At 41.5% G+C, this 72089-nt stretch overlaps 1 protein-coding gene across 1 annotated transcript; it reads left to right on the top strand.

Moving 5' to 3' along the window:
- The first annotated feature begins 4888 nt into the window (after positions 1-4888).
- Positions 4889-55453, top strand: LOC106576899 (RPE-retinal G protein-coupled receptor). The gene is made up of 7 exons (XM_014154437.2): positions 4889-5300; positions 14167-14323; positions 17632-17753; positions 44073-44226; positions 45945-46062; positions 53954-54067; positions 54556-55453. The coding sequence occupies exons 1-7, from the start codon at positions 5222-5224 to the stop codon at positions 54697-54699; spliced, it is 888 nt and encodes a 295-aa protein (XP_014009912.1). The 5' UTR covers positions 4889-5221; the 3' UTR covers positions 54700-55453.
- Positions 55454-72089: the final 16636 nt, after the last annotated feature.

Consider the following 72089-nt stretch of genomic DNA (forward strand, 5'->3'; position numbering starts at 1 on the left):
ACATAACAATCGAAAAAATTACGAAAAACGGTCCAGAAACCACTCTTTAAGGGGTTGAAAAGTTTTCAAAAAATGTCATTTTTTCAAAATTTGACTCTTGGGTCTTGAATTGTGTTACATTTGCAATATGAAAATTCACAGCGGAGAGCTCTAGCCATCTATTGGATATTTGCTATGATTTGGCACATTCAATACTTTCATAATTGACAAAAAAAGAATTGGACATGTCATTTTGCAAAAAAAATGAAAAAAAATGTCACTTTTTTCCTATGAAATCATATTCAAAATGCACAAAACATATGCCTTGTGCACAAGCAAAAGCAACCCAAAAACGACATCAATAAAAAACGTCATAGGCATGTTCATACAGCTCTTATACCTGTGTAATTGACATAACAATCGAAAACATTTTGAAAAACGGTCCAGAAACCACTTTTTTAAGGGTTGATAAGTTTTCCAAAAAAAAATGATATTATCAAAATCTGACCCTTGGGTGTAGACTTGGGTATCATTTGCTGTATGAAAATCCACGGTGGAGCGCGCTCGCCATCTAAAGGAAATTTGGGGTGTTACAATTGGCAATTGCCATCGGAAAATTGCCATATGATTTGCACGGAGATGGCCCGTTTGGGTGGTATTTACAATCGTGTGTATGATTCGTGCTATGCCAATATGTTCCCATGTTATTTTGTCCAAATCATCCCTTACATTTCATTAGCTCTATTAAAACTCCCCTTTGTAACGACTTATGAAAAATACTATTTAGTTTTAAAGTGGAGATTTCTCAACAATCAACAATCTCACAATAGCCCATTGGTAATAGTCAGTGATAAATGCTTGGTCAAAACCCTGGATGGGACCCGGAATTGGATAGCTGTAGATATATTTGATATGCCATTTAGCAGAAACTTTTATCCATAGCGACTTACAGTCATGCGTTCATACATTTTACATGCGGGTGGTCCCAGGAATCGAACCCACTAAGTGCCATGCTTAAACAACTAACCTCCAGGAGATCAACTTGCCAGTCGGAGGTGCTGTCCAGCCTATAGTTTTTCCTGATAGTGGACATAACGTTGAAGATCTGACATTGTTAACCTCTATGGGCTAGGTGGGACGCTAGCGTCCCCCCCGTGGTGCACTCCATCAACAGCAGGTGCATTTCAAGAGCGGCAAATTTGAATCCAAATAAATGTCAAAATTCAAATTTTTCAAACATACAACTATTTTACACCCTTTGAAAGATAAACATCTCCTTAATATAACCACGTTTTACGATTTCAAAAAGGTTTTACGGCGAAAGCATAAATTTAGAGTATGTTAGGACAGAACATTTACAAGAGTTGTGTGTAATGTTTTGTCAATTCAAAGACAGGGTCACCAAAACCATAAAACCAGCTAAAATGATGCACTAACCTTTTACAATCTCCATCAGATGACACTCCTAGGACATTATGTTAGACAATACATGCATTTTTAGTTCTATCAAGTTCATATTTATATCCAAAAACAGCGTTTTACTATGGCATTGATGTTGAGGAAATCATTTCCCTCCAATAACCGGCAGTCAAGTCAACACCACAAATTAAATAATTAAAATTAGAAAACATTGGTAAAATATTATATTGTCATTTAAAGAATTATAGATTTACATCTCTTGAACGCAATCAACTTGCCAGATTTAAAAATAACTTTACTGAGAAATCACACTTTGCAATAATCTGAGCACTGCGCCCAGAAAAATACGCGTTGCGATACAGACTAGACGTCATGTTGGGGAGATCTAAAATCGAAAATACTATGTAAATAATCCATTACCTTTGATTCTCTTCATCAGATGTCACTTCCAGGTATCACAGGTCCATAACGAATGTAGTTTTTTTCAAAAAAGCTCATCATTTATGTCCAAAAATCTCCGTCTTGTTAGCACATGATCTAAGCCAGCCGGACTTCTCGTCATGAACGAGGGGAAAAAATATATTTACGTTCGTTCAAACATGTCAAACGTTGTATAGCATAAATCATTAGGGCCTTTTTTAACCAGAACATGAATAATATTCAAGGTGGACGAATGCATACTCTTTTATAACGTATTGGAACGAGGGTACCCAACATGAACTCGCGCCAGGTGTCTAATGGGCCATCATCGTTCCATGGCTCTTGTTCGGTCAGATCTCCCTCCAGAAGACTCAAAACACTTTGTAATGGCTGGTGACATCTAGTGGAAGCAATAGGAAGTGCCAAAATATTCCCCAGCCCCTGTGTTTTTCAATGGGATAGGTTTAAAGGTAATACAACACATCAGGTATCCACTTCCTGTCAGAAAATGTCTCAGGGTTTTGCCTGCCAAATGAGTTCTGTTATACTCACAGACACCATTCAAACAGTTTTAGAAACTTTAGAGTGTTTTCTATCCATATATAATAAGTATATGCATATTCTAGTTACTGGGTAGGATTAGTAACCAGATTAAATCGGGTACATTTTTTTTATCCAGCCTTTACAAATACTGCCCCCTAGCCCTAACAGGTTAAACTAGGTACAAAGGAGATTGGAGTGCCATTTTAACATGATGACATAATCCTGCGGTTTAAATGTCACCCTCAAAACAAAAGTTTGATGACTTTTTGCATATCTAATGTCTTTACACGTAGATTCCACGTCACAATACGTTGACAAATTACATTGAAACAACATTGACTCAACCAGTTTATACCCAGTGGGTAGGGTGTTATCCGAGAGCCTGTAATATCTGTAAAATGTATTTCTGTAGAAAGTCTATCAAGAGTGACAGGCTACTCCTGTACCTATGGGCCACAACTATTGCTACTGTATGTATGAATGAGAAGCATCAAATCATGGAAAAAGACACGTACAATCACCATTTCATCAGCGTTGCCATGGTGATATATACTCCGGGCCATGGGTGTCATTGCTGTTCTACAGCTATTCTGATCTTACATTTTTTGGTGTTGGATGACAAAGAAATAAACGTAAAAAGGCGGTGTGTGTACATACACGCGCACACATGTGTCTGCCTGTCTATCAGTCTGTCTTTCTGTCGAGTGTGAGTGAGTGAGAGTGAGAGAATGTCTGTCTGTCCATCGTTGTGTCTTTTTGTTGTGTGAAGTTGTGTGTATTACCTGTCTCCCTTGCTGTAGTCTGTGTGTGTACATGTGTGTGCGCACTCATGTTCTCTTTAAATATACAGTTTTTAACCGTCATTGACTGACTAAACCCTCTCAAATCATCTTCAATTATAGTCTCATAGTCTTATGGGGCATATTTTTGGCAGATACAATTTATAGTCCAGAGACATTTGGCATATATTTTTTTAAGAAATGGAAAATATTGAAAGGTTATCAACACGTTTCCCCAACTAACTTGCATAGGTTAAAAATATTGAAATTATAGATATTGACAAAGTAAAATGTTGGAAATAAATTGTACTGTGTGGGTCAGATATAATTACTGAAAAAATATTTGTATTTTGTATTTATTTTTAGTGAAAAATATGTTTTTCATGAAGGCCAAAAAGCCCATGTACAGATTGCAATTCCCCTGTCCCCTAAAGCCAGCCGTATTGAGGTCAGCCAAGGACAGACAGATGTGTGTGCTTGGCTCCATATCAGAAACAACTAAGAGCTACGCTATAAACAGGTCAGTTTATAATGACACAAATCTGTATCAGACGAGTCATGTTAGAGACTCATACAGGACAGATAACTAAAATACATAGCCTAGTTTTTATCACATTAAAAAGACAAATATTTTATAGCCTCAGATCTGAATAAACATGGGTTGAAACATGCATTTATTTTGGTCACAGACCAAAACAAAAACCGAAAGCACACGTATCTGAATCAGATTATTAAAATATGCAATACGCAAAACATTACAGAATCCCCAATGACCTCATTTAGTAATGATGATTTGTATCGTCATATAACTTTGCACTTTTTAAAACATTGTTCAGGTTTTCAATTACATTTCCCATGGTTTCCCAATCTGATAATCCAGTTTTGTAGCCAGACAATATTACCCTCATTCTCCCCTCTAACACTATGGTACGAAAAGTTGCCAATTGGGATGTTGCAATTATAGCATGCTCCACTAAAGAATAGATGATATAATTTATGCCAAGTGGTGGCTTTTGTATCTCTCACCACTTTGTCAGAAAACCTCTAGTCTTTATGATTGTTCAACAGAACATCCTTTTGTATTATAGCAATGTTTACAGGGTTGACTTTCAATTAGATTTATTTACTCATTATAGTTATTAATATAGATCTCACAACTTGATTTATGTAATTTTGTATTTGTCCTTTATTTAACTAGGCAAGTCAGTTAAGAACAAATTCTTATTTACAATGACGGCCTACACCGGCCAAACCCAGACAATGCTGGGACAATTGTGCACCACCCTATGGGACTCCCAATCACAGCCAGTTGTGATACAGCCTGGATATGAACCAGCATGTTTGTAGTGACCCTCTAACACTGAGATGCAGTGGCTTAGAATGCTGCGCCACTCGGGAATATGTGTGCTTATTTATTATGTTTATAGCTAAGAAGATACTCATCCAATGAAAAGTGTATTATTTTATCACTGGCTGACTTTGAAGAAGGCAAACTGACAGCAGATTATATTGTAGATGATCTACAGGCCTTCATGTTATACTGTTTATAGGCCTATACATGTAATGTAGCCTATAGGGCTGTAAATGGTGCTCTATAATATATTACTGCCATGCAAGCTCTTCAGTAGCCTACAATAAGCATGAATGAATGGATGTAGGCTGTATGGCTAGGTGCTGTACATCCTTTCAATGAGCTGGACACCTGTTGACTCGCGTCAGCGACAAAGAGCTCTAGTTTACATCAAACGCGTGCATTTGACATCACAGGCATCCTTCTCCACATGGTGGTTGCACACAGACACAAAGGCTTGTTGTGCACAACTAATTCAGCGCTTTAGAGTAGCGGTGTGTAAATACGTGGAAGGGGGCAGCGGATAGTGTTATGTTCAGTAAGACATTCTTATACGGATTGGTGCAAGAGAGAGAGATTTACATAATTACGTGCATGCTTTTTTCATGAGAAATGCTCCTTTAGAAGCGGGTTCCGTTAGGTTAGAGGCACATCTTTAAGCGAGCGGACAGTAAAGAATAAGTAGGTCAGTGATATTTGCACTTTATTTGCATGAAAAATCGCATTCAAGATGGTGTCTTCCTACCCTTTACCGGATGGCTTCTCGGAAATTGATGTATTCTCTTTAGGATCTTGTCTGCTCGTGGAGGGTGAGTGTCACGTTTTCTGATGGAATTCTGCCATAAATGTGGTAACTACAGTATGCTATGTTAGATCTGATGCTCCTTGATCAGGAGGTGGTGGCCTGTTATGCTCTTAAATGGTACCAGCGGTGTTATGTGACTTGATACAATATAGATGAAATGCTGATGTTGGCCAGGAAATCACATGATATATCCTAGAATGTCACCTTCAACAATTAGGAATAACACAATATTTTGGTTTAGAAGCACTTAAAAATGTGCCTGCTTTCATTTTTCAGGGAATTTGCCGCTTGGCTTTGCGCACTGTAGCCAAGTACCTCAACTCCAGGATGATTTCATCCACGGAGCTGAGGATTTGAGCGCAGACTGGAGTTGTTTTAAATTAGCCTCCTACTCCTTCCAGTCACTGCAGTGAATAGTTAAATAATGTAAATTATTATACCCTCACATGCTGACCACACCGATGCAAGCGTTGCAAAATAAATATACACACACGTTATTCAATCATTGCACCCACACTGCTCGCGCGCCTACAAGAAAATAGAAGTTGCTTAAAAAAAAGTTATTTGGGATAGGTGGGACATTAGTGTCCCACCTGGCCAACAGCCGGTGAAATTGCAGAGCGCAAAATTCAAATTAAATTACTATAAATATTAAACTTTCATGAAATCACAAGTGCAAGACATCAAAATATAGCTTAACTTGTTGTTAATCCAGCCAAGGTGTCAGATTTCAAAAAGGCTTTACTGCGAAAGCAAACCATGCAATTATCTGAGGACAGCGTCCAGCACACAAATGCATAACAAATCATTTTCAACCAGGGAGTTGCGACACGAAAGTCAGAAATAGCGATATAATATATGCCTTACCTTTGAAGATCTTCTTCTGTTGGCACTCCAAAATTTACCAGTTACATTACAAATGGTCCTTTTGTTCGATAAAATCCTTCTTTATATCCATAAAAACTCAGGTTTAGCTGGCGTGCTTCAGTCAATAATCCACTCGGTTTCCCTCTTTCAAAATGCATACAAAATGAATCCCAAACGTTACCAATAAACTTATCCAAACAAGTCAATCAACGTTTATAATCAATCCTTAGGTACCCTAATATGCAAATGAACAATAACATTTAAGATGGAGAATCGTTATTGTGTTTACCGGAGATAAACAAAAAGAACGCACTGTCTCGGCCATGCGCTTGGAAACTACAGCCAAAATGGGAGCCACTTAGAAAAACTACAACTTCTCCCTAATTTTTCCAAAAACCAGCCTGAAACTCTTTCTAAAGACTGTTGACATCTAGTGGAAGCCCTAGGAACTGCAATCGGGGACGATTTCGCCCTATTATAAAAGTGGCAGGCATTGAAATCAGTGGTATGCTGATTTTTTTTTTTTTTTTTGATGGTTTGTCCTTGGGGTTTCGCCTGCCATATACTCACAGACATTATTTTAACGGTTATAGAAACTTTAGAGTGTTTTCTATACAAATCTACAAATATATGCATATCCTAGCTTTTGGGCCTGAGTAGCAGCCAGTTTAATTTGGGCCAGCTATTCATCCGGATGTCAAAATACCGCCCCCTATCCCAACGAAGTTATTACCACCACCTGGAATGGATGCGCTTGTGCGCCATCATGCGCAAATTGATTTTGTCCCCCCACACCAAATGCGATCATGACAAGCAGGTTGAAATATCAAAACAAACTCTCTACCAATTATATTAATTTAGGGACAGGTCGAAAAGCATTAAACATTTATGGCAATTTAGCTAGCTAGCTTGCAGTTGCTAGCTAACTTAATTTGTCATGGGATATAAAACATTGAGTTGTCATTTTACCTGAAATACACAAGGTCCTCTACTCTGACAATTAATCCACACGTAAAATGGTCAACCAAATAGTTTCTAGTCATCTCTCCTTCCAGGCTTTTTATAAAGTCCAAAGAAGAACAAGACTGGACGGGGGAGAGATGACTAGAAACAATTTGGTTGACCGTTTTATATGTGGATTAATTGTCGGAGTAGAGGACCTTGTGCATTTCAGTTAAAATAACAACTCAACGTTTATGTCCCAGGACAAATTAGCTATTAACAGCAAGTTAGCCAAATAGAACAAATAAGCTAGCTAGCTAAATTGCCATAAATGTTTAACGCTTTTAAACCTGTACCCAAATTAATATAACTGGTAGAGAGTATGTTTTGATATTTCAACCTGCGTGTCGTGATCGCGGTTGGTGTGGGGGGACAAAATCAATTTGCGCACGCCTGGTTTCGGTATGGTGTTACCGTGTACCCATGTTTGCCCTCTGTTATTGCATGCCTTTGTTTGCTGAAAGCCATACTTTTTAATAAAACATTATCCAAAAGTGACTTGTTTCAGGAAAGATGGCTTATGTTATGTGTCACTACAACACAGCAGAGGCAATTGAATGTAAACATTAGTTTTTTTAATCAAAATGCGTTTTTCTCACATGGAATAGCCTTTATTTCTCAGAACAAGAATAGGCTGACGAGTTTCAGAAGAAAGTTCTTTGTTTCTGGCCATTTGAAGCCTGTAATCGAACCCACAAATGCTGATGCTCCAGATACACAACTAGTCTAAAGAAGGCCAGCTTTCTTGCTTCTTTAATCAGAACAGTTTTCAGCTGTGCTAACATAATTGCAAAAGGGGTTTCTAATGACCAATTAGCCTTTTAAAATTATAAACTTGGATTAGCTAAACACAACGTGCCATTGGAACACAGGAGTGATGGTTGCTGATAATGGGCCTCTGTACGCGTATGTAGATATTCCATAAAAAAGCTGTCGTTTCCAGCTACAATAGTCATTTATAACATTAACAATGTCTACACTGTATTTCTGATCAATCTGATGTTATTTTAATGGACACATTTTTTTGCTTTTATTTAAAAAACAAGGACATTTCTAAGTGACCCCAAACTTTAGAATGGTAGTGTACATTTTCAGATATATGTTTCTAATTTTATTTTATTTTGTCACACTCACAACCGTGAACAATATTTTGTAATTACATCGCCATTAATTTATAAATAATGATCTTGTGTGAGTTTACTTTCCCTTATTAGTGAATACAAATAAGCTAAAGTGAAGACGTTGTCAGCTATATGATATGATCTTTATTTGAACTGGTTAGCCAGCTAATTTAACGTTAGCTAGTAAGCTAACAAGCTAGAAACTAACATTTACATTTACGTCATTTAGCAGACACTCTTATCCAGAGCGACTTACAAATTGGTGCATTCATCTTATGATATCCAGTGGAACAACCACTTTACAATAGTACATCTATATCTTTTTTGGGGGGAGGTTAGGGGGGGGGTTAGAAGGATTACTTAATCCTATCCCAGGTATTCCTTAACCTGTTAGGACTAGGGGGCAGTATTTACATGGCCGGATAAAAAACGTACCCGATTTAATCTGGTTACTACTCCTGCCCAGTAACTAGAATATGCATATAATTATTGGCTTTGGATAGAAAACACCCTAAAGTTTCTAAAACTGTTTGAATGGTGTCTGTGAGTATAACAGAACTCATATGGCAGGCAAAAACCTGACAAGATTTCATGCAGGAAGTGGCCTGTCTGACAAGGTGTCGTTCTTCTTGTCTCTGTTTATTGAAGAGTCAGGATCTTAGCTGTAACGTGACACTTCCTACGGCTCCCATAGGCTCTCAGAGCCCGGGAAAAAGCTGTACAATATCGAGGCAGCCTCTGGCTGAAACACATTATCGCCTTTGCCAAGTGGCCGATCAGAGGACAAAGGGCTTCGGCGCGTGCCCGAGTCGACCCAGTGATATATTTTCTTTCGTCTGTTTACCTAATTGCAGATTCCCGGTCGGAATATTATCGCTTTTTTACGAGAAAAATGGCATAAAAATTGATTTTAAACAGCGGTTGACATGCTTCGAAGTACGGTAATGAAATATTTAGAAATCTTTCGTCACGAAATGCGCCGTGCGCGTGACCCTTATTTACCATTCGGATAGTGTCTTGAACGCATGAACAAAACGCCGCTGTTGGAACATAACTATGGATTATTTTGGACCAAACCAACATTTGTTATTGAAGTAGAAGTCCTGGGAGTGCATTCTGACGAAGAACAGGAAAGGTAATCAAACTTTTCTAATAGTAAATCGGAGTTTGGTGAAGGCTAAACTTGCTGGGTGTCTAAATAGCTAGCCCTGTGATGCCGGGCTATGTACTTAGAATATTGCAAAATGTGCTTTCACCGAAAAGCTATTTTAATACTTTTTAATAACGACAATGTCAAGTTTAATGTCGGACGACAATAGAATGTTCATGATGTTATTGCGACAACCGTCTACAGACATGTCGATAGACGTAATATAAACCAGCTTTTAGTCTTGAAATCTTTCGTTGTTTAGTACACTATTGTTCTCACTCTGTGAATCCTTAACCTGTTGGGTCTAGGGGGCAGCATTTGCACGTCTGGATAAAAAAAATGTACCCGATTTCATCTGGTTACTAATCCTACCCAGTAACTAGAATATGCATATACTTATTATATATGGATAGAAAACACTCTAAAGTTTCCAAAACTGTTTGAATGGTGTCTGTGAGTATAACAGAACTCATTTGGCAGGCAAAACCCTGAGACATTTTCTGACAGGAAGTGGATACCTGATGTGTTGTATTGACTTTAAACCTATCCCATTGAAAAACAAAGGGGTTTAGGAATATTTTGGCACTTCCTATTGCTTCCACTAGATGTCACCAGCCTTTACAAAGTGTTTTGAGTCTTCTGGAGGGAGATCTGACCGAACAAGAGCCATGGAACGGTGATGTCCCATTAGACACCTGGCGCGCTAGTTCATGTTGGGTACCCTCGTTCCAATACGTTATAAAAGAGTATGCATTCGTCCACCTTGAATATTATTCATGTTCTGGTTAAAAAGGCCCTAATGATTTATGCTATACAACGTTTGACATGTTTGAACGAACGGAAATATATTTTTTCCCCTCGTTCATGACGAGAAGTCCGGCTGGCTTACATCATGTGCTAACGAGACGGAGATTTTTGGACATAAATGATGAGCTTTTTTGAACAAAACTACATTCGTTATGGACCTGTGATACCTGGAAGTGACATCTGATGAAGAGAATCAAAGGTAATGGATTATTTACATAGTATTTTCGATTTTAGATCTCCCCAACATGACGTCTAGTCTGTATCGCAACGCGTATTTTTCTGGGCGCAGTGCTCAGATTATTGCAAAGTGTGATTTCCCAGTAAGGTTATTTTTAAATCTGGCAAGTTGATTGCGTTCAAGAGATGTAAATCTATAATTCTTTAAATGACAATATAATATTTTACCAATGTTTTCTAATTTTAATTATTTAATTTCTGACGCTGACTTGACTGCCGGTTATTGGAGGGAAACGATTTCCTCAACATCAATGCCATAGTAAAACGCTGTTTTTGGATATAAATATGAACTTGATAGAACTAAAAAGGCATGCATTGTCTAACATAATGTCCTAGGAGTGTCATCTGATGGAGATTGTAAAAGGTTAGTGCATCATTTTAGCTGGTTTTATGGTTTTGGTGACCCTGTCTTTGACTTGACAAAACATTACACACAACTCTTGTAAATGTACTGTCCTAACATACTCTAAATTTATGCTTTCGCCGTAAAACCTTTTTGAAATCGTAAAACGTGGTTAGATTAAGGAGATGTTTATCTTTCAAATGGTGTAACATAGTTGTATTTTTGAAAAATTTGAATTTTGACATTTATTTGGATTCAAATTTGCCGCTCTTGAAATGCACCTGCTGTTGATGGAGTGCACCACGGGTGGCACGCTAGCGTCCCACCTAGCCCCAAGAGGTTAAAGAGATGGGTGGGGCTAAGACTTAAGAGGATGTGAATGATGCTGAATGAGTGTAGACAACGAATAGCTCTCCAGTAGGTGTACCAAAAATATTCAAGGGCCATTTTCTCAAAATTGTATCAACTTTCAAAGCAGAATTACTTTCCCATTGTTCCTCAACTGTAGTGTATGATATACCATTTGCTAGCACTGAGTCCCTACCAATGTTCCCAGTAAGCTGCGCGTGTGCATGGTCGCGCACCTCCTCTAGGACTGCCTCGCTGAAGAAATGTCAGGCCGTGCAGAGAAGCAAGAGATTGAACTTCATGAGTTTGCCGAATATAGATCAATGTTTTTTCTGTGATCGAATCAACGTTATATATCAGACCCTTATCAATGGAACAAACCAAAACAAATCTAACTTTGCGAGATTGAGTGTGATTTTGTTGGAGGCAGAGCTAGAGCACAACAGAGTACAATTGTGGTAGCCCATGAGCGGTGTTTCAATCACCCACGAATGAATGTGCTTTTCAGATCAGTTTAGAGCGCAGAGCCGCCAGAGCGTGTGCACATTTGTTGATATTCTTTGCTAGTTAGCAAGTTATTAGCCCAGTTATAGATAAGTATAGGTCAGCAATGGGGAGTTACGGCTGCCTACAAGAGCACAAATCGTGTAGGCTACATTTCAAGCTCATTGAAAAGCCAGTTAGGTAAAAAGCTTAGTCTTAGTTAAAGGGCCAGTGTTGTATTTTGAGACAGGCTTGAATATGCAAATAAGCCAATAGGCCAATAGTCATTGTCTAATTCTCTGTATGGTAATATTTACTTTTATTTTGTAAAGTGGTTTCTTGCACCTTACAGTTCTCTCCAATGCAATTTGCAGTCACCTATTTGGCTCATGGTGTTACAGACCAAGTAAAACATTTTTTTAATGTAAAAACGTTTTTAAAAGTCTCATGCAATGAACACCTCATAAAGCCTATCTCCTAGAAATCAAAAGCTATTTCCATGTGAAAATGTTATTGGATTTGCTCCATTAGTTTTGTTAGTAGGTCTACATTATGCTCAAATAGCCACAATAGCCCATTGGCTACTGGCTACAAATGTAACAGTACAGCTTCAGTGTTCACTGTAAAAAAACAAAAACATTAGAGGGAACATTGGTCTCTACTTTTATCCAATGCACAGTACCAGTCAAAAGTTGACACCTACTCATTCAAGGGATGTTCTTTATTTTTACTATTTTCTACATTGTAGAATAATAGAGAAGACATCAAAACTATGAAATAACACATGAAATCATGTAGGATCAAAAAAAGTGTTAAACAAATCAAAATAAATTTGATTTGAGATTCTTCAAAGTAGCCACCCTTTGCCTTGATGACACCTTTGCACACTCTTGGCATTCTCTCAACCAGCTTCATCTGGAATGCTTTTCCAACAGTCTTGAAGGAGTTCCCACATATGCTGAGCAGAGCACTTGTTGGCTGCTTTTCCTTCACTCTGAGGTCCAAATCATCCAAAACCATCTCAATTGGGTTGTGGTCGGTGATTGTGGAGGCCAGTTCATCTGATGAAGCACTCCATCACTCTCCTTCTTGGTCAAATAGCCCTTACACAGCCTGGAGGTGTGTTGGGTCATTGTCCTGTTGAAAAACAAATGATAGTCCCACTAAGCCCAAACCAGATGGGATGGTGTATCACTGCAGAATGCTGTGGCAGCCATGCTGGTTAAGTGTCCCTTGAATTCTAAATAAATCACAGACAGTGTCACCAGCAAAGCACCCCCACATCATCACACCTCCTCCTCCATGCTTCACGGTGGGAACCACACATGCGGAGATTATCTGTTCACCTACTCTTCGTCTCACAAAGACATCTCGATTGGAACCAATAATCTCAAATTTGGACTCACCCGAACAAGGATAGATGTCCATTGCTTGTGTTTCTTGGTCCAAGCAAGTCTCTTCATCTTATTGGTGTCCTTTAGTAGTGGTTTCTTTGCAGCAATTCGACCATGAAGGCCTGATTCCTCTGAACTGCTGATGTTGAGATGTGTCTGTTACTTGAACTTTGAAACATTTATTTGTGCTGCAATTTCTGAGGCTGGTAAACCTAATGAAATTATCCTCTGCAGCAGAAGTAACTCTGGGTCTTTCATTCCTGTGCCGGTCCTCATGAGGGCCAGTTTCATCATAGCACTTGATGGTTTTTGTGACTGCACTTGAAGAAATGTTCCCATATTGACTGACTTTCATGTTTTAAAGTAATGGACTGTCGTTTCTCTTTGCTTATTTGAGCTGTTCTTGCAATAATATGGACTTGGTCTTTTACCAAAAAGGGCTATCTTCTGTAAACCACCTCTACTCTGTCACAACACAACTGATTGCCATAAATGAACTTGTAACAAGGCACACCTGTTAATTGAAATGCATTCCAGGTGACTACCTCATGAAGCTGGTTGAGAGAATGCCAAGAGTGTGCAAGCTGTCATCAGGGCAAAGGGTGGCTACTTTGAAGAATCTCAAGTATAAAATATATTTTGATTTGTTTAACACTTTTGTGTTATTTCATAATTGTGATGTCTACACTGTTGTTCTACAATGTAGAAAATAGTAAAAATAAAGAAAAACCCTCGAATGAGTAGGTGTGTCCAAACTTTTGACTCGTACTGTATGAAACAACATTTCAAAAATTGCTACAGAAGACCTAATCGAGCAGGTAGTTCACAAATACAACTGCCGACTGTTTCCTCATTGCTGTTGCTCTAAGATGGCAACTCAGCACAAATCCGCATGTGCCAATTGAATCTCAACAAGGAAACAGTTGATGGTTGTATTTGATTAACATTTTATTAAAAAGTATGGATTTCAGCAAACAAAGGTACTCTACAGAGGACAAACTTAAGGGTTTAAGTATTAAAAGTCAGGTTTCAACTCCACGGGTGAAATCATTTTGGAGTACTTTGCTATGCGCACTGCCACTGTGTTTATAGCCTATTCTGTTTTATGTTCCCTAAAGGTCTTCTGGGATTCTTCCTGAATGCTGTGACAGTCGCTGCTTTCATAAAAATAAGAGAACTGAGAACCCCCAGCAATTTCCTAGTCTTTAGCTTGGCATTGGCTGATATGGGCATCTCTGCAAACGCAACCATTGCCGCTTTCTCCAGTTTTCTGAGGTGAGTGACGTAGTATAACCTACTAATCCTTTCCATCACCTAATTTACTTTCTACTTACACTGACTCATTGTTACAATGTTTTTTCACTGTGAAATACCATGGATTGAATGGAATATGAAATATTATATACCAGGGTTCTCCAACTGCCGGCCCGCAGGATGAATTTGGCACACAAGTGGTTTTATTTTGCCCCCCCCAAGTTGTTTTAATTCAATCAATCAATCACATTTATTTATATAGCCCTTCTTACATCAGCTGATGTCATAAATTGCTGTACAGAAACCCAGCCTAAAACCCCAAACAGCAAGCAATGCAGGTGTAGAAGCACGGTGGCTAGGAAAAAAATCCCTAGAAAGGCCAGAACCTAGGAAGAAACCTAGAGAGGAACCAGGCTATGAGGGGTGGCCAGTCCTCTTCTGGCTGTGCTGGGTGGAGATTATAACAGAACATGGCCAAGATATTCAAATGTTCATAGATGACCAGCAGGGTCAAATAATAATAATCACAGTGGTTGTCAAGGGTGCAACAGGTCAGCACCTCAGGAGTAAATGTCAGTTGGCTTTTCATAGCCGATCATTCAGAGTATCTCTACTGCTCCTGCTGTCTCTAGAGAGTTGAAACAGCAAGTCTAGGACAGGTAGCACGTCCGGTGAACAGGTCAGGGTTCCATAGCCGCAGGCAGAACAGTTGAAACTGGAGCAGCAGCACGGCCAGGTGGACTGGGGACAGCAAGGAGTCATTAGGCCAGTTAGTCCTGAGGCATGGTCCTAGGGCTCAGGTCCTCTGAGAGAGAGAAAGAAAGAGAGAAAGAATTTGAGGGAGCATACTTACATTCACACAGGACACCGGATAAGACAGAAGAAATACTCCAGATATAACAGACTGACCCTAGCCCCCCGACACAAACTACTGCAGCATAAATACTGGAGGCTGAGACAGGAGGGATCGGGAGACACTTTGGCCCCGTCCAACAATACCCCCGGACAGGGCCAAACAGGCAGGATATAACCCCACCCACTTTTCCAAAGCACAGCCCCCACACCACTAGAGTTAATTGTTGGACATAGACTTAAAAACACCAGGAATTTAACTCCAAGTGATTTTTATTTAAGAAATCTGTTCCCAAGTATGCCCATGCATAATAGAGAGACACGTGATCATTTACAAATGTAAGCAAGGTTTGAAATTATTATGTTTTAGTCAAACAATATATCTGTTTTGGCTTCTTGCAGTCAATTTGCAGTCTACAAATTATTTGAATTATGTTCCTGCCCCCCGATAATCCGCTCAATAAAAACTTGGCCCGCGGCTGAATCTAGTTGATGATCCCTGTTCTATACTATTCCTACAATAATCTATAGTGGAGCAACGCAAAGGAGGTTGTCGCTCTCTCTCGCTCTCTCTGACATATTCCAGTCAATTGGCTCATCAATATCTCTGCGTAGTGTTAGAGTAGTAGATCGATAAGGCCAGGGCAAAGACCAACAGGGTTTAGGGCATACAGTACATGTAACAGACCTCCCGGGGATTGTGCTGTGTAAAGGCAGAGGATTTAGAACTCTGTAATCAGGGGGATGAACGATGACGTTGCCGTCTAGGTGATTTAGGATGAAAACAGGCACCGGATTCACTTCACATTCAAAATGGTTAACCTCTTACATCTAGACGTTCCGCTAGCGGAACACCTGCTCCAATATCCAATGATAGGTGTGGCGCGAATTACAAATTCCTCAAAAATACAAAAACTTCAATTTTTCAAACATATGACTATTTCACAGCATTTTAAAGACAAGACTCTCCTTTATCTAACCACACTGTCCGATTTCAAAAAGGCTTTACAGCGAAAGCAAAACATTAGATTATGTCAGCAGAGTACCAAGCCAGAAATAATCAGACACCCATTTTTCAAGCTAGCATATAAAGTCACAAAAACCCAGAAGACAGCTAAATGCAGCACTAACCTTTGATGATCTTCATCAGATGACATACCTAGGACATTATGTTATACAATACATGCATGTTTTGTTCAATCAAGTTCATATTTATATCAAAAAACAGCTTTTTACATTAGCATGTGACGTTCAGAACTAGCATACCCCCCGCAAACTTCCGGGGAATTTGCTAACAATTTACTAAATTACTCATGATAAACGTTCACAAAAAGCATAACAATTATTTTAAGAATTATAGATACAGAACTCCTCCTTGCACTCGATATGTCCGATTTTAAAATAGCTTTTTGGTGAAAGCACATTTTGCAATATTCTAAGTACATAGCCCAGGCAACACGGGCTAGCTATTTAGACACCCGGCAAGTTTAGCACTCACCAATATCAGATTTACTATTATAAAAGTTTGATTACCTTTTGTTGTCTTCGTCAGAATGCACTCCCAGGACTGCTACTTCAATAACAAATGTTGGTTTGGTCCAAAATAATCCATCGTTATATCCGAATAGCGGCGTTTTGTTCGTGCGTCCCAGACACTATCCGAATGGTAAAGAAGGGTCGTGCGCATGGCTCAATTCGTGACAAAAAAAATCTAAATATTCCATTACCGTACTTCGAAACATGTCAACCGCTGTTTAAAATCCATTTTTATGCAATTTATCTCGTAAAAAAGCGATAATATTCCGACCGGGAATGTCCATTTAGCTAAACAGAGGAAAGAACACAAAGCTTTCGGTCGACGCGAGCATGAGCCTGAGTCTCACAGTACTGTAACCAGCCACTACCCAAACGCGCTACTTTGTTTCAGCCAGAGCCTGCAAAGCCACGATTCACCATTTTGCCGCCTTCTGAGAGCCTATGGCAGCCGTAGGAAGTGTCAAGGGACAGCTAAGATCCTCACTCTTCAATAAACAGAGAAAAGAAGAACGACACCTCGTCAGACAGGCCACTTCCTGCATGAAATCTTCTCAGGTTTTTGCCTGCCATATGAGTTCTGTTATACTCACAGACACCATTCAAACAGTTTTAGAAACTTTAGGGTGTTTTCTATCCAAAGCCAATAATTATATGCATTATCTAGTTACTGGGCAGGAGTAGTAACCAGATTAAATCGGGTACGTTTTTTATCCAGCCGTGAAAATACTGCCCCCTAGCCATAACAGGTTAATAGATGACCGTGGTCAATGCAAAAGATCAGAAACAAGACACTGACCTTCCCTACAGTTTAGTTCTATGCTCTACCAGTTTAACCATTGGTTGTTGAGCATTGTAAAAGTCATTCACAACCAGCTGAACAAATAGACTATGTTAAGGCCTAATGTATTGTCTTTCCCCCTCTTTACTATGTCCTTCTCCAGGTACTGGCCCTATGGCTCTGATGGCTGCCAGACTCATGGCTTCCAGGGTTTTGTGACAGCTCTCGCCAGCATCCACTTTATTGCTGCCATCGCATGGGACAGATACCACCAGTACTGCACAAGTAAGTGGAATGAGTTTCATAGGTCTCTTAAGTCTCATACATATCCACATACACTCATCCCCAACAACAAATGCACACTAGATAGGACTAATTGAATAGTCATCATTTAGGTGAATAATATAACTCAATCACTGTTTGCAAAAAAGACTTCAATGCATGGCTGAGCGCATATAGTGTAGAGTAGGCATAGGCTATATCAGATACTACACTTTATATCAATCAAATTGATTTATAAAGCCCTTTTTACATCAGCAGATGTCACAAAGTTCTATACAGAAACCCAGCCTAAAACCCCAAACAGCAAGTAATGCAGATGTAGAAGCATGGTGACTAGGAAAAACTCCCTAGAAAGGCAGGAACCTAGGAAGAAACCTAGAGAGGAACCAGGCTCTGACGGGTGGCCAGTCCTCTTCTGGCTGTACCGGGTGGAGAATATGAGTACATGGCCATTTAACGCCAGATTGTTCTTCAAGATGTTCAAACGTTGATAGATTACCAGCATGGTCAAATAATAATCACAGTGGTTGTAGAAGGTGCAACAGGTCAGTACCTCAGGAGTAAATGTCAGTTGGCTTTCATAGCCAAGCATTCAGAGGTCGAGACAGCAGGTCCGGGACAAGGTAGCACATCCGGCAAACAGGTCAGTGTTCCCTGTTCTGCCACAGGCAGAACAGTTGAAACTGGAGCAGCATCACAACCAGGTGGATTGGGGAACGCCAGGAGTCATCAGGCCAGGTAGTCCTGAGGCATGATCCTGGTGCTCAAGTTCTCCCGGACGGGAGAGAGGGAGAGAGAGAATTGAGGGAGCATACAGTACTTACATTTACACAGGACAGCAGATAAGACAGGAGAATTACACCAGATATAACAGTCTGACCCTAGCTACCCGGCACATAGACTATTGCAGCATAGATACTGGAGACTGAGAGATGGGTGGGTCAGGGGACACGGTGGGTCGGGGGACACTGTGGCCCCGTCCGACAATACACCCGGACAGGGCAAACCAGGCAGGATATAAGATGACGCCGGAGAAGATGACATGCCCCCAGCCGATTTTGTTTTTTGTTCGGTTATTTGCGTGATTTATAACTTATTTTGTATATAATGTTGCCGTTATCGTCTCTTATGACCGAAAATAACTTAAAATAACAGAACTGAGATTACTCACGACGAACGAGCAGAATCCTCTTTTTTTCCTTTCACGACTCTGACGAGCCCGATGGAACAGGCCCCGATCTGTGTGAAGAGGAGGCGGAGAAAGAGGGGCCGAAGGTCATGCTGCCCTCAGAGTTCGCAGACGATTGAATAAACCCCCACTTCCCTCCATTCTGCTAGCAAACGTCCAATCTTTGGACAATAAAGTCGACAAGTTACGCAGAAGATTAAACTACCAACGGGACATTAAAAACTGTAACATCTTATGCTTCACGGAGTCGTGGCTGAATGACGACAACATCAACATATAGCTGGCTGGTTATACGATGTACCGGCAGGATAGAACAGAGGCGTCTGGTAAGACAAGGGGTGGCGGTCTAGGATTTTATAAACAACAGCTGGTGCAGGATATCTAAGGAAGTCTTGAGCTATTGCTCACCTGAGGTATAGTTTCTCATGATAAGTTGTAGACCTCACTACCTACTGAGAGTTTTCATCTGTATTCTTTGTAGCTGTTTACATATCACCACAGTCAGAGGCTGGCACTAAGACAACATTGAATGAGCTGTATTCCGCCATAAGCCAACAAGAAAATGCTCACCCAGAGGTGGCGCTCCTAGTAGCTGGGGACTTTAATGCAGGGAAACTTAACCTGTTAGGGCTAGGGGGCAGCATTGACACGGCTGGATAAAAAACATACCCGATTTAATCTGGTTACCACTCCTACTCAGTAACTAGAATATGCATATACTTATTACATATGGATAGAAAACACCCTAAATTTTCTAAAACTGTTTGAATGGTGTCTGTGAGTATAACAGAACTCAAATGGCAGGTCAAAACCTGAGAGATTCCTTTACAGGAAGTGGCCTGTCTGACCATTTCTGGAACTTCTTTGCCATCTCTATCATTTACTAAGGATCTCTGCTCTAACGTGACACTTCCCACGTCGTCCATAGGCTCTCAGAGCCCGGGAAAAAAGAGAATGTCGTCATTCCAGCCCCAGGCTGAAACACATTATCGCCTTTCTCAAGTGGCCCATCAAGAGACACTAGCTTATGCGCGTGACCCCGACCGCCCCCGCCTTTGGGATTTTTTCCTCTGTTTGCCGAAAAGGAGATTCCCTGTCGGAATTTTATCGCTTTTCTACGAGAAAAATGACGTAAAAATTGATTTTAAACAGCGGTTGACATGCTTCGACGTACGGCAATGGAATACTTTGAATTTTATTGTCAGGAATTGCGCCAAGCGCCGACACTTCTTTACTATTTCGGATAGTGTCTGGAACGCATCGAACAAAACGCCGCTATTCGGATATAACGATGGATTATTTTGGACCAAACCAACATTTGTTATTGAAGTAGACGTCCTGGGTGTGCATTCTGACGAAGACAACAAAAGGTAATGACATTTTTATAATAGTAAATATGATTATGGTGAGTGCTAAACTTGCCGGGTGTCTAAATAGCGAGCCCGTGATGCCTGGGCTATGTACTTAGAATATTGCAAAATGTGCTTTCACCAAAAGCTATTTTAAAATCGGACATATCGAGTGCATAGAGGAGGTCTGTATCTATAATTCTTAAAATAATTGTTATGCTTTTTGTGAACGTTTATCGTGAGTAATTTAGTAAAATGTTAGCGAATTCCCCGTAAGTTTGCGGGGGTATGCTAGTTCTGAACGTCACATGCTAATGTAAAAAGCTGGTTTTTGATATAAATATGAACTTGATTGAACAAAACATGCATGTATTGTATAACATAATGTCCTAGGGTTGTCATCTGATGAAGATCATCAAAGGTGAGTGCTGAATTTAGCTGTCTTCTGGGTTTTGGTGACATTATATGCTGGCTTGAAAAATGGGTGTCTGATTATTTCTGGCTTGGTACTCTGCTGACATAATCTAATGTTTTGCTTTCGTTGTAAAGCCTTTTTGAAATCGGACAGTGTGGTTAGATTAACGAGAGTCTTATCTTTAAATAGCTGTAAAATAGTCATATGTTTGAGAAATTGAAGTAATAGGATTTTGAAGATTTTGAAAATCGCGCCACAGGCTGGCAGTGGCTGTTACGTAGGTGGGACGAATTCGTTCCGCCGGTCCCATAGAGGTTAAATCCGTTTTTACCAAATTTCTATAAGCATGTTAAATGTGCAACCAGAGGAAAAATAACTCTGGACCACCTATACTCCACACACAGAGACACATACAAAGCTCTCCCTCGCTTTCCATTTGGCAAATCTGACCATAATTCTATCCTCCTGATTCCCTCTTACAAGCTAAAATTAACCTGTTAGGGCTAGGGGGCAGTATTGACACGGCTGGATAAAAAACGTACCCGATTTAATCTGGTTACTACTCCTGCCCAGTAACTAGAATATCCTCTAGTTGTGCACTCCATCAACAGCAGGTGCATTTCAAGAGCGGCAAATTTGAATCCAAATAAATGTCAAAATTCAAATTTTTCAAACATACAACTATTTTACACCCTTTGAAAGATAAACATCTCCTTAATCTAACCACGTTTTACGATTTCAAAAAGGTTTTACGGCGAAAGCATAAATTTAGAGTATGTTAGGACAGTACATTTACAAGAGTTGTGTGTAATGTTTTGTCAAGTCAAAGACAGGGTCACCAAAACCATAAAACCAGCTAAAATGATGCACTAACCTTTTACAATCTCCATCAGATGACACTCCTAGGACATTATGTTAGACAATGCATGCATTTTTAGTTCTATCAAGTTCATATTTATATCCAAAATCAGCGTTTTACTATGTCATTGATGTTGAGGAAATCGTTTCCCTCCAATAACCGGCAGTCAAGTCAGCACCACAAATTAAATAATTAAAATTAGAAAACATTGGTAAAATATTATGTTGTCATTTAAAGAATTATAGATTTACATCTCTTGAACGCAATCAACTTGCCAGATTTAAAAATAACCTTACTGGGAAATCACACTTTGCAATAATCTGAGCACTGCGCCCAGAAAAATACGCGTTGCGATACAGACTAGCCGTCATGTTGGGGAGATCTAAAATCGAAAATACTATGTAAATAATCCATTACCTTTGATTCTCTTCATCAGATGTCACTTCCAGGTATCACAGGTCCATAACGAATGTAGTTTTGTTCAAAAAAGCTCATCATTTATGTCCAAAAATCTCCGTCTTGTTAGCACATGATCTAAGCCCGCCGGACTTCACTTCATGAACGAGGGGAAAAAATATATTTACGTTCGTTCAAACATGTCAAATGTTGTATAGCATAAATCATTAGGGCCTTTTTTAACCAGAACATGAATAATATTCAAGGTGGACGAATGCATTCTCTTTTATAACGTATTGGAACGAGGGTACCCAACATGAACTCGCGCGCCAGGTGTCTAATGGGCCATCATCATTCCATGGCTCTTGTTCGGTCAGATCTCCCTCCAGAAGACTCAAAACACTTTGTAAAGGCTGGTGACATCTAGTGGAAGCAATAGGAAGTGCCAAAATATTCCTCAGCCCCTGTGTTTTTCAATGGCATAGGTTTAAAGGTAATACAACACATCAGGTATCCACTTCCTGTCAGAAAATGTCTCAGGGTTTTGCCTGCCAAATGAGTTCTGTTATACTCACAGACACCATTCAAACAGTTTTAGAAACTTTAGAGTGTTTTCTATCCATATATAATAAGTATATGCATATTCTAGTTACTGGGTAGGATTAGTAACCAGATTAAATCGGGTACATTTTTTTATCCAGCCGTGCAAATACTGCCCCCTAGGCCTAACAGGCTAAGGTATTTGAAAATCGCGCCACGGGATTACACTGGCTGTTGCGTATGTGGGACGATTTCGTCCCGCCTAGCCCAGAGAGGTTAAAGCAGGAAGCACCAGTGACTAGATCAATAAAGTGGTCTGATGAAGCAGATGCTAAGCTACAGGACTGTTTTGCTAGCACAGACTCGAATATGTTCCGGAATTCCTCTGATGGCATTGAGGAGTACACCACATCAGTCATTGGCTTCATCAATAAGTGCATCGATGACATTGTTCCCACAGTGACCGTACGTACATACCCCAACCAGAAGCCGTGGATTACAGACAGCTTCCGCACTGAGCTTAAGGCTAGGGCTGCCGCTTTCAAGGAGTGGGACTCTAACCTGGAAGCTTGTAAGAAATCCCGCTATGACCTCCGACAAACCATCAAACAGGCAAAGCATCAATACAGGACTAAGATCGAATCGACCTACACTGGCTCTGATGCTCGTCGGATGTGGCAGGGCTTGCAAACCATCACAGACTAGAAGGGGAAGTACAGCCGAGAGCTGCCCAGTGACACGAGCCTACCAGACGAGCTAAACTACTTCTATGCTCGCTTTGAGGCAAAAACACTGAAACATGCATAAGAGCACCAGCTGTTCCGGATGACTGTGATCACTCTCTCTGCAGCCAATGTGAGCCAACCTTTAAACAGGTCAGCATTCACAAGGCTGCAGGGCCAGACGAATTACCAGGACGTGTACTGCGAGCATGCGCTGACCAACTGGGAAGTGTCTTCACTGACATTTTCAACCTCTCCCTTTCCGACTCTGTAATACCAACATGTTTTAAGCAGACCACCATATTACCTGTCCCCAAGAACACTAAGGTAACCTGCCTAAATGACTACTGATCCGTAGCACTCAAAGGCTGGTCATGGCTCACATCAACACCATCATCTCAGAAACCCTAGACCCACTCCAATTTACATACCACCCTATCAGATCCACAGATAAATAACACTTATGTGAGAATGCTTTTCATTGACTACAGCTCAGCATTCAACACCATAGTGCCCTCAAAGCTCATCAATAAGCTAAGGACCTTGGGACTTAACCTGTTGGGTCTAGGGGGCAGCATTTGCACGTCTGGATAAAAAAAATGTACCCGATTTAATCTGGTTACTAATCCTACCCAGTAACTAGAATATGCATATACTTATTATATATGGATAGAAAACACTCTAAAGTTTCCAAAACTGTTTGAATGGTGTCTGTGAGTATAACAGAACTCATTTGGCAGGCAAAACCCTGAGACATTTTCTGACAGGAAGTGGATACCTGATGTGTTGTATTGACTTTAAACCTATCCCATTGAAAAACACAGGGGTTTAGGAATATTTTGGCACTTCCTATTGCTTCCACTAGATGTCACCAGCCTTTACAAAGTGTTTTGAGTCTTCTGGAGGGAGATCTGACCGAACAAGAGCCATGGAACGGTGATGTCCCATTAGACACCTGGCGCGCTACTTCATGTTGGGTACCCTCGTTCCAATACGTTATAAAAGACTATGCATTCGTCCACCTTGAATATTATTCATGTTCTGGTTAAAAAGGCCCTAATGATTTATGCTATACAACGTTTGACATGTTTGAACGAACGGAAATATATTTTTTCCCCTCGTTCATGACGAGAAGTCCGGCTGGCTTACATCATGTGCTAACGAGACGGAGATTTTTGGACATAAATGATGAGCTTTTTTGAACAAAACTACATTCGTTATGGACCTGTGATACCTGGAAGTGACATCTGATGAAGAGAATCAAAGGTAATGGATTATTTACATAGTATTTTCGATTTTAGATCTCCCCAACATGACGTCTAGTCTGTATCGCAACGCGTATTTTTCTGGGCACAGTGCTCAGATTATTGCAAAGTGTGATTTCCCAGTAAGGTTATTTTTAAATCTGGCAAGTTGATTGCGTTCAAAAGATGTAAATCTATAATTCTTTAAATGACAATATAATATTTTACCAATGTTTTCTAATTTTAATTATTTAATTTGTGACGCTGACTTGACTGCCGGTTATTGGAGGGAAACGATTTCCTCAACATCAATGCCATAGTAAAACGCTGTTTTTGGATATAAATGTGAACTTGATAGAACTAAAAATGCATGCATTGTCTAACATAATGTCCTAGGAGTGTCATCTGATGGAGATTGTAAAAGGTTAGTGTATCATTTTAGCTGGTTTTATGGTTTTGGTGACCCTGTCTTTGACTTGACAAAACATTACACACAACTCTTGTAAATGTACTGTCCTAACATACTCTAAATTTATGCTTTCGCCGTAAAACCTTTTTGAAATCGTAAAACGTGGTTAGATTAAGGAGATGTTTATCTTTCAAATGGTGTAACATAGTTGTATTTTTGAAAAATTTGAATTTTGACATTTATTTGGATTCAAATTTGCCGCTCTTGAAATGCACCTGCTGTTGATGGAGTGCACCACGGGTGGCACGCTAGCGTCCCACCTAGCCCCAAGAGGTTAACACCTCCCTCTGCAACTGGATCCTAGACTTCCTGACGGGCCAACCCCAGGTGATAAGGGTAGGTAACAACACATCCGCCACACTGACCCTCAACACAGGGACCCTCAGGACTGTGTGCTCAGTTTCCTCCTGTGTCCCCGTTCACTCATGACTGCACGGGCAGACACGACTCCAACACCATCATTAAGTTTGCAGATGACACAACAGTGGTAGGCCTGATCACCGACAACGTCGAGACAGCCTATAGATAGGAGGTCAGAGACCTGGTCATGTGGTGCCAGGACAACAACCTCTCCCTCAACATGATCAAGACAAAGGAGATGATTGTGGAATACAGGAAAAAGAGGCCCGAGCACTCCCCCATTCTCATCGACGGGGCTGCAGTGGAGCAAATTGAGAGCTTCAAGTTCCTTGGTGTCCACATCACCAACAAACTAACATGGTCCAAGAACACCAAGACAGTCGTGAAGATGGCACGACAAAACCTATTCTCCCTCAGGAGACTGAAAAGATTTGGCATGGGTCCTCAGATCCTCAAAATGTTCTACAGCTGCACCATCGAGAGCATCCTGAGTGGTTACATCACTGACTGGTATGGCAACTGCTCGGCATCCGAGGCACTACAGAGGGTAGTGCGAACCGCCCAGTACATCACTGGGGTCAAGCTTCCTACCATCCAGGACCTCTATACCAGGCAGTGTCAAAGGAAGGCCCTAAAAATTGTCAAAGACTCCAGCCACCCTTGTCATAAACTGTTCTCTCTGCTATCGCACGTCCAAGAGGATTTCTAAACAGCTTCTACCCCCAAGCCATGACTCCTGAACATCTAGTCAAATAGTCAAAAGTTTACATTAGCCAAATACATTTAAACTGAGTTTTTCACAATTCCTGACATTTAATCCTAGTGTAAATTCCCTGTCTTAAAATCAAATCAAATGTATTTGTCACATACACATGGTTAGCAGGTGTTAATGCAAGTGTAGCGAAATGCTTGTGCTTCTAGTTCCAACCATGCAGTAATATCTAACAAGTAATATAACCTAACAATTCCACAACAACTACCTTGTACACACAAGTGTAAAGGAATGAGTACGAATATGTACATAAAAATATATAAATGAGTGATGGCTGAACAGCATAGGCAAGATGCAGTAGATGGTATGGAGTACAGTATATACATATGAGATGAGTAATGTAGGGTATGAAAACATTATATAAAGCGGCATTGTTTAAAGTGGCTAGTTATACATTACATCAGGATGGCAAGATGCAGTAGATGGTATAGAGTACAGCATATACATATGAGATGAGTAATGTAGGTTATGAAAACATTATATGAAGTGGCATTGTTTAAAGTGGCTAGTGATACATCAAGATGGCAAGATGCAGTAGATGGTATAGTGTACAGTATATACATATGAGATGAATAATGTAGGTTATGTAAACCTTATATAATATAAATAATATAAAGTGGCTAGTGATAAATTGATTACATCAATTTTCCCATTATTAAAGTGGCTAGAGTTGAGTCAGTATGTTGGCAGCAGCCACTCAATGTTAGTGATGGCTGTTTAACAGTCTGATGGCCTTGAGATAGAAGCTGTTTTTCAGTCTCTCGGTTCCAGCTTTGATACACTTGTACTGACCTCGCCTTCTGGATGTTAGCGGGGGGAACAGGCAGTGGCTCAGGTGGTTGCTGTCCTTGATGATCTTTTTGGCCTTCCTGTGACATCGGATAGTATAGGTGTCCTGGAGGCCAGGTAGTTTGCACCCGGTGATGCGTTGTGCAGACCTCACTACCCTCTGGAGAGCCTTCCGGTTATGGGCAGAGCAGCTGCCGTACCAGGCGGTGATACAGCCCGACAGGATGCTCTCGATTGTGCATCTGTAAAGGTTTGTGAGTGTTTTTGGTGACAAGCTGAATTTCTTCAGCCTGAGGTTCAGGTCAATTTCTTCATCCTAAGGTTGAAGAGGCGCTGCTGCGCCTTCTTCACCATGCTGTCTGTGTGGGTGGACCATTTCAGTTTGTCCGTGACATGTACGCCGAGGATCTTAAAACTTCTATGGGCTAGGTGGGACGTTAGCATCCCACTCTATTCAACAGCCAGTGGAATTGTGTGGCTCGAAATATTAATACCTCAAAAATGCAATAATTTCAATATTCAAACATACGACTATTCTACACCATTTGAAAGATAAGACTCTCGTTAATCTAACCACATTGTCCGATTTCAAAAAGGCTTTACAGTGAAAGCAAAACATTAGATTATGTTAGGAGAGTACATATACAAAAATAACCACACAGCCATTTTTCAAGCAAGCATATATGTCACAAAAACCCAAAACACAGCTACATGCAGCACTAACCGTTGATGATCTTCATCAGATGACACTCCTAGGACATTATGTTATACAATAAATTCATGTTTTGTTCAATCAAGTTCATATTTATATAAAAAAACTGCTTTTTACATTAGCATGTGATGTTCAGAACTTGCATTCCCACCGAAAACTTCCGGAGAATTTATTAAATTACTCATGATAAACGTTGACAAAATACATAACAATTATTTTAAGAATTATAGATACAGAACTCCTTTATGTAATCGCTATGTCACATTTTAAAATAGCTTTTCGGCGAACGCACATTTTGCAATATTCTGAGTACATAGCTCAGCCATCACGGCTAGCTAATTTGACACCCACCAAGTGGCAGTATTTTCACGGCCGGATAGAAAACGTACCCGATTTAATCTGGTTACTACTCCTGCCCAGAAACTAGAATATGCATATCATTAGTATATGTGGATAGAAAACACTCTAAAGTTTCTAAAACTGTGTGAATGGTGTCTGTGAGTATAACAGAACTCATATGGCAGGCAAAAACCTGAGAAGATTCCATACAGGAAGTGCCCTGTCTGACAATTTGTTGTCCTTCTGTTGCATCTCTAGCAAAATTACAGCATCTCTGCTGTAACGTGACATTTTCTAAGGCTTCCATTGGCTCTCTAAAGCCGCCAGAAAGTGGAATGGGGTGTCTGCTGTCTCTGGGCAAAGAACAGCAGCAGAATTTGTGAGTGGTCAGCCTGAGGACAGTGAGACTGAGATGCGCTTTCACGAGACTACTCCATTTTTTTCTTTCAGCCAACGTTGCCCGGTTGGAATATTATCGCTATTTTACGAGACAAATCGCATAAAAATTTATTTTAAACAGCGTTTGAAATGCTTCTAAGTACGGTAATGGAATATTTTGATTTTTTTTGTCACGAAATGCGCACGCGCATCACCCTTCGGATAGTGACCTGAACGCACAAACAAAACGGAGCTATTTGAATATAACTATGGATTATTTGGAACAAAAGAACATTTGTTGTTGAAGTAGAAGACCTGGGAGTGCATTCTGACGATGAACAGCAAAGGTAATCCAATTTTTCTAATAGTAATTCTGAGTTTAGGTTGTCCCAAACTTGGTGGGTGTCAAATTAGCTAGCCGTGATGGCCAAGCTATGTACTCAGAATATAGCAAAATGTGCTTTCGCCGAAAAGCTATTTTAAAATCGGACATAACAATTGCATAAAGGAGTTCTGTATCTCTAATTCTTAAAATAATTGTTATGTATTTTGTCAACGTTTATCGTGATTAATTTAGGAAATTCACCGGAAGTTTTCGGTGGGTATGCTAGTTCTGAACATCACATGCTAATGTAAAAAGCTGTTTTTTGATATAAATATGAACTTGATTGAACAAAACATGCATGTATTGTATAACATAATGTCCTAGGAGTGTCATCTGATGAAGATCATCAAAGGTTAGTGCTTCATTTATGTCACGTCCTGACCAGTAATAGGGGTTATTTGTTATTGTAGTTTGGTCAGGACGTGCAGGGGGTATTTGTTTTATGTGGTTCGGGGTGGTTGTGTGTTTAGTGGTGTGTTTGATTTATTATTCCGGGGTTTTGTTCTATGTTAATGTATTTCTATGTTTACTCTAGTTCTTTGTATTTCTATGTTTAGTTTATTGGGGGTTGAACCCTCAATTGGAGGCAGGTGTTTTCTCGTTGCCTCTGATTGAGGGTTCTATAAATAGGTATGTGTTTGTTTAAGTATTTGTGGGAGATTGTGCTGTGTATAGCTTTGTGCCTTAACGGCCTGTTAGTAGTCGTGTTTTTTTTGTGTACGTGTTGTTTTGGTTCACCTTCTTATCCATTTAATAAAAAGAAGATGAGTGCACATTTCTCCGCTGCGTCTTGGTCCACTTTACCCTACGACAACCGTGACAGAATCTCCCACCAACCAAGGACCAAGCAGCGGGGTAAGGAGCAACGGGAGAATCATATGGACTATCGGGAGTTTTAGATGTGGGAGGAGATTTTGGCCGGAGAGGGCTCATGGAGGAAGTCTGGTGAGGACCGGGAACGCTACTGGGGAACACGGCTGGCGTTCAAACCGGAGAGGCAGCCCCAATATTTTTTTTGGGGGGGGCACATGGACAGATCGGCGGACCCGAGGATGGAACCAGAGCCAGTCGGGGTAAAATTGGAGGTGAGCGAAGCAGAGACTATTAAGGAGTTGATGGGAAAATTGGAGATGAAAACTATGAGATAGCTACTGTGTTGGTGTATTAGGCACGACATTCGCCCTACAGAGCGTGTCCGTAAATTGATGTCACCTGAGTCAGCTCTACATACGTGTCCTGAGGTGCGTGCTAGCCGGCTGGTGAAGACAGTACCAGCACCACGCACCAGGCCTCCAGTACATCAGCCCAGTCAATATGTCCTGTTCCCACTCCACGCACTAGCCCTGAGGTGTGTGTCTCCAGTCTGATACCTCCAGTACCAGCACCACGCACTAGGCTTCCAGTGCATCAGCCCAGTCCAGGATGTCCTGTTCCCGCTCCTCGCACTAGCCTTAGTGTGTGTGTCCCTAGTCTGATACCTCCAGTACCAGCCCCACGCACTAAGCTTCCAGTGCGTCAGCCCAGTCCAGGATGTCCTGTTCCCGCTCCTCGCACTAGCCTTAGTGTGTGTGTCCCTAGTCTGATACCTCCAGTACCAGCTCCATGCACAAAGCTTCCAGTGCGTCAGCCCAGTCCAGTACGTCCTGTTCCTGCTCCCTGCTCTAGCCCTGAGGTGCGTGTTCCCAGTCTGGTACCTCCACTACCAGCCCCACGCATCAGGCTTCCAGTGCATCAGCCCAGTCCCGAACTTCCGGCGACAGTGCCTCGTCCAGAACTTCTGGCAACAGTGCCTCGTCCAGAACTTCCGGCAACAGTGCCTCGTCCAGAACTTCCGGCAACAGTGCCTCGTCCAGAATGTCCGGCAACAGTGCCTCGTCCAGAGTATCCGGCAACAGTGACTCGTTCAGAGTGTCTGGAACCAAGAGAGACAGCCCACTGTCCGGAACCAAGAGAGACGGCCCACTGTCCGGAACCAGGAGAGTTGCCCTACGGTCCGGAGCTCCCAGAGTCGCCCTACGGTCCGGAACCGAGTGAGTCGCCGTTCAGTCCGGAACCGATGGAGAGACGGCCTACAGTCCGGAACTGAGTGAGACGACCTACAGTCCAGAACCGGGTGAGTCTGCCTACAGTCCGGAACCGAGTGAGACGGCCTACAGTCCGGAACCGAGTGAGTCTGCCTACAGTCCGGAACCGAGTGAGTCTGCCTACAGTCCGGAACCGAGTGAGTCTGCCTGCAGTCCGGAGCTGAGTGAGTCTGCCTGCAGTCCGGAGCCGAGGGAGTCTGCCTGCAGTCCGGAGCCGAGTGAGTCTGCCTACAGTCCGGAACCGAGTGAGTCTGCCTGCAGTCCGGAGCCGAGTGAGTCTGCTTGCAGTCCGGAACCGAGTGAGTCTGCCTGCAGTCCGGAGCCGAGTGAGTCTGCCTGCAGTCCGGAGCCGAGTGAGTCTGCCTACAGTCCGGAACCAAGTGAGTCTGCCTACAGTCTGGAGCTTCCAGAGTCGGCTTACAGTCCAGAGCTCCCAGAGACACTCTACAGCCCTGAGCATTCAGCAGGGGTGGACAAGTTGGGTGGGGGAAGTAGACCTGAGCCTGAGCCACCTCCAGTATAGGTTGGTTGGGTAGGGGGGGGTGTAGCACAGGAGCCGTCGATGACGGCAGCCACCCTCCATTCCCTCCCTTTAGTTTAGGGGATTTATTTTTGTATTATTATTTTTTGTTTATTTGTGTGTGGTGCATCCGGGGTCTGCACCTTTGGGGGGGGGGGGGTACTGTCACGTCCTGACCAGTATTAGGGGTTATTTGTTATTGTAGTTTGGTCAGGACGTGGCAGGAGGTATTTGTTTTATGTGGTTCGGGGTGGTTGTGTGTTTAGTGGTGTGTTTGATTTATTATTCCGGGGTTTTGGGCACTGTTCTATGTTAATGTATTTCTATGTTTAGTCTAGTTCTTTGTATTTCTATGTTTAGTTTATTGGGGGTTGAACCCTCAATTGGAGGCAGGTGTTTTCTCGTTGCCTCTGATTGAGGGTTCTATAAATAGGTATGTGTTTGTTTTAGTATTTGTGGGAGATTGTGCTGTGTATAGCTTTGTGCCTTACCGGCCTGTTAGTAGTCGTGTTTTTTTGTGTACATGTTGTTTTGGTTCACCTTCTTATCCATTTAATAAAAAGAAGATGAGTGCACATTTCCCCACTGCGTCTTGGTCCACTTTACCCTACGACAACCGTGACAATTTAGCTGTGTTTTGGGTATTTGTGATGCATGCTAGTTGCTTGGAAATGGCTGTGTGTTTTTTTGTGTCTATGTACTCTCCTAACATAATCTAATGTTTTCCTTTCGCTGTAAAGCCTTTTGGAAATCGGACAACGTGGTTCGATTCAGGAGAAGTGTATCTATAAAATGGTGTAAAATAGTCCTATGTATGAGAACTTTGAATTATGACATTGTGTGGTTTTAAATTTGCCGCTCTGATTTGTCACTGGCTGTTGAATAGTGTGGGACGATTGAGGTTAAAGGCACAGTCAACTTATTGTATGTAAACGTCTGACCCACTGGAATTGTGATAAGGTGAATTATAAGTGAAATAATATGTCTGTAAACAATTGTTGGAAAAATTACTTGTGTCATGCACACAGTAGATGTCCTAACCAACTTTCCAAAACTGTTGTTTGTTAACAACAAATTTTTGGATTGGTTGAAAAACAAGTTTTAATGACTCCAACCTAAGTGTATGTAAACTTCCGACTTCAACTGTAGTCTCGCTCTTGTTATTTCACTGCTTAATTGCTTTTTACTTTTATCTCTTATTCTTATCTGTATTTTTTGAAACTGTATTGTTGGTTAGGGGCTCATAAGTAAGCATTTCACTATAAGGTCTACACTTGTTGTATTCGGCGCGTGTGACTAATCAAATTTGATTTGGTTTAAATATGTACCTGGCTGGGTATCTACTTTTCACTGACAGTCGCAACTCAACGATACTCTGCCCATATTGCGCGCTGCCTTTCCTTCCGACTGAAAGCAATGTGATAAAATAAAATTGGGGAAGAAGATAATGATCCTCTGTGGCCAAATCATAGTTTAGGAGCCTATTTTGATAGATTTTACTCATTTCTGTAAAGACTAATAGGCTAATTAGGCTATATAATTTTGGTCATTTATTTCGATTTAGTTTACCCTAGCCTTATGGACATGTCACCTATAAATGGGATTATAGGCGTGTGTGTCTTCTCGAAATAAACAAATGAAATAGGGCCTAGGCTAAAATACAGCACAGTAAAGCAGAACATTTATACGATTTTGTTTCATAATCTAAAACTGTAGAACAACATCTATCCTGTAAAGTCCACAAAGCATATATATAAACAGTACCAGTCAAAAGTTTGGACACACATACTCATTCAAGGGTTTTTCTTTATTTTTACTATTTTCTAAATTGTAGAATAATAGGGAAGACAAAACTATGAAATAACACATGGAATCATGTAGTAAACAAATCAAAGTATATTTCAGATTCTTCAAAGTAGCCACCCTTTGTCTTGATGACAGCTTTGCACACTCTTGGCACTATCTCAACCAGCTTCAAGAGGTAGTCACCTGGAATGCTCTTCCAACTGTCTTGAAAGAGTTCCCACATATGTTGAGCACTTGCATCACTTTCCTTCTTGTTCAAATAGCACTTACACAGCCTGGAGGTGTGTTTTGGGTCATTGTCCTGTTGAAAAACAAATGATTGTCCACTAAGCGCAAACCAGATGTGATGGTGTATCGCTGCAGAATGCTGTGGTAGCCATGCTGGTTAAGTGTGCCTTGAATTCCAAATAAATCACAGACAGTTATCAAAATAAAATTCTCAACTTAATTGAGCCGACAAAAGAATAGCCTGTCTTCTTGGCACCAGCGGAGAACATCGGCAATATCCCCGGTGAGTGAGCACGCACTGCGCATATTCACTCTTTATCATTGTTGGGTCAGGGGCAGAACGACAAATTTTTTACTTGTCAGCTCAGGGTTTCATTCTAGCAACCTTTCGGTTACAGCCCCAATGCTCTAACCACTAGGCTACCTGCCGCCCCACACTTAACCAGCATGGCTACCACAGCATTCTGCAAAACACCCCCAAACCATCACACCTCCTCCTCCATGTTTCACGGTGGGAACCACACATGCGTTGGTCATCCATTCACCTACTCTGCGTCTCACAAAGACATGGCGGTTGGAACCAAAGATCTCAAATTTGGACTCATCAGACCAAAGGACAGATTTCCACTGTTCTAATGTTCATTGCTCGTGTTTCTTGGCCCAAGCAAGTCTCTTATTGTTGTCCTTTGGTAGTGGTTTCTTTGCAGCAATACGACCATGAAGGCCTGATTCATGCAGTCTCCTCTGAACAGTTGATGTTGATGTGTGTGTTACTTGAACTCTGTGAAGCATTTATTTGGGCTGCAATCTGAGGTGCAGTTAATTGCAGATTAAGGCTGGTAACTCTAATGAACTTTTCCTCTGCAGCAGAGGTAACTCTGGGTCTTCCTTTCCTGTGGCTGTCCTCATGGAGTCAGTTTCATCATAGTTCTTGATGGTTTTTGTGACTGCACTTGAAGAAACTTTCAAAGTTCTTGACATTTCCCGGATTGACTGACCTTCATGTCTTAGAACCTCTACGGGATCGGTGTCCTCCCGTGGGACGGTTGAGCTAACGTAGGCTAATGTGGTTAGCATGAGGTTGTAACTAACACAATTTTTTCCCAGGACTTAGTCATATCTGATATGGGCAGAAATCTTAAATTGTTGTTAATCTAACTGCACTGTCCAGTTTACAGTAGCTATTACAGTGAAATAATACCATTCTATTGTTTTTGAACTTGAAAATGTATTAATAAACCAATTAGGCACATTTGGGCACTCTTGATAAAACATTTTGAAGAGATATGCAATGGTTCATTGGCTCAGTCTAAAACTTTGCACATACACTGCTGCCATCTGGTGGCCAAAATGTATATTTTGTCTGGGCTGGAATAATACATTATGGCCTTTCTCTTCATTTCAAAGATAATGGTACCAAAAAAAATTATCTTTTACCTGGTCTGATGTGTTATATTGTCCTACATTATTTTCACATTTCCACAAACTTCAAAGTGTTTCCTTTCAAATGGTATCAAGAATATGCATATCCTGGCTTCAGGTCCTGAACTACAGGTAGATTTGGGTATGTCATTTTAGGCGAAAATTGAAAAAAGGGTCTGATCCTTAAGAAGTTTTTTAAGAACGCATTCTTATTTTCAATGACGGCCTAGGAACGGTGGGTTAACTGCCTTGTTCAGGGGCAGAACGACAGATTTTTACCTTGTCAGCTCGGGGATTCAATCTTGCAAACTTACGGTTAACTAGTCCAACGCTCTAACAACCTGCTTTACATTGCACTCCACGAGGAGCCTGCCTGTTACGCGAATGCAGTAAGAAGCCAAGGTAAGTTGCTAGCTAGCATTAATCTTATAAAAAACAATCAATCAATCATAATCACTAGTTAACTACACATGGTTGATGATATTACTCGTTTATCTAGCCTGTCCTGAGTTGCATATAATCGCTTAGGTACACATTGCTCCAACCATAAACATCAATGCCTTTCTTAACCTGTTGGGGCTAGGGGGCAGTATTTTCACGGCTGGATAAAAAAACGTACCCGATTTAATCTGGTTACTAATCCTACCCAGTAACTAGAATATGCATATACTTATTATATATGGATAGAAAACACCCTAAAGTTTCTAAAACTGTTTGAATGGTGTCTGTGAGTATAACAGAACTCATTTGGCAGGCAAAACCCTGAGACATTTTCTGACAGGAAGTGGATACCTGATGTGTTGAATTACCTTTAAGCCTATGCCATTGAAACACACAGGGGTTGATTAATGTTTTGGCACTTCCTTTGCTTCCACTAGATGTCACCAGCCTTTACAAAGTGTTTTGAGTCTTTTACTGTGAGATCTGACCGAACAAGAGCCATGGAACGGTGATGGCCGATTAGACTCTGGCGCGCGAGTTCATGTTGGGTACCCTCGTTCCAATACGTTATAAAAGAGAATGCATTCGTCCACCTTGAATATTATTCATGTTCTGGTTAAAAAAGGCACTAATGATTTATGCTATACAACGTTTGACATGTTTGAACGAACGTGAATATATTTTTTCCCCTCGTTCATGACGAGAAGTCCGGCTGGCTTAGATCATGTGCTAACAACACGGAGCTTTTTGGATATAAATGATGAGCTTTTTTGAACAAAACTACATTCGTTATGGACCTGGGATTCCTGGAAGTGACATCTGATGAAGAGAATCAAAGGTAATGGATTATTTACATAGTATTTTCGATTTTAGATCTCTCCAACATGGCCCTTTGTCTGTATACTAAAGCATATTTTTCTGGGCGCAGTGCTCAGATTATTGCAAAGTGTGATTTCCCAGTAAGGTTATTTTTAAATCTGGCAAGTTGATTGCGTTCAAGAGATGTAAATCTATAATTCTTTAAATGACAATATAATATTTTACCAATGTTTTCTAATTTTAATTATTTAATTTGTGGTGCTGACTTGACTGCCGGTTATTGGAGGGAAACGATTTTTTCAACATCAATGCCATAGTAAAACGCTGTTTTTGGATATAAATATGAACTTGATAGAACTAAAAATGCATGCATTGTCTAACATAATGTCCTAGGAGTGTCATCTGATGGAGATTGTAAAAGGTTAGTGCATCATTTTAGCTGGTTTTATGGTTTTGGTGACCCTGTCTTTGAATTGACAAAACATTACACACAGCTATTGTCAATGTACTCTCCTAACATAATCTAACTTTATGCTTTCGCCGTAAAACCTTTTTGAAATCGGACAACGTGGTTAGATTAAGGAGATGTTTATCTTTCAAAGGGTGTAAGATAGTTGTATGTTTGAAAAATTTGAATTTTGACATTTATTTGGTTTCAAATTTGCCGCTCTTGAAATGCACCTGCTGTTGATAGGGTGCACCACGGGTGGCACGCTAGCGTCCCACATAGCCCCAAGAAGTTAAAATCAATACACAAGTATATATTTTTAAACCTGCATATTTAGTTAATATTGCCTGTTAACATGAATTTCTTTTAACTAGGGAAAATGTGTCACTTCTCTTGCAAACAGAGTCAGGGTATATGCAGCAGTTTGTGCCACCTGGTTCGTTGCGAACTGTGAAGACTATTTCTTTCTAACAAAGACAGCCGACTTCGCCAAATGGGGGATGATTTAACAAAAGCACATTTGCGAAAAAAGCACAATCGTTGCACGACTGTACCTAAGCATAAACATCAATGCATTTCTTAAAATCAATACACAGAAGTATATATTTTTAAACCTGCATATTTAGCTAAAAAAAATCCAGGTTAGCAGGCAATATTAACCAGGTGAAATTGTGTCATTTTGCGTTCATTGCACGCAGAGTCAGGGTATATGCAACAGTTTGGGCCGCCTGGCTCGTTGCGAACTAACTTGCCAGATTATTACGTAATTATGACATAACATTGAAGGTTGTGCAATGTAACAGGAATATTTAGACGTAGGGATGCCACCCGTTAGATAAAATACGGAACGGTTCCGTATTTCACTGACAGGAAAAACTTTTTGTTTTCGAGATGATGGTTTCCGGATTCAACCATATTAATGACCTAAGGCTCGTATTTCTGTGTGTTATTATGTTATAATTAAGTCTATGATTTGATAGAGCAGTCTGACTGAGCAATGGTAGGCAGCAGCAGTCTCGTAAGCGTTCATTCAAACAGCACTTTCGTGTGTTTGCCAGCAGGCCTTCGCAATGCATTGCGCTGTGTGACGGCCCCGAATGTTTCTGAACCGTCTCAGTGCTTCTCCTTCCAATAGGGCGCTTTCCCTTTAATTCCCAATTAAATAGCCAGCATCACCTGCGCAAAAGTGGGGTTGTGATAGAGACGTGAATGAGGATGTGTTCAACCCTCAGTTCAGAAGCTTCTCTCTTCCGTTTGTTGTGTTGCTTTAAAAGTGTGCTTTGTGTAGCCTAATAGCAAATCTACCCAGGATTGGATCCACTCTTTGCATCCGTGGACTACTCCTCCGTTGTTTTTCGTGGCCTTTCTCCGCTGGAGATCATTCGGCGGATTGGCTTGTCTGACTGACCGACTGACTACAAACTTTTGTATACGGTATTTCATTTGTTTTGGTGTGATGTATACCGTGATGATTTATGTAGTTAGTTGTAGTTGAGGATTTACTAAGATGTGATACGCTTTATAGTTGTGGTAGAATATTTGTTATTATGATTGTATGATTGACACTGGGTTTACGCTACACTGGGATGAACGGACAAACATTGCGTGACTAAGGTCACTTGAGTTCCCTGAACTTGTTTACCGGGCTGGACTCTTTTTAGGCCCGAGGTACAGGACATTTCTGGAGGAACCAGAGCTGTTTAAAGCTCATTATTGTTATATTGTTGTGTGTGATCATTTATGTTGTTAATACAACCACGCAAAAGAATACAGTTGTTTTGTAAGTTCTTTTCAATGTTTTAAGGGTTTATGAAAAGTGTATTTCCATCCTGACTTTTACATGAGTCCTTTGTATTGGTGTAGACTTGACGGACCAGATGGGACTCATTCCCTCCCAAACTAAAAGGAGAAACCAAGATTTTCTCTGGTAGGCACAATCTACCTGGCACCCCTGTAAATGATAACCTCAAGTCAAAACCGTTACAGATGTTTATGACTTCAAGCCTGTCAACTCCCAAGATTAGGCTGGTGTAACCGATGTGAAATGGCTAGCTAGTTAGCCGGGTGCTCGCTAATAGCGTTTCAAATGTCACTCGCTCTGAGACTTGGAGTAGTTTTTCCCCTTGCTCTACATGGGTAACGCTGCTTCGAGGGTGGCTGTTGTCGATGTGTTCCTGGTTTGAGCCCAGGTAGGAGCGAGGAGAGGGACGGAAGCTATACTGTTACACTGGCAATACTAAAGTGCCTATAAGAACATCCAATAGTCAAAGGTATATGAAATACAAATCGTATAGAGAGAAAAAGTCCTATAATTCCTATAATAACTACAACCTAAATTTTCTTACCTGGGAATATTGAAGACTCATGTTAAAAGGAACCACCAGCTTTCATATGTTCTCATGTTCTGAGCAAGGAACTTAAACGTTAGCTTTCTTACATGGCACATATTGCACTTTTACTTTCTTCTCCAAAACTTTGTTTTTGCATTATTTAAACCAAATTGAACATGTTTCATTATTTATTTGAGGCTAAATTGATTTTATTGATGTATTATATTAAGTTAAAATAAGTGTTCATTCAGTATTGTTGTAATTGTCATTATTACAAATAAATAAAAAATAAAAAAAATTGTCCGATTAATCGGCATCGGCTTTTTTGGCCCTCCAATAATCGGCATTGGTATTGGCGTTGAAAAAGCATAATCGGTCGACCTCTACCTCACACCCTGACAAGACGAGTTGTGCACCAGGTGGTGCCTGTAGAGGGAGGGGTACTGTCACATCTGCTCCTGCCACACCCCCTAGTGGTCATCCGGTGTCTGCTTTACCTGCAGCCATTCTCTCTCTCTCGACGTTGAGACTGATGTTTGTGGGTACTATTTAATGAAGCTGCCAGTTGAGGACTTGTGAGGTGTCTGTTTCTCAAACTAGACACTCTAATGTATTTGTCCTCTTGCTCAGTTGTGCACCGGGGCCTTCCACTCCTCCTTCTATTCTGGATAAAGCCAGTTTGCACTGTTCTGTGAAGGGAGTAGTAAACAGCGCTGTACGAGATTTTCAGTTTCTTGGCCATTTTGAGCCTGTGATGGAACCCACAAATGCTGATGCTCCAGATACTCAACTAGTCTAAAGAAAGCCAGTTGTATTGCTTCTTTAATCAGAACAACAGTTTTCAGCTGTGTTAACATAATTGCAAAAGGGTTTTCTAATGATCAATTAAAATGAATTAGCTAACACAACGTGCCATTGGAACACAAGAGTGATGGTTACTGATAATGGGCCTCTGTACGCCTATGTAGATATACCATAAATAATCAGCCGTTTCCAGCTACAATAGTCATACATTGTATTTTTGATCAATTTGATGTTATTTTCATTGACAAAAAATTTGCTTTTCTTTCGAAAAACAAGGACATTTCTAAATGACCCCAAACTTTTGAACTGTAGTGTATGTATGTTTGTGTGTGTATGTATGTATATGTGTGTGTATGATATATATATATATATATATATATATATATATATATATATATATATATATATATATATATATATATATATATACACAGTATATAAATATATATATTGTTCTTATATTTGTTTTACTTTCATCCCCGGTAAGTACCTGCATTAATTAGGCCCTGTATGTGGCCAAAAACTGGCCAATGGGAAGCATTTTGTTTTGTTGTATTTCAAGCAAATAGTAAACCAATATTAACCTCTATGGGCTAGGTGGGACGGTAGCCGTGGTGCACTCCATCAACAGCAGGTGCATTTCAAGAGCGGCAAATTTGAATCCAAATAAATGTCAAAATTCAAATTTTTCAAACATACAACTATTTTACACCCTTTGAAAGATAAACATCTCCTTAATCTAACCACGTTTTACGATTTCAAAAAGGTTTTACGGCGAAAGCATAAATTTAGAGTATGTTAGGACAGTACATTTACAAGAGTTGTGTGTAATGTTTTGTCAAGTCAAAGACAGGGTCACCAAAACCATAAAACCAGCTAAAATGATGCACTAACCTTTTACAATCTCCATCAGATGACACTCCTAGGACATTATGTTAGACAATGCATGCATTTTTAGTTCTATCAAGTTCATATTTATATCCAAAAACAGCGTTTTACTATGGCATTGATGTTGAGGAAATCGTTTCCCTCCAATAACCGGCAGTCAAGTCAGCGTCACAAATTAAATAATTTAAATTAGAAAACATTGGTAAAATATTATATTGTCATTTAAAGAATTATAGATTTACATCTCTTGAACGCAATCAACTTGCCAGATTTAAAAATAACCTTACTGGGAAATCACACTTTGCAATAATCTGAGCACTGCGCCCAGAAAAATACGCGTTGCGATACAGACTAGACGTCATGTTGGGGAGATCTAAAATCGAAAATACTATGTAAATAATCCATTACCTTTGATTCTCTTCATCAGATGTCACTTCCAGGTATCACAGGTCCATAACGAATGTAGTTTTGTTCAAAAAAGCTCATCATTTATGTCCAAAAATCTCCGTCTTGTTAGCACATGATCTAAGCCAGCCGGACTTCTCGTCATGAACGAGGGGAAAAAATATATTTCCGTTCGTTCAAACATGTCAAACGTTGTATAGCATAAATCATTAGGGCCTTTTTTAACCAGAACATGAATAATATTCAAGGTGGAAGCAATAGGAAGTGCCAAAATATTCCTCAGCCCCTGTGTTTTTCAATGGGATAGGTTTAAAGGTAATACAACACATCAGGTATCCACTTCCTGTCAGAAAATGTCTCAGGGTTTTGCCTGCCAAATGAGTTCTGTTATACTCACAGACACCATTCAAACAGTTTTAGAAACTTTAGAGTGTTTTCTATCCATATATAATAAGTATATGCATATTCTAGTTACTGGGTAGGATTAGTAACCAGATTAAATCGGGTACATTTTTTTTATCCAGACGTGCAAATGCTGCCCCCTAGCCCTAACAGGTTAACCATGTTGAGCTTAGACCTAATTCAAGACAAGGATCAACATGAATTGTATTATATTACCCTTATCTCTTCTCATTCTTTGGGTATGTCGCAGATGGAATTTGTGATTTGAAACCATAAAATCTGTGGAATTACCTCCAATAAAACAAAATACAGCAACAATTGAGGAAATATGAAGACAACCCTTAAAGGTTTTATTATGAACACTTTGTAACGCCCTGGCCATAGAGAGGGGTTTTTTGTTCTTTATTTTGGTTAGGCCAGGGTGTTACATTGGGTGGGCGTTCTATGTTATTTTTCTATGTTTTTGTATTTCTTTGTTTTGGGCCGTGTGTGGCTCCCAATCAGGCACAGCTGAAGTTCGTTGTGGTTGATTGGGAGTCACACATAAGTGCATGTTTTTTTGGGTTTTGTGGGTAATTGTTTCTGTCATTGTGTTTCACCTGACAGGACTGTTTGGCTGTCGGTTTTTCTTGTTTTGTTTGTAGAGTGTTCTTCCTTAATTAAATATGATGAACACTAACTCCGCTGCGTTTTGGTCCACTCTCTCTCACGACAGTCGTTACAGAATTACCCACCATACCAGGACCAAGCAGCGGAGGATATCTGGCGAGGACCGGGGAACACGGCTGGTAAGGGAACCCGAGAGGCAGCCCCAATAAAACATTTTTGGGGGGGCACAAGGGCAGTTTGGCGGGGCGAGGATGGAGCCCCAGGCCAGCTCCCCGCACTAGCCCTGAGGTGCGTCAGCCCAGTCTGACTCGGCCTGTTCCCGCTCCCCGCACTAGCCCTAAGGTGCGTGTGCCCAGACTGGCACATCCTGTACCAGCCCCATGCATCAGGCATCTAGTGCGTCAGCCCAGCCTCGCCAGTCCGTAGCCGCCAGAGCCGCCTGCCAGTCGGGAGCGGCCAGAGCCACCCGCCAGTCGGGAGCCGCCAGAGCCGCCCGCCAGTCGGGAGCCGCCAGAGCCGCCCGCCAGTCGGGAGCCGCCAGAGCCGCCCGGCAGTCGGGAGCCGCCAGAGCCGCCCGCCAGTCGGGAGATGCCAGAGCGGCCCGCCAGTCGGGAGCTGCCAGAGTGGCCCGCCTGTGCGGAGCTGCCAGAGTGGCCCGCCTGTTTGGAGCTGCCAGAGTGGCCCGCCTGTTCGGAGCTGCCAGAGTGGCCCGCCTGTTCGGAGCTGCCAGAGTTCCCCGCCTGTTCGGAGCTGCCAGAGTGGTCCGCCTGTTCGGAGCTGCCAGAGTGGCCCGCCTGTTCGGAGCTGCCAGAGTGGCCCGCCTGTTCGGAGCTGCCAGAGTGGCCCGCCGGTCCGGATCTGCCAGAGTGGCCCGCCGGTCCGGATCTGCCAGAGTGGCCCGCCGGTCCGGATCTGCCAGAGTGGCCCGCCGTGCCGGATCTGCCAGAGTGGCCCGCCGTGCCGGATCTGCCAGAGTGGCCCGCCGTGCCGGATCTGCCAGAGTGGCCCGCCGTGCCGGATCTGCCAGAGTGGCCCGCCAGCCGGGCGCTGCCATCGCCGCCCGCCAGCCGGGCGCAGCAAGGGACACCCGCCAGCCGGGCGCAGCCATCGCCGCCCGCCAGCCGGGCGCAGCAAGGGACACCCGCCAGCCGGGCGCAGCCATCACCGCCCGCCAGCCGGGCGCAACCAGGGTCGCCCGCCAGCCGGGCGAAGTCAGGGTCGCCCACCAGACCTTCGGCGCGGCCAGGTGCACCACCTAAGAGGGCGACGCCAAGGGTGTGGCAGAGGCCAGGTCCCGCACCTGAGCCGCCGCCGTAAGAAGGCCCACCCAGACCCTCCCCTTCGTGTCAGGTTTTGCGGCCGGAGTCCGCACCTTGGGGGGGGGGGGTACTGAAACGCCCTGGCCATAGAGAGGGGTTTTTTGTTCTTTATTTTGGTTAGGCCAGGGTGTTACATTGGGTGGGCGTTCTATGTTCTTTTCCTATGTTTTTGTATTTCTTTGTTTTGGGCCATGTGTGGCTCCCAATCAGGCACAGCTGAAGTTCGTTGTGGTTGATTGGGAGTCACACATAAGTGCATGTTTTTCCGTTGGGGTTTTGTGAGTAATTGTTTCTGTCATTGTGTTTCACCTGACAGGACTGTTTGGCTGTCGGTTTTTCTTGTTTTGTTTGTAGAGTGTTCTTCCTTAATTAAATATGATGAACACTAACTCCGCTGCGTTTTGGTCCACTCTCTCTCACGACAGTCGTTACACACTTCCTCAGAGATTCCCTCTTGTCCTGCCCTACCAAAAATGTACATGTTAAAATCACAGTAATACAATAATTACACAATAACACATTTTATTGTAACACGTAAAACATGCATTCCACTGGTCTGTGCGTTCACAGCTAGTTTGAAGTACATTTTTAGTTCCTAAATATATGTAAAATGTGACATGACATTTGTTTATTTTATGAATGTGTTGTATATCTGTCTAGTCCTGGAAAGCAATGGGGGTGAGGGGATATTTCATATTTACATTGGAATGGTGGAGAGTAACGGTGTGTGTTGTGCTCATAGAAATCCAATAATAAGAATTTATTTCTCAGAGCACAGCACACACCTTTACTCTCCCTCTCCATTCAAATGGGAAAAATACATTATTGAAATAGAATCTATTCTAATCATTGTATTTCTATGGTTGTGCTTCTCATCAGGGACAAAGCTACAGTGGAGCAGTGCCATCACTCTGACTATCTTCATCTGGCTGTTCACCGCCTTCTGGTCCGCCATGCCCCTCATCGGCTGGGGAGAGTATGACTATGAACCCCTCAGAACCTGCTGTACTCTGGACTACAGCAAAGGAGACAGGTAACGAACACACCCACATACCTGCACACACACATGGACTACAGCAAGGGAGACAGATAAAACACACACATCTTCACAAATGGCAAAAATACAGATTGATGGGCAGACAGACATACGCACGTACACACACACAAATACACAAAAACATGGCCTACAACAAGGGAGACAGGTCATACACACATACAAATCAGAAATACATTACTGTTCAAAAGTTTGTGGTCACTTAGAAATGTCCTTTTTTTTTAAAGAAAAACACATTTTCTGTCCATTAAAATAACATCAAATTGATCAGAAATACAGTGTAGACATCGTTAACCTGTTGGGGCTAGGGGGCAGTATTTGAACGGCCGGATAAAAAACGTACCCAATTTAATCTGGTTACTACTCCTGCCCAGTAACTAGAATATGCATATAATTGTTTGATTTGGATAGAAAACACCCTAAAGTTTCTAAAACTGTTTGAATGGTGTCTGTGAGTATAACAGAACTCATTTGGCAGGCCAAAACCTGAGAAGATTCCAAACAAGAAGCGCTCTCTCTGACCATTTCATGGCCTTATTGATCATCTCTAACAAAAACAGGGGATCTCTGGCATGACGTGACATTTTCGAACGCTCCCATAGGCTCTCAGAAGGCGCCAGAAAGCTGAATCGTGGCTTTGCAGCCCATGGCTGAAAAACAGTTGCGCATTTTGATAGTGGTCGATCTGAGGACAATGGGACGGGGCGCGCGTGCCCGAGTCGACTCCATGTTTACTTTCTCTCTCTTTCTCTCTCTCGCTCCTGCCACACCCCCTAGTGGTCATCCGGTGTCTGCTTTACCTGCAGCCATTGTCTCTCTCTCGACGTTGAGACTGATGTTTTGTGGGTACTATTTAATGAAGCTGCCAGTTGAGGACTTGTGAGGTGTCTGTTTCTCAAACTAGACACTCTAATGTACTTGTCCTCTTGCTCAGTTGTGCACAGGGGCCTCCCATTCCTCTTTCTATTCTGGTTAGAGCCAGTTTGCGCTGTTCTGTGAAGGGAGTAGTACACAGCGTTGTACGAGATCTTCAGTTTCTTGGCAATTTCTCTCATTGGAATAGCCTTCATTTCTCAGAACAAGAATAGACTGACGAATTTCAGAAGAAAGTTCTTTGTTTCTGGCCATTTTGAGCCTGTAATTGAACCCACAAATGCTGATGCTCCAGATACTCAACTAGTCTAAAGAATGCCAGTTTTATTGGTTCTTTAATCAGGACAACAGTTTTCAGCTGTGCTAACATAATTGCAAAAAGTTTTCTAATGATCAATTAGCCTTTTAAAATGATAAACTTGGATTAGCTAACACAACGTGCCATTGGAACACAGGAGTGATGGATGCTGACATTGGGCCTCTGTACACCTATGTAGATATTCCATTAAAAAATCAGCTTTTTCCAGCTACAATAGTCAATTAAAACATTTTCAATGTCTACACTATTTCTGATCAATTTGATGTTATTTTACTGCACAAAAAATGTATTTTTCTTTCGAAAACAAGGACATTTCTAAGTGACCCCAAACTTTTGAACGGTTGTGTACATCATTGCCAAAACCTTCAGCCCTGCCATGTCTATCAACCTTAGTACAGTACATGGTTTTCAGAGTATTGTCTCTTTCTGTAGTGTAAAACATCCATATTGGCTCCCCATATACACTTGTTTCATAGCATCCTCTGTTCTCTCTTCTCCTAAACAGGAACTATGTGTCCTACCTCATCCCCATGGCCATTTTCAACATGGCCGTACAGACCTTTGTTGTCATTACCTCCTACAAGTCCATCGGCCAGAAATTCAAGAAGACCGGAAACCCCAGGGTAAGAAGTGTTAACCTGTTATGGCTAAGGGGCAGTATTTTCACGGCTGGATAAAAAACGTACCCGATTTAATCTGATTATTAGTCCTGCCCAGAAACTAGAATATGCATATAATTATTAGCTTTGGATAGAAAACACTCCAAAGTTTCTAAAACTGTTTGAATGGTGTCTGTGAGTATAACAGAACTCATTTGGCAGGCCAAAACGTGAGAAGATTCTGTACAGGAAGTACCCTGTCTGACCATTTCTTGAACTTCTTTGCCATCTCTATCCATTACAAAGGATCTCTGCTCTAACGTGACACTTCCTACATCTTCCATAGGCTCTCAGAGCCCGGGAAAAACCTGAATGTCGTCATTCCAGCCCCAGGCTGAAACACATTATCGCCTTTCTCAAGTGGCCGATCAAGGGACTGTGGGCTTAGGCGCATGCACTGGCCGCCCCCGTCTTTGTGTTTTTTCCTCTGTTTACCGAAAAGGAGATTCCCGGTCGGAATATTATCGCTTTTTTACGAGATAAATTGCATAAAAATTGATTTTAAACAGCGGTTGACATGCTTCGAAGTACGGTAATGGAATATTTAGAATTTTTTTGTCACGAAATGCGCCTTGCGCGCGACCCTGATTTACCATTTCGGATAGTTTCTGGAACGCACGAACAAAACGCCGCTATTCGGATATAACGATGGATTATTTTGGACCAAACCAACATTTGTTATTGAAGTCGCAGTCCTGGGAGTGCATTCTGACGAAGACAACAAAAGGTAATCAAACTTTTGTAATAGTAAATCTGATTTTGGTGAAGGCTAAACTTGCCGGGTGTCTAAATAGCTAGCCTGTGATGGCTGGGCTATGTACTTAGAATATTGCAAAATGTGCTTTCACCAAAAAGCTATTTTAAAATCGGACATATCGAGTGCATAGAGGAGTTCTGTATCTATAATTCTTAAAATAATTGTTATGCTTTTTGTGAACGTTTATCGTGAGTAATTTAGTAAAGTGTTAGTAAATTCCCCGGAAGTTTGCGGGGGGGTATGCTAGTTCTGAACGTCACATGCTAATGTAAAAAGCTGGTTGTTGAAATAAATATGAACTTGATTGAACAAAACATGCATGTATTGTAAAACATAATGTCCTAGGTGTGTCATCTGATGAAGATCATCAAAGGTTAGTGCTGCATTTAGCTGTCTTCTGGGTTTTTGTGACATTATATGCTAGCTTGAAAAATGGGTGTCTGATTATTTCTGGCTGGGTACTCTGCTGACATAATCTATTGTTTTGCTTTCGCTGTAAAGCCTTTTTGAAATCGGACAGTGTGGTTAGATTAACGAGAGTCTTATCTTTAAAATGGTGTAAAATAGTCATATTTTTGAAAAATTGAAGTAATAGCATATCTAAGGATTTGAATAACGCGCCACAGGATTCAACTGGCTGTTGAGTAGGTGGGACGCAAGCATCCCACCTAGCCCATAGAGGTTAACCTCTTACATCTAGACGTTCCGCTAGCGGAACACCTGCTCCAATATCCAATGATGGGCGTGGCGCGAAATACAAATTCCTCTAAAATGTTATTACCTTTGTTGTCTTCGTCAGAATGCACTCCCAGGACTTCTACTTCAATAACAAATGTTGGTTTGGTCCAAAATAATCCATCGTTATATCCAAACAGCGGCGTTTTGTTTGTGCGTTCTAGACACTATCCTAAAGGCTAAATAAGGGTGAGGAGCATGGCGCAATTCGTGACAAAAGAATTCTAAATATTCCATTACCGTACTTCGAAGCATGTCAACCGCTGTTTAAAATCAATTTTTATGCCATTTTTCTCATAAAAAAGCGATAATATTCCGACCGGGAATCTGCGTTTAGATAAACAGACAAAGGAAAAGAAAGCATTCAGTCGAAGCGGCACGCGCCTAAGCCCATAGTACTCTGAGTGGCCACTTGCCAAAAGCGATAAAGTGTTTCAGCCAGAGCCTGCGTCGATATCATTCAACTTTTTCCCGGGCTCTGAGACCCTATGGAAGATGTAGGAAGTGTCAAGTTATTGCACAGATCCTGAGTCTTCAATAAAAAGAGCCAAGATGAAACACTACCTCTCAGACAGGCCACTTCCTGCTTGAAATCTTCTCAGGTTTTGGCCTGCCATAGGAGTTCTGTTATACTCACAGACACCATTCAAACAGTTTTAGAAACTTTAGGGTGTTTTCTATCCAAAGCCAATAATTATATGCATATTCTAGTTACTGGGCAGGAGTAGTAATCAGATTAAATCGGGTACGTTTTTTATCCAGCCGTGTAAATACTGCCCCCTAGCCCTAACAGGTTAACTCGAAATAACACAACGACAAGGTTCCAGTTTAACAACGTTTACTAAACCGTATTAGCACACTACATGGTTGCCATTGCCAGGTTCATCAACAACGAGACTGCTGCGCAGGCCCACTAATAACAGAGTGATAGCCTGTAATAACAGAAATATAGGGATACTTAAAACTTAACATCCTCCCACTTTTCTTTAAAGGCAAATAAAACATCAACAACATAATTAAATGTCCAAGTATTATTCAAGTCCCCCATCACACAAAATCTGCTGGATTCTCTGTGCTTGAATAAGTTCCTTGATGCTGCTAATCTCAAGATGAAGTCTTCTCCGTGACAGACTTGGTTGACTTCACAGCATCAACTAAGGAGTAGTTGTCAGTGACACAAATTACAGGTAGAATGTGCTGTTTTGTCTCACCAGTGGTAAGCTCTGAGAACAGAGTTGCAAGAAAAAATAGCATTGTCATTTCCATCCGCAAGAGAAAGTGTTTCTCCAGCAAGTGTGCTTCGGACAACCCTTCTGATCCTTTTTGACTGCCAACAGATAGGTGAGAATCTTCCTCCTTCACCCATTAACACGATTAGATGTCCACCTTGTGTGCCTTCATTTGTAAGGTTCCCTAAGGAAGCATCACTGAAGACAATTAGTTTCAGAAAGTCATCTTTTCCAACATGCTGAAACTTTAGTCACTTGTTGTGATTTCAGTTTACGAACAACTTTGTTTGCCTCATGAATGGTTTGTACAGTTGTGTGTTTTGTGTTGGATGCCAAGTTGCAGCCATCGAACATTACATCAGGTCTGCTCTGTCTGGCAACCCATAGAATTTAACCTATTTTTGACCTCAATTGATCAGCTTCAATTCCACAGAGAGGAATTCCTTTGTACGGCTCTTGAAGAATCCATGTGGATAGGTTGAAGATTCTTGATATAGCTCTCTTGTTGCATCAGTATTGTTCCATCAAATGTAATAAACTCTATGCCAACATAACAAAAATGATCATGCTCCTCACGGCCGACCTGGAAAACAGCTTTGAGGTGTGGAATCACAGTTGTAGCAAAGGTCTGTGAGCGACCCCAGATGAAGTCATCAACATGACAGGCAAGTACTCCAGTCACATTGCAGTCTTGATCAAGCCAATAGAAGACTGCAAGATCCACTTGTAACATGTTTCCACCTGTACTCAGCATTGTTGCCTTGACTTTGTTGTACCAGTAGAGTGATGCATCTGCCAGGCCATACACACACTTTTTTAGTTTCCACAGTGTTCCTTCGCTCTTAGGTCGGATGTGAATGTCCCTTGACAGCTCTGTTCCCTGCAAAAAATGCAGATATGATGTCTATGGGATGAAGTTTCCATTTTTTTCTGGCAGATCACTGTCATCAGCAGTCTGAGTGACTGAGGCACATGTCGGTGAGTCTTTTGCGAGTTCTTTAGCAGCCAGCTCCTCAAAATCTCTAGGCACTAGACGTGCTTTTGTCACTATTCCAGTTAAGGATCCTTTAAGGGTACACACCCACCTTGTTGAGACACATTTTTGGCCAATGTCTTTGACTTCATCAAACACTCAATTTTTCCTCCAATTACTGAGCTCATCTAGCTTAGCTGGGTCAAATGACACGTCCTTTGTTTCAAATACATCATCATTTTGAATGTAATTTTGTTTTTCTTGATTTTCCATTGGTTCAATTCTGAGATTATCTACAAGTGACAAGACAGCTGACCCTGTTGTACCAGAAAGTGTAGCTGGTTCAGAGTACTGCAAGTTGTACCAGTTCTGGTGTTTTCCTTTGGCTTTTCCTGCTCGTCCAATGACGATTACTGTATGTGGAATACTACTTATTTAACAGTTTGTCAAGTTTTCAGATTGGAACAACCATGTTGTCTTAACACATGTGGCTGTTGTTGAATATTTTCCTAATTTGAACGCTCAACAGTATTACCTGTGGCATGGTTGAAAGTGTTTTCTCCATTTCCTGTGTCAGTTTCAGTGTCCATATAATTGGATGCGACATCTGGTAGGTTTGTGTCTGTCCTCATAAAAATGAACAAGTTAAACTAACAGAGGAAAATGTAAACACAGAGATAGAGCAGTGTAACATTACACTGTTTTCAAACGAATCTGCTTCTGATACTGAGATCTTTATAGTTGAATCCTTAGGATCTGCTGTGATTGATACTGCATGTACACACACAGTGTGTGGTGCAAAATGCCTTGATCGCTATGTCAGTGAACTAAATATGAAAAAAGTACAAATATGATTTAAACACCAAGCAACAGAGCTTTAAAATTTGGAGAATCATCCAAATGCATATTATTAGTAGATTTGGATAGAAAACACTCTGAAGTTTCTAAAACTGTTTGAATGGTGTCTGTGAGTATAACAGAACTCATATGGCAGGCAAAAACCTGAGAATAATCCAAGCAGGAAGTGGAAAGTCTGAGAATTGTAGTTCTTCTTTTGATTCTCTATCGAAGCTACAGTGTCTGTGGGGTGACGTTGCACTTCCTAAGGCTTCCATTGGCTGTCTAAAGCCTTCAGAAAGTGGTTTGAGCATTCTCCTGTCACTGGGCAGATAATAGGAGCTCAGTTACTGAGTGGTCTGCCTGGCAACAAAGGGATTGGATATGCGTGGTCACGCGAGCACGCCGTTCCTTCTTTTTCTTCTTGAATGAATATGCTATTGTTCGGTTGGAATATTATCGCAATTTTACGTTAAAAATACCATAAAGATTGATTTTAAACAGCGTTTGACATGCTTCTAAGTACGGTAATGGAACATTTTGACTTTTCGTCTCTCGTTCCGCACTCGCGCGTTATGCCTTTGGATAAGTGATCTGTACGCACGAACAAAACAGAGGTATTTGTACACAAATATGGATTATTTCGAACAAAAACAAAATTTCTTGTGGAAGTAGTGCATTCTGACGAAGATCAGCAAAGGTAAGAGAATATTTCTAATACTAATTATTTAGGTTTAGGTTGCCCCGAACTTGGCGGGTGTCTGAATAGCTCACCGTGATGGCTGAGCTATGTACTCAGAATATTGAAAAATGTGCTTTCTCCGTAAAGCTATTTTAAAATCTGACACAGCAGTTGCATCCAGGGGTAGTCTATCTATAATTCTTTAATGGGGGACTGTTCGGCCCGCCTTTTCCTGTAGTCCACCATCAGCTCCTTTGTCTTGCTCACATTGAGGGAGAGGTTGTTGTCCTGGCACCACACTGCCAGTTCTCTGACCTCCTCCCTATAGGCCGTCTCATCGTTGTCGGTGATCAGGCCTACCACTGTTGTGTCGTCACCAAACCTAATAATGGTGTTGGAGTCGTGTTTGGCCACTCAGTCGTGGGTGAACAGGGAATACAGGAGGGACCTAAGTACACACCCCTGAGGGGCCCCAGTGTTAAGCATCAGCATGGCAGATGTGTTGTTGCCTACTCTTACCACCTGGGGGTGGCCCCTCAGGAAGTCCAGGATCCAGTTGCAGAGGGAGGTGTTTAGTACCAGAGTCTTTAGCTTCGTGGGCACTATGGTGTTGAATGCTGAGCTGTAGTCAATGAACAACATTCTCACCTTTTGTCCAGGTGAGAGAGGGCAGTGTGGAGTGTGCTTGAGATTGCGTCATCTGTGGATCTGTTGGGGCGGTATGCGAATTGGAGTGGGTCTAGGGTGTCCGGGAGGATGCTGTTGATGTGAGCCATGACCAGCCTTTCAATGCACATCATGGCTACAGACGTGAGTGCCACGGAGCGGAAATCATTTAGGCAAGTTACCTTCGCTTCCTTGGGCACAGGGACCATGTTGGTCTGCTTGAAACATGTAGGTATTATAGACTTGGTCAGGGAGAGGTTGAAAATGTCAGTGAAGACACTTGACAGTGTACACGATGGGCATCATTCAGTGATAATACATCATTCACAAGTGAAAGACATGTTATCTATGCCCTTAAATAGCGAATGGAGGACGCTTTTTCCATTATTCATTTTCATGCCAGCCAGGTAGGCTATACTCCTGTTGTAAAGTGAAGCAATGTGCTTAATATTAGCAAAGTTGAGGAATAAATATAGTAGGCCTAGATTATAGAAACCTGATGGGATCCTCCTCCTTTTTAATAAAGGCCATCAAAACTCTGAGTGAGAAAACAATGTCATAGCCTATAGAAATGTTGCGCAACATGAGCTCATGGGCTCTCATGAAGTGTTTAATTTGATTTTCGATTGCATTGATGTCAGAGTGATTAGAGGGACAATAGAGTGCTGAGTACCAGGAAGTTAGCAAGTTTGGTAGGTTACTAATGACCATCAGCAACATCAGAGCTTGACTAAACGGTCACGTGGAATTTGACTGCGGTCATGAATCACGACTGCCCGGTGACCATAACATCCCTAGGTCCCACGAGACTGGAGGGACTGAATCAGGTTGCCTCTCCCTCTATATGTTGCATAAGCCAATTACTCACGGTGGTGTAGCTAGGACTTACACTGTGCTAGCCGGAGCACAACGACGTCTATGCTGCAGGAAACAATGAACTCTTCTCACTAAGGCAGCACTGTTACTGTTATGTAACCTTCAAATAGCATCACACACACAGACATTCTCGCGCTCTCGCTCTCTCAGATAAGCTTTATTAGCATGAATGATAAAGCCACTGTTGCTAAAGCAAAGTGAGATAATGACAACAACAATAACAGTAAAAAAATAAATAACAGTAATACTGATTATAGAAAGGGGAAAACATATATGTTCTCTCTTTGTCTCTCTCTGTCTCTCGCTCTCTTGCTCTCTCTCATACATACACACACACACACACGGCCGTACTTTCAAAGAGTGTCCAATAACTCAAATGCACAAATCACGCCATTATTACTTTGGAAACACAAAACACAGAAAGCAGAGCCCCCTCTCCTCTCAGATGCCCCAGTGTTGGGTTTCTGCTAGGAAGGTCTACAACACTGTAAACAACCACGTCATTAACATTCCTGTATGGATACAAAGGTTGTATACATGGTAAGTGGCATTGCAGTCTTTGCATCATTTGTACTCAAAAAGAACACATACTCTAACAAAACTGTTAACCCTAAGTATAGTGTAGTATGAGTATGAAACATGGGATTACTCTGAATGGTCAGTGAACAATGTTTTACTGTGTACGTGTTTTGGTGCATTATGTCTTTGTTTACAAGCAGAACTCTGAGTTGAGTTGATTATGAAATGATCGTAAGCCAGATATTGTGTTTTTATCCCAGCCGTTATCCCAGGCTTATGACCAGGTCGTCACATGCATGTAAGCCCCATGACCCGAGACGTTTTTTTGCTATTTCTTCCAATATTCATTGTCGAACAGTAACAATCCTTTCTCTCTCCCTCCCTCTCCTCTTTTCTTTCACCCCTTTCCTCTCCTTCTACTTCCCCTTACACTGTTCTCCCTCTCCTCTCTCTCTCTAATTAATTCAAATGGCTTTATTTGAATGGAGAGTGTAACCACATACATTACCAAAGCAAACATAGAGGAACCTATTAAATCAATGGTGATGGAAATAAGTAATAACACTGCCCTCTCTCTACAGTTCAACACTGCCACTCCCCTGAAGACATTTTTGTTCTGCTGGGGACCCTATGGAGTCCTGGCCTTTTACGCTGCTGTTGAGAATGCCAACCTGGTCTCTCCCAAGATAAGGATGGTGAGGACAATACACACGTGCGCGCACACACACACACATGTGCACACACACATGCGTGCGCGCACACACACACATCTAATCTAACAGTAGACCACATATAGATTTCTCAAGGTCATATTACTTTGTGTATGCCAAAAGTCTTTTAAACCATTTACCAAATACACAAACACCCTAAAGCAAATACAATACTATGGGTTTCTGTGTAATATAGTAGCCATTAATTGCACTGCTTGATGATCTAACTAATGGTCCTTTGGTCCCCAAAGGGGCCATTACACTACTTGTGTAGTGCAATGGCCCATGCAGGAATCAAGCTCACAACTCTGGTGTGCCAAATATCATACTCCAACCGAGTCAATCAAGCCCTCTATATATATCTGTATTTTATCAAAATTGCTGTAAAGTACTTTGACACAAATGTGTACCACCTTTTTGAACTTGCCAGTACTGAGACATTGACATTGCTCTGTTTGGCTTTGTGTTTGTAGCTGGCTCCTATTCTGGCAAAGACCTCTCCCACCTTCAACGTTTTCCTGTATGCCCTGGGCAATGAGAACTACAGAGGAGGCATCTGGCAATTCCTTACTGGGGAAAAGATTGAAGTGCATCAAATTGACAACAAGTCCAAATAAACTAAGCATGCGACAATCACATACACATTTTTTTTATTTATTTAACCAGGCAAGTCAGTTAAGAACAAATTCTTATTTACAATGACGGCCTAGGAACAGTGGGTTAAACTGCCTTGTTCAGGGGTAGAACAACAGATTTTTACCTTGTCAGCTCGGGGAGTTGATCTAGCAACATTTCGGTTACTGGCCCAATGCTCTAACCACTAGGCTACCTGCCGCCCCAAACAACATGTCCTTGTGGTTTTCTAACAGGTACGAACGTAGTCATGGATTCATTCATGTCAATGGACCTGGACTTCACCTTATTGTATTTGTGTGTGTGTGTGTGTGTGTGTGCATGTGTGTAAGTGACATTTTAGTCAGGGGTTAACGTGAAGTGATGTTGTGGTGTTTGTTGTGACATTGGGATGTATTTTATGTTCACATTGTCATGCCCTGATCTGTTTCACCTGTCCTTGTGATTGCCTCCACCCCCTCCAGGTGTCGCTTATTTTCCCCAGTGTATTTATCCCTTTGTTTCCTGTCTCTCTGTGCCAGTTCGTCTTGTATGTTTGTCAAGTCAAACAGCGTGTTTTTCCCGTTCTCCTTTTGCTATTCTCTTTTTGATAGTCCTCACGGTTTTGACCCCTGCCTGACTGGACTACTTTCCCACCTGCCTGATCCTCCTGCCTGCCCTGACCTTGATTCTGCCTGCCCTTCAGTACTTTTTGAACTCTGAACTGGTTTTGACCCTTTTGCCTGTCCACGACCATTCTCTTGCCTTACCCTATTGGATTATTAAATATTGTAAGACTCCAACCATCTGCCTCCTGTGTCTGCATCTGGGTCTCGCCTTGTGTCATGATACACACTCTAGTTTAGGATGGGATGTTTGCAGTAGATACATCATGTCCACGGCTCCTACGTTGTTCAGTGTTGTGAAAATGTTAAGCTTTAAATGATAAGCAGTTGTTACAGTTATTACATTTCAAGCCTGTTGTCAGACTTGGGCAAAAAATATATTATTCAAAATTAGATATTAATATTTTATATTATTATATAAATTATAAATTTCTGTCCAGCTAAAATAGCCTACAACATATTTCATCTCCATGGACTAAAATAGATAATTTGGTAACACTTTACTTAAGTCTGCAGGTATAATGATTAATTCCCGTCCAGCTTAAATAGCCTAGAACATATTTCCTCTCCATGGAATAAAATAGATAATTTTGTAACACTTTACTTTAGTCTGCTGCTTGTTATGTGCATGTACAAGCCTTTATGATGTCTTATTATAATACATTATGTCGCTGTTATTTAGTATTATGATATGGTAATAAGACATAATCAGTGCTTGACTTGGACTGAAATATGTGCCGGTGCTCATTTTGTTTGCCTGCACTGTTTATATTTTGGTGCAGAAACGCCACAATACTTTTGCGCTAATATTCTATAAGAATTGCAGGAACTCTAGCAGTAAAACATTTCAGGTGCCGGTACTTAACTCCAGTGAGCTCCTGCCCAAGCACTGATTATAATGGTTCATACTGTACATGTGTATAACAACTCTTGCTATAACAATACATTATAACCACATCAAAGAGCATCATAATTGCTGGCTTTAAGCATAGTGTTACCGATATTTTTATTCGTCAAACATGATACTACAATGCATTCCTTTGAAGCTGGATAAGTTAATGTAAAGAGTAGAAATTGCCAGACAGAAATCCCTTATTAACTCTAGTCCCAATGTAGCTCTATAATGGTCATCCATAGATTGGGCATTCCAATCTTGTTTGTAGGCTATAACGGGCAAAGGTCCTGGTTGAGCTACCAAGCAGTAAAGCAGCAACACTCTGTAATCCTACCAACAATGGTGCTTTTCATGAAAAAAAATCCTACCAGCCACCTTGATATCATAAGAAAAAGCAATTTATTGTACGTGCTCTTCTCACCTCCAGGCTTAGTTTCAAAGCCAGAAATAACATAGAAGTTATTCACATAGAAGTCTTTGTTTTGTTATCACATCATTCATTTTAGAAAGTAAACTACTAATATAGAAATACAGATTTTAATTGTTGATATGTTATAACTGTTCACACAAGTTATAACTGGTTATAACTGGTCAGTGAAAGTAAGCAATCACATTGATTATGATGTGCCAAATGTGGCATTAGACAATCGCACATGGCATTGATTAAGGTGATGTTACTGAGATGATGTTCCTTGACATTAACTGATTTTAATTAAAGAGCAAAAGTTAGTGTTTGAGACCCATTCATTCCACCCAACTCCTAGATTTGTACTGTATGTATGATTCAGGTTACGTGGAGAGTACAGTACAGTACAGTATAGCAACCAGCTTCGGTTAATATGTGTTGCCTCTTCAACATTATTACCTCAATACTGTAGTAAAATGGCACAGTAGTTTTCAGTGTTACTTAGGTGTCATTGTAAGATCATGTTGGACAATAGGTCTAAGAAACATATAACAAAACTGATTATCATATAATCAATATACCGTTACTGATGGTTGATGCTCGGAAAAGTAAGAATGCACACAATACTTTCATGGGAAAGATAAAATAGTATGGGAGATCAGATAGCTACAATAAAGAATAACAATGATTAGGTAATAAGTTGATTCTATTGATACAGTGGTAACACTTTTCTTAAAGCCTGCTTTATAATATACTATAATCATGTATGAGCCTTTCTAATGTCTTATAATGTGATCTCTTTATCCTGTCTGGGCTAAGGGGCAGTATTTTCACAGCCAGATAAAAAAACGTACCCAGTTTGAACAGGTTGCTACTCTGGCCCAGAAACTAGAATATGCATATTATTCGTAGATTTGGAAGAAAAAACACTCTGAAGTTTCTAAAACTGTTTGAATGGTGTCTGTAAGTATAACCTCTATGGGCTAGGTGGGACGCTAGCGTGCCACCCGTGGTGCACTCCATCAACAGCAGGTGCATTTCAAGAGCGGCAAATTTGAATCCAAATAAATGTCAAAATTCAAATTTTTCAAACATACAACTATTTTACACCCTTTGAAAGATAAACATCTCCTTAATCTAACCACGTTTTACGATTTCAAAAAGGTTTTACGGCGAAAGCATAAATTTAGAGTATGTTAGGACAGTACATTTACAAGAGTTGTGTGTAATGTTTTGTCAAGTCAAAGACAGGGTCACCAAAACCATAAAACCAGCTAAAATGATGCACTAACCTTTTACAATCTCCATCAGATGACACTCCTAGGACATTATGTTAGACAATGCATGCATTTTTAGTTCTATCAAGTTCATATTTATATCCAAAAACAGCGTTTTACTATGGCATTGATGTTGAGGAAATCGTTTCCCTCCAATAACCGGCAGTCAAGTCAGCGTCACAAATTAAATAATTAAAATTAGAAAACATTGGTAAAATATTATATTGTCATTTAAAGAATTATAGATTTACATCTCTTGAACGCAATCAACTTGCCAGATTTAAAAATAACCTTACTGGGAAATCACACTTTGCAATAATCTGAGCACTGCGCCCAGAAAAATACGCGTTGCGATACAGACTAGACGTCATGTTGGGGAGATCTAAAATCGAAAATACTATGTAAATAATCCATTACCTTTGATTCTCTTCATCAGATGTCACTTCCAGGTATCACAGGTCCATAACGAATGTAGTTTTGTTCAAAAAAGCTCATCATTTATGTCCAAAAATCTCCGTCTTGTTAGCACATGATCTAAGCCAGCCGGACTTCTCGTCATGAACGAAGGGAAAAAATATATTTCCGTTCGTTCAAACATGTCAAACGTTGTATAGCATAAATCATTAGGGCCTTTTTTAACCAGAACATGAATAATATTCAAGGTGGACGAATGCATACTCTTTTATAACGTATTGGAACGAGGGTACCCAACATGAACTCGCGCGCCAGGTGTCTAATGGGACATCATCGTTCCATGGCTCTTGTTCGGTCAGATCTCCCTCCAGAAGACTCAAAACACTTTGTAAAGGCTGGTGACGTCTAGTGGAAGCAATAGGAAGTGCCAAAATATTCCTCAGCCCCTGTGTTTTTCAATGGGATAGGTTTAAAGTCAATACAACACATCAGGTATCCACTTCCTGTCAGAAAATGTCTCAGGGTTTTGCCTGCCAAATGAGTTCTGTTATACTCACAGACACCATTCAAACAGTTTTAGAAACTTTAGAGTGTTTTCTATCCATATATAATAAGTATATGCATATTCTAGTTACTGGGTAGGATTAGTAACCAGATTAAATCGGGTACATTTTTTTTATCCAGACGTGCAAATGCTGCCCCCTAGCCCTAACAGGATAACAGAAGTCATATGGCAGGCAAAAACCTGAGGAAAAATACAAGCAGGAAATGAAAATCTTGTGGCTGTACTATTTTCAAGTCATTGCCAATGGAACACACAGTGACTAAGGATTCATTTTGCACTTCCTAAGGCTTCCACTAGATGTCAACAGTCTTTAGAAAGTTGCTTGAGGCGTCTACGATGGACAGAGACCGAATGAGAAGGCAGGGAAGTTGGTGACCCCGGGAAGGATATCAGTTCATTGGTGCACGTTCATGAGGGAGTATCCTCTGTTGCAAAATGTTTTTCAAGACACAGGAACCGTCCGGTTGAAATATTACTGAATCTTCACGTTCTAAAGGCCCTAAAGATTGATGCTATACAACGTTTGACATGTTTGAACGAACGTAAATAGATAATTTTTTTAACTTTTCGTCGTGACATTGTCCGCGTGCTTCCTACATTCGGAGTAGCTGAACTGAATGCGCGAACAACAAGGAGTTATTTGGACATAAATTATATCGAACAAAACAACATTTGTTGTGGACCTGGGATTCTTGGAAGTGCCTTCTGATGAAGATTATTAAAGGTAAGTAAATATTTCTAATGCTATTTATGCATTTAGATGACTCCAAAATGGCGGTTATCTGTATTGCGTAGTGTATTTTTCTGAGCACAGTACTCAGATTATTGCAAAGTGTGCTTTCCCAGTAAAGTTATTTTGAAATCTGTCAATGCAGTTGCATTCAGGAGATGTTAATCTATAATTCTTTGAATAACAGTTTAATATTTTATCAACGTTTATGACGAGTATTTTTGTAAATTGTAGTGATGATTCACTGGCAGTTTTGGGGGAAATACATTTTCTGAACGTCACGTGCCGATGTAAAATGCTGTTTTTAGATATAAATATGAACTTGATAGAACAAAAAACTCATGTATTGTCTAACATAATGTCCTAGGAGTGTCATCTGATAAAGATTGTCAAAGGTTAGTGCATAATTTTTGCTGGTTTTCTGCTTTTGGTGACGCCTGTCCTTGCATTGAAAATGGCTGTGTGTAATTTTTTTGTCTATGTACTCTCCTAACATAAGCTGTTAGGGCTAGGGGGCAGTATTGACACGGCTGGATAAAAAACGTACCCGATTTAATCTGGTTACTACTCCTGCCCAGTAACTAGAATATGCATATAATTATTGGCTTTGGATAGAAAACACCCTAAAGTTTCTAAAACTGTTTGAATAGTGCCTGTGAGTATAACAGAACTCATATGGCAGGCCAAAACCTGAGAAGATTCCATGCAGGAAGTGGCCTGTCTGACAATTTCTTCCCCTTCTTGATTATCTCTATCAATTACAAAGGATCTCTGCTGTTACGTGGCACTTCCTACGGCTCCAATGGGCTCTCAGAAGGCGGCAAAAAGCTGAATCGTGGCTTTGCAGGCTCTGGCTGAAAAAAAGTAGCGCGTTTGGGTAGTGGCTGGTTACAGTACTGTGAGACTCAGGCGCATGCCCGCGTCGACCGAATGCTTTGTTTTCTTTCCTCTGTTTACCTAAACGCAGATTCCCGGTCGGAATATTATTGCGTTTTTTACGAGAAAAATGGCATAAAAATGGATTTTAAACAGCGGTTGACATGCTTTGAAGTACGGTAATGGAATATTTAGAATTTTTTTGTCACGAATTGCGCCATGCTCGTGACCCTTATTTACACTTCGGATAGTGTCGTGAACGCACGAACAAAACGCCGCTATTTGGATATAACGATGGATTATTTTGGACCAAACCAACATTTGTTATTGAAGTAGCAGTCCTGGGAGTGCATTCTGACGAAGAACTTCAAAGGTAATCAAACTTTTGTAATAGTAAATCGGAGTTTGGTCAGGGCTAAACTTGGTGGGTGTCTAAATGGCTAGCCGTGATGGCTGGGCTATCTACTCAGAATATTGCAAAATGTGCTTTCACCGAAAAGCTATTTTAAAATCAGACACCTCGATTGCACAAACGAGTTCTGTATCTATAATTCTTAAAATAATTGTTATGTTTTTTGTGAACGTTTATCGTGAGTAATTTAGTAAATTCACCGTAGGTTTGAAGGGGGGTATGCTAGTTCTGAACGTCACATGCTAATGTAAAAAGCTGGTTTTTGATATAAATATGAACTTGATAGAACAAAAAATGCATGTATTGTCTAACATAATGTCCTAGGTGTGTCATCTGATGAAGATCATCAAAGGTTAGTGCTGCATTTAGCTGTCTTCTGTGTTTTTGTGACATTATATGCTAGCTTAAAAAATGGGTGTCTGATTATTTCTGGCTGGTTACTCTGCTGACATAATCTAATGTTTTGCTTTCGTTGTAAAGCCTTTTTGAAATCGGACAGTGTGGTTAGATTAACGAGAGTCTTGTCTTTAAAATGGTGTAAAATAGTCATATGTTTGAGTAATTGAAGTAATAGCATTTCTAAGGTATTTGAAAATCGCGCCACGGGATTACACTGGCTGTTGCGTAGGTGGGACGATTTCGTCCCGCCTAGCCCAGAGAGGTTAATCTAACTTTATGCTTTCGCCGTAAAGCCTTTTTGAAATCGGACAACGTGGTTGGATTAAGGAGATGTTTATCCTGTTAGGGCTAGGGGGCAGCATTGACACGGCTGGATAAAAAACATACCCGATTTAATCTGGTTACCACTCCTACTCAGTAACTAGAATATGCATATACTTATTACATATGGATAGAAAACACCCTAAATTTTCTAAAACTGTTTGAATGGTGTCTGTTAGTATAACAGAACTCAAATGGCAGGTCAAAACCTGAGAGATTCCTTTACAGGAAGTGGCCTGTCTGACCATTTGTTGAACTTCTTTTCCATCTCTATCATTTACTAAGGATCTCTGCTCTAACGTGACACTTCCCACGTCGTCCATAGGCGCTCAGAGCCCGGGAAAAAACAGAATGTCGTCATTCCAGCCCCAGGCTGAAACACATTATCGCCTTTCTCAAGTGGCCTATCAAGAGACACTAGCTTATGCGCGTGACCCCGACCGCCCCCGCCTTTGGGATTTTTTCCTCTGTTTGCCGAAAAGGAGATTCCCTGTCGGAATATTATCGCTTTTCTACGAGAAAAATGTCGTAAAAATTGATTTTAAACAGCGGTTGACATGCTTCGAAGTACGGTAATGGAATACTTAGAATTTTATTGTCACGAATTGCGCCAAGCGCGTGACACTTCTTTACTATTTCGGATAGTGTCTGGAACGCACGAACAAAACGCCGCTATTCGGATATAACGATGGATTATTTTGGACCAAACCAACATTTGTTATTGAAGTAGCTGTCCTGGGTGTGTATTCTGACGAAGACAACAAAAGGTAATGACATTTTTATAATAGTAAATATGATTATGGTGAGTGCTAAACTTGCCGGGTGTCTAAATAGCGAGCCCGTGATGCCTGGGCTATGTACTTAGAATATTGCAAAATGTGCTCTCACCAAAAAAGCTATTTTAAAATCGGACATATCGAGTGCATAGAGGAGGTCTGTATCTATAATTCTTAAAATAATTGTTATGCTTTTTGTGAACGTTTATCGTGAGTAATTTAGTAAAATGTTAGCGAATTCCCCCGGAAGTTTGCGGGGGGTATGCTAGTTCTGAACGTCACATGCTAATGTAAAAAGCTGGTTTTTGATATAAATATGAACTTGATTGAACAAAACATGCATGTATTGTATAACATAATGTCCTAGGGTTGTCATCTGATGAAGATCATTACATTTTTACATTACATTTAAGTCATTTAGCAGACGCTCTTATCCAGAGCGACTTACAAAATGGTGCATTCACCTTATGATATCCAGTGGAACAACCACTTTACAATAGTGCATCTAAATCTTTTAAGGGGGGGGTTAGAAGGATTACTTTATCCTATCCTAGGTATTCCTTAAAGAGGTGGGGTTTCAGGTGTCTCCGGAAGGTGGTGATTGACTCCGCTGTCCTGGCGTCGTGAGGGAGCTTGTTCCACCATTGGGGTGCCAGAGCAGCGAACAGTTTTGACTGGGCTGAGCGGGAACTGTGCTTCCTCAGAGGTAGGGGGGCCAGCAGGCCAGTGGAGGATGAACGCAGTGCCCTTGTTTGGGTGTAGGGCCTGATCAGAGCCTGAAGGTATGGAGGTGCCGTTCCCTTCACAGCTCCGTAGGCAATCACCATGGTCTTGTAGCGGATGCGAGCTTCAACTGGAAGCCAGTGGAGAGAGCGGAGGAGCGGGGTGACGTGAGAGAACTTGGGAAGGTTGAACACCAGACGGGCTGCGGCGTTCTGGATGAGTTGTAGGGGTTTAATGGCACAGGCAGGGAGCCCAGCCAACAGCGAGTTGCAGTAATCCAGACGGGAGATGACAAGTGCCTGGATTAGGATCTGCGCCGGTCCCTGTGTTGATGATCCTGATCATCAAAGGTGAGTGCTGCATTTAGCTGTCTTCTGGGTTTTGGTGACATAATATGCTGGCTTGAAAAATGGGTGTCTGATTATTTCTGGCTTGGTACTCTGCTGACATAATCTAATGTTTTGCTTTCGTTGTAAAGCCTTTTTGAAATCGGACAGTGTGGTTAGATTAACGAGAGTCTTATCTTTAAATGGCTGTAAAATAGTCATATGTTTGAGAAATTGAAGTAATAGGATTTTTAAGGTTTTGAAAATCGCGCCACCAGATAGCAGTGGCTGTTACGTAGGTGGGACGAATTCGTCCCGCCTAGCCTAGAGAGGTTATCTTTCAAATGGTGTAAAATATTTGATTGTTTGAGAAATTGAAATTATTAGATTTTTCTATCTTGTCAAGCAATCCCGTTACCGGGATAAGAACGGGAAGGGGGTCCCCTAGAGGTTATCAGGCTTTCAACTTGATAAAAAAATTGTGTTTTCTAAAGATTATTATTTGATGATAACAAGACATTATAAGGGATCATACATGTTTATGACAGGTCTTACAATTAATTGATAATGCCCTCTAAATGGCCAAATGATAAAACATAATTGTGAGAATGCATTACAAATCAAGGAATAACAAAAGTTGATTTCATACATTTATTTTTCTGTTTTATTTCAGAAATGGAGCCCAGGAGTCCAACCAAGTAAACAAACATGTTACATTTCTATCTTATTTAGTGTTTTTTTTATTATTGTTTTTACATTTCTCCAATCCTGCCTCACCCACTATCCATCAAACACATCAAGTCATACATTTCAATACATTTTACAATTGTAGACTACATACTTTTCTTGTTCTTTTTTATTTCAGAAATATTTTGTATTTGAATTTGTTTCAGTCAAACAAAGTATTTCATTTCAGGTAAACATCTATTTTTTGGGGAACATTTCTCCAATCCCCCCCATCAAACACCTCAACTCATAAATGTCAATACATTTTACAATTATATATTTTTTAAATATCAGCATAAAGTAACAATTGTATCAGTCACTATAAACCTACTTCCACATAGTAGTGCTTCAGGGTGTGGTACTTGCCAAATCAAGGAACTGCACACAAGGCTGTGTCACATGGCTCACACATGTATTTGGTCAACTTCCTTTATTTCTGTCTTCGGGTAGATTGTAGACAGACCTTGCAAGGCCTCTTTGTGCTTTTTCCTTGAAGGGTATTCTGAGGGATATCACTTGGAACGTGGGATCCAGTGAGGTGTAGAGGATTTTCAGAGGCAGGCCGGCCCCCAGCAGACGGACGATGACGAGGAGTGTGGTGGTCCTCAAGAAGCTGCCGCTTCAGGTTTATCCTGTACTGCTGGTATGAGATCACCTGTCCTATGACCTGCCGGTGGACAATATGGCCATTGACGAGGGCTATATCTATTAGCTGGAAAAATAGCTTCTTATGCCATTTAAGGGTCTTTCTGGCACACTCAACAAAACCGTTCTGCATGTCCACTTTGTCAACTGCTCTTATCTTCTTGTTGTAATCCAAGACAACGTCTGGCTTCATATTCCTCTCTCCGTTGACATAAATCCAATTTTCCTGTTTCCGACATTTTGGGGGTGTGCACAGTGGACAGAACATGGTCTTTGCGTTTGTTGTGCGACTTCACTGCCATTATCTCCCTGTTTGTTTGGAACTCCCCCTTGCTCATTTTCTTTTTAAATTTTGTCATCCCCTTCCTGTTGGATCTCTCTGTGCCAGGCCCCTGTGTTCTCCCTCAAAAGGTACTGGAAAATAATAGGTCTACTGTACCAGTTGTCCACAAATACAGTGTGCCCCTTTCTGAGGTAAATCTGCATCATGGGATCACCACTGATCCAGATATGCCGAGACCCTCAAAATGCCTTATATCTGTGGTGGCGCCAGTGTAGATGATCAGGTCCTGTACATATCCTGTCAGTCAGTTATATAAAACAAAGAACTTGACTCCAAATCTGTGGCGCTTTGATGGGATGTATTGGCGGAATGCAAGCCTTCCTTTCCAAGCCATGAGAGACTCATCAATGAACAAGTCCTTGTGAGGAACAAACACTCTTCCAAATGCCCTGGTGAAGCTGCCCAGGACATACCTAATTTTGTGAACGGGTCAGCGAGGTTGGCAGTGGCGTTCTCAGCAAGACAAGGAAGCAGTTCTGGGAGAAAAGGGTTGGGAAAAAAGGGGTCTGCAGCATGGGGTCAGTTGTCCAGTAGTCCCTCACAGAGCCCTTCTTCACTAGCCCTTTCAACAGCACTGTGACCAGGAAGGTATATATTTCACTGATGATAATGTTCACCCATCTTCTCTTTCAGTTCATGAGAATACCTGCAAACAAATATGCATATTTAGTAGGCTAAAGGCATTCTGAATTTTGATCCATTTGAAGAGAGGTTGGGTTTTTCTGTAATATGATAATGGACATACCTGTTGGTTTCCTGCACCACACTCTCCACCAATTCCTCATCCAGGAACATTTTTTAAACATTCTGACTCTGAGAGGGTAGGCAGGGTGCTTTTTACGCCAGACAGGGTGTCATTGAAGTCTATCTCTGATGGTGTGAAGTGACAGGATCTCCAGCAGTGGGGACCATCCTACTCAACTTCAACTTCTCCCTCACTTCCTACAAGATTGACAGCAGCACCAGAATCTTGGGGAGGTGAGGGATGTTCATTGCCTACAAAGTTGGGAAGGGCACCATTTTCCTCACACTTACAGTCCAGAAGGTTGGGGGGCAGATACTCCTCGTCACTATCTGATTGATCCGACTCACTCTCATACACAGATTCTTCATCAGAATTACTAAATAGTTCTTGTATCTCCTCATCAGTGAGGCATTTCTGTTTGAAATCAGACATTATCTCTATACTTAATGGCTATCAGTTTCTGTCAAGAGTTACGTTTTTCTGTCAGGACTGACTTAGATTTCAACTATGGTTACTCTGGGTTGACAGCTCAGACCTCCTTTCCAGGGGTTTACATTTTATTCCGTTAATAAACTTCTCCTGTGTTTGCCCCCCATTTATTGATAAATCCCCCATCAAAGTCATATTTCCTCCATCAGATCCCCCCACGATACCTTGCCCCATTTCCACCCCCCCATGCACCTGAAACCCCCCACAAGTGAAATGACCCCCCCCTACAAGCCCCACTAAAATGCTTTCAACCAAATCTGGCAACCATGTTCGCCCTACAGCTAGGCTAGGCAGTAGGCTTTTATTTGGATGATGATCTGTGAGGTGGTAACATTTTATTTGCTTTGTTATTGGTCAAAAACTGTAAACAATTTGTCAAGTTCCTAGGCCGTCATTGAAAATAAGAATTTGTTCTTAACTGACTTGCCTAGTTAAATAAAAGTAGAAAAAAAATCATGTGCTCCGGTTCTTGTATACACTGTAACAAGCTCATGCAGATTTGTAATATGCTGAAAAGTGACCGAACTAAGTTGATATTTTCCGGGCAAGGGGCGCAGTCAGCTATCTTTGACTTTGTTCATTTGAGTCTTATGCTGCATTCAAAACAACTGGGAACTTGGAAAAATACAAATTCAAATAATGACATCAGTGATCTTGTCAAGAACTCCCACCGAAGGTGGCTCCCCTGCCTGCTCGGGCGACGCTCGGCGGTCGTCGTCGCCGGCCTACTAGCCGCCGCTGATCCCTTTTTCCTTTTCGGTTGCACCTGTTCCTTATTGATTTGTGTTTATTTAAACCTGCTTAGCCCGCCCAGGTTTGTGCGGGATTATTTTCTGTCAGTGTACTTTTTTGGATGTGCTGGCTATTCGCCGTGATTTATCTTTCCGGACTGTGTGCCCGTTGTTACTGGGTTGGTCATTTTGTTCACGCGCCTGTTGTGTTGGCGTTGAACGTTTTTGTACCGGGAAAAATAAATTCATTATTTCCTTACCTTTGTTCTCTGCGCCTGACTCCTACCACCACTCCTAGCAATTTGTGACAGAATCCCGCACCTGCTATGGAGTCAGCAGGAGCAGCCACGCCTCCTCTCCCATCGATGGAAGAAAGGGTTCTCCATCATTTACATTTACATTTACGTCATTTAGCAGATGCTCTTATCCAGAGCGACTTACAAATTGGTGCATTCACCTTATGATATCCAGTGGAACAACCACTTTACAATAGTACATTTATATCTTTTTTGGGGAGGGAGGGTAGGGGGGGATAGAAGGATTACTTAATCCTATCCCAGGTATTCCTTAAAGAGGTGGGGTTTCAGGTGTCTCCGGAAGGTGGTGATTGACTCCGCTGTCCTGGCGTCGTGAGGGAGCTTGTTTAACCATTGGGGTGCCAGAGCAGCGAACAGTTTTGACTGGGCTGAACGGGAACTGTGCTTCCGCAGAGGTAGGGAGGTGAGCAGGCCAGAGGTGGATGAACGCACTGCCCTTCTTTGGGTGTAGGGACTGATCAGAGCCTGAAGGTACGGAGGTGCCGTTCCCCTCACAGCTCCGTAGGCAAGCACCATGGTCTTGTAGCAGATGCGAGCTTCAACTGGAAGCCAGTGGAGTGTGCGGAGGAGCGGGGTGACATGAGAGAACTTGGGAAGGTTGAACACCAGACGGGCTGCGGCGTTCTGGATGAGTTGTAGGGGTTTGATGGCACAGGCAGGGAGCCCCGCCAACAGCGAGTTGCAGTAATCCAGACGGGAGATGACAAGTGCCTGGATTAGGACCTGCGCCGCTTCCTGTGTGAGGCAGGGTCGTACGCTGCGAATGTTGTAGAGCATGAACCTACAGGATCGGGTCACCGCCTTGATGTTAGCGGAGAACGACAGGGTGTTGTCCAGGATCACGCCAAGGCTCTTAGCACTCTGGGAGGAGGACACAATGGAATTGTCAACCGTGATGGCGAGATCATGGAATGATCGCCACCTGGTAGGAGCGACCTGTCAGGTAGGACGCAATCCAAGAGTGAGCCACACCGGAGATGCCCAACTCGGAGAGGGTGGAGAGGAGGATCTGATGGTTCACAGTATCAAAGGCAGCAGATAGGTCTAGAAGGATGAGAGCAGAGGAGAGAGAGTTATCTTTAGCAGTGTGGAGAGCCTCCGTGACACAGAGAAGAGCAGTCTCAGTTGAATGACCAGTCTTGAAACCTGACTGATTTGGATCAAGAAGGTCATTCTGAGAAAGATAGCAAGAGAGCTGGCCAAGGACGGCACACTCAAGAGTTTTGGAGAGAAAAGAAAGAAGGGATACTGGTCTGTAGTTGTTGACATCGGAGGGATCGAGTGTAGGTTTTTTGAGAAGGGGTGCAACTCTCGCTCTCTTGAAGACGGAAGGGACGTAGCCAGCGGTCAAGGATGAGTTGATGAGCAAGGTGAGGTAAGGGAGAAGGTCTCCGGAAATGGTCTGGAGAAGAGAGGAGGGGATAGGTTCAAGCGGGCAGGTTGTTGGGCGGCCAGCCGTCACAAGTCGCAAGATTTCATCTGGAGAGAGGGGAGAAAGAGGTCAAAGCATAGGGTAGGGCAATGTGAGCAGGACCAGCGGTGTCGTTTGACTTAACAAACGAGGATCGGATGTCGTCAACCTTTTTTTCAAAATGGTTGACAAAGTCATCCGCAGAGAGGGAGGAGGGGGGAGGGGGGGAGGGGGAGGAGGATTCAGGTGGGAGGAGAAGGTGCAAAGAGCTTCCTAGGGTTAGAGGCAGATGCTTGGAATTTAGAATGGTAGAAAGTGGCTTTAGCAGCAGAGACAGAGGAAGAAAATTTAGAGAGGAGGGAGTGAAAAGATGCCAGGTCCGCAGGGAGGCTAGTTTTCCTCCATTTCCGCTCGGCTGCCCGGAGCCCTGTTCTGTGAGCTCGCAATGAGTCGTCAAGCCACGGAGCAGGAGGGGAGGTTCGAGCCGGCCGGGAGGATAGGGGACATAGAGAGTCAAAGGATGCAGAAAGGGAGGAGAGGAGGGTTGAGGTGGCAGATTCAGGAGATTGGTTGGAGAAGGATTGAGCAGAGGGAAGAGATGATAGGATGGAGGAGGAGAGAGTAGCGGGAGAGAGAGAGCGAAGGTTGCGACGGCACAATACCATCTGAGTACAAAATAAAATTTGCTTCCAGCCAGAGGTCACATATGAAGGATTGGGTTTGTGTCAGGATTCAGATCCACATGTTGAGGTGGTAAAATCATCAGATTCCATGTGTTCTTTTGCTGTTTACTCATCAGGGAAAAGATTAGACAGGATATCAGATATGCAAATATCGGGCAAAATATCTGAATTGAGCTGCCTATGTAAACATAGCCTCATTTATCTGTCAAGTCCTGACAAGTATAAGGGGTTATTTGTTATTGTAGTTTGGTCAGGGCATGGCAGGGGTGTGTTTGTTTTGTGTTGTCGGGGTTTTTGGGTATGGTTCTATGTTTAGGTATTTCTATGTTTTTTCTATGTTGTGTATTTCTTTGTGTTGGCCGGGTATGGCTCTCAATCAGGAACAGCTGTACATCGTTGTTGCTGATTGGGAGCCATACTTAGGTAGCCCTTTTTCCACCTGTCTTTTGTGGGAAGTTGTTTTTGCACTGCTGTGTGAAGCCTGCAAGACTGTTTGGCTGTCGTGCATTTTTTTCTTGTTTTGTGTTCTCTTTTAACCTCTATGGGCTAGGCGGGACGAATTCGTCCCACCTACGTAACAGCCAGTCTAATCCAGTGGCGCGATTTTTGAATAGTTTGAAATACTATTACTTCAATTTCTCAAACATATGACTATTTTACAGCTATTTAAAGACAAGACTCTCGTTTATCTAACCACACTGTCCGATTTCAAAAAGGCTTTACAACGAAAGCAAAACATTAGATTATGTCAGGAGAGTGCCCAGCCAGAAATAATCAGACACCCATTTTTCAAGCTAGCATATAATGTCACCAAAAACCCAAACCACAGCTAAATGCAGCACTAACCTTTTATGATCTTCATCAGATGACACACCTAGGACATTATGTTATACAATACATGCATGTCTGTTCAATCAAGTTCATATTTATATCAAAAAACAGCTTTTACATTAGCATGTGACGTTCAGAAAAAGCATACTTCCGGGGAATTTACTAACAGTTTGCTAAATTACTCACGATAAACGTTCACAAAAAGCATAACAATTATTTTAAGAATTATAGATACATTACTCCTCTATGCACTCGATATGTCCGATTTTAAAATAGCTTTTCGGATGAAGCACATTTTGCAATATTCTAAGTACATAGCCCAGCCATCACGGCTAGCTATTTAGACACCCGGCAAGATTAGCCTTCACCATAATAACATTTCCTATAAGAAAAATGTTCTTACCTTTCCTGTTCTTCGTCAGAATGCACGCCCAGGACTTCTACTTCAATAACAAATGTAGGTTTAGTCCCAAATAATCCATAGTTATATCCAAATAGCGTCGTTTTGTTCGTGCGTTCTAGACACTATACGAATGGTAATCCACGGTCGCGCGCATGGAGCATGGCGTGACAAAAAATGTCTAAATATTCCATTACCGTACTTCGAAGCATGTCAACCGCTGTTTAAAACCAATTTTTATGCCATTTATCTCGTAGAAAAGCGATAATATTCCGACCGGGAATCTGCAATAAACTAAACAGCCGAATTAAAATACTCCACGGGGGCTAATCGCGCACGCGCCTCATTCCATTGTCACCTAATGGGACACTTGGATAAGGTGATAATCTGTTTCAGCCTGAGGCTGCCTCGTCTACCTTCAATATTTTCCCGGGTCCTGAGAGCCTATTGGAGCCCTGGGAATTGTCACGTTACAGCTAAGATCCTTACTCTTCAATAAACAGATGCAAGACGCACGACTCCTTGTCAAACAGGCCACTTCCTGCATGAAACCTTGTCAGGTTTTTGCCTGCCATAGGAGTTCTGTTATACTCACAGACACCATTCAAACAGTTTTAGAAACTTTAGGGTGTTTTCTATCCAAACCTGAACAATAATATGCATATTCTAGCTTCTGAGTTGGTGTAGGAGGCAGTTAAAAATGGGCACATATTTTTTCCAAAATTCTCAATACTGCCCCCTAGCCCAAACAGGTTAATAAAGTCAAAGATGAGCACTCACCCCGCTGTGCCTTGGTCTACTCAATATGACGGCCGTGACATTATCAGCCATGTGTACATTTCTTACTAAATTCTGGCATATTCTAGGGTGTGCATGCACAACAAATGTGACACACTACCTGGATTCGGTTTTATGTAGCAAAATTTGAAATTGTGTTTTTTTACCTTGGATAAAAGTAGAGACTTAGAAGTACAACATTGTATATCATAATGCATTGTTGAGGAACAATGGGAAAGTAATTCTGCTTTGAAAGTTGATAAACTTGTATTCACACTTTTGAGAAAATGGCCTTTGAATGTTTTGGTATCTAGTGAAGAGCTCTTCTTTGTCTACACCCATTCAGCATCATTCACACCCTCTTAAGCTCTAGCCCCACCCATCTTGTTTCGCCCTCGGAGCATTTAGAGCGCAACCTTGACGCTCTGGCCAATGAGTTGTTTACCTATGGATAACATGAAAACAGCCTAACCAGCTCTACTGGCAACAATTTCATTACACTTCTTTGCAGACGTTTACTGACACCTGCCATATTCAACTCGTGATGTACA

This window comes from Salmo salar, chromosome ssa18 (genome assembly GCF_905237065.1).
Source record: "Salmo salar chromosome ssa18, Ssal_v3.1, whole genome shotgun sequence".
NCBI classification, from domain to species: Eukaryota; Metazoa; Chordata; class Actinopteri; order Salmoniformes; family Salmonidae; genus Salmo; species Salmo salar.

Excerpts from the sequence above, each read along its gene's own strand:
- LOC106576899 (XM_014154437.2), top strand. The coding sequence starts at position 5,222 with ATGGTGTCTTCCTACCCTTTACCGGATGGCTTCTCGGAAATTGATGTA. Across the intron at positions 5,301-14,166 it reads ATCTTGTCTGCTCGTGGAGG|GTCTTCTGGGATTCTTCCTG; the intron begins GTGAGTGTCACG and ends TGTTCCCTAAAG. Across the intron at positions 44,227-45,944 it reads GACTACAGCAAAGGAGACAG|GAACTATGTGTCCTACCTCA; the intron begins GTAACGAACACA and ends TCTCCTAAACAG.